Source organism: Delphinapterus leucas, chromosome 10 (genome assembly GCF_059928025.1).
Source record: "Delphinapterus leucas isolate spDelLeu-1000000601 "Yukka" chromosome 10, BTC_Dleu_Yukka2, whole genome shotgun sequence".
In the NCBI taxonomy this organism is placed as follows: Eukaryota; Metazoa; Chordata; class Mammalia; order Artiodactyla; family Monodontidae; genus Delphinapterus; species Delphinapterus leucas.
Window position 1 is genome coordinate 86,275,001 of NC_143138.1, and position 72,089 is coordinate 86,347,089.

Genomic DNA, 72,089 nt, shown 5'->3' on the forward strand with positions numbered 1-72,089 from the left:
GGAGAGAACGACCTAACTTAATTTTGAAAACTTTAGACCCAGTCCTATAGTTCTGCTGCCCCGTGGCATGGCTATATTTCGCTTCTAGCTTTGAAATATGTTTCCGTAGGTTAGAATGGGTAACGTTTACTAGAAGTAGTCTCTATTCTCAACAACCCAAAGAGCCCTAACGGAACTCTAGCAGTGATCTGGGAGAGCAACACTGACTCACAGAAATATAACTGCACGGGGACTTCCCTGGTGGCGCAGTGGTTAAGAATCCGCCTGCCAATGCAGGGGACACAGGTTCGAGCCCTGGTCCGGGAAGATCGCACATGCCGCGGAGCAACTAAGCCCGTGCGCCACAACTACTGGGCCCACGCGCCACAACTACTGAAGTCTGCACACCTATAGCCCGCGCACCACAACAAAGAGTAGCTCTCGCTGGAAGCAACTAGAGAAAGCCCATGCGCGACAACGAAAACCCAACACGGTGAAAAATAAATAAATAAATTTATTTAAAAAAAAAAAAATACAACTGCACGGTCTCAGCCAAACACAAAAAGAGAAACGCTGCTGCTGACGTCACCCTTCTGCGCATGCGCCCTGGCCTGAGTGCTTGGCGGGAGCCGTGACCCTGCCTGTCCCTCCGTGGGTCGTGAAGTCCGCTGAGTGTGAGCACCTCACTGAGCTGAGTGCGCGTGTTGTGTTCATTATACGTTTTGGAATAAGAAGAAGGAGGGAAAAGGAGAGAGTATTTAGCAAGCAAGGGAACGAGCATCTTCTTTACCGTGAAGGCTCATCATTTATATGAACTGAGGTGCTTGGTGAATTAAAGCCACATGTGAGTTAAGTGTGTTGATTTCACGACCTAACTTTAGAGTGAAAACACTCAGATTCCGCCTTTGGTTTGAAGAACTGAAGCCAGTAATTAACTCTTAAGTCTTAAACTAACAAACAGCTTCCTTTACAAGCTAAGTGTCAATTGAACCTCGATTCATGAAGTCACCAACTAGTCTTCTTGGCTTCATGTTCAGTCCAGAGCCATCAGATTAATAAATATGTTACATCAGCGGTCTCCAGCCTTTTTGGCACCAGAGACGGGTTTCGTGGAAGACAATTTTTCCATGGGTGCGGTGGGGGGACGGTCAGGCGGTAATGTGAACGATGCAGAGGGCAGATGAAGCTTCGCTCCCGCGTCGGCCGCTTCCCTCCTGCTGTGCGGCCAGGTTCCTAACAGGCCGTGGACCAGCACCGGTCCATGGCCCAGGGGTCAGGGAACGCTGTGTTACATCATCTCCCTACACCGCCTCTTTGCCAAAGATAAACGGCAGAAGAGCAGATTAAAACTAAAACCCAAGACAGGATACCTGTCTGAAATCAGAGGGGTCTTAGGGTTTCCAAATGAATGAGTCCACTGGAATTAACAACTTTTTCTCTAAGCTCTGTAGGGAGAGGGGACAGCCAGATGGCCCAGTGCATCCCTTTGTCCATTTTAAACTCGCTAAATGAAAACCACGTGAAAGGTTGCTTAGTGAGCCAGACGATGTCCAGGATTTAACAGCTGGAAGAGGTGTGAGCTCAGCCCTAGTGTAGACAATCTTCTCCCTAGTGTAAATACTCGGGTTGAGCGCCTGCAGAAGCTTTGCTCAGACAGATGCACACGGCGGCCCCGACCAAGGCTGAGAAAGGACTCAGCCTGTGAGAAAGGACTCTGGAAACTCCGCCCTCAGCAGAGAAAAGCTAAGCAACATACACGTTTATCTCAAAGTTAAAGATTTAAATCAAGTCTAACTCTGAATTATTCTCCTCTGTGAAACTAACAGTTAAGCAATACATGTTCATTTTCGTGCTAAAGGGGTTCCAGAATACGCCACGTCAAAATATGCCATCTTGGCATAAAGGTTATTTTGAGCTGAAGGCAACTGAGAGGTAACAGATGCAGGAAGGGGATTTCTCCGCATTCCCCTTATCTGCCTAAAAGCAGGGCAGAGGTTTCCCTTTGTGAAGGTGCCTCCCCAGTGCCAAAAAGGGAAGAACAAATGGTCACCAGAGACTAGGAGTTGACACTGAGCAGAGTTGGCATCAACAGGCCTTACCAAAATAACTCTCATAGGGAAAACTAATGGAAGACATTTTGCAGTCACTGGCCCACAATTTATCATCCTTTGAAACCTGAACCTCTTTCCTTTGATACAATGGTATATGATCCCCCAGACCCTAATCACTTTTTTCAGTTTCACCTCTTTTCTGTGAACTCCTGCGTACATAAACACTAATAAAAATTATGTGCCTTTTCTCGTGTTAATCTGCCTTTTATTAGTTTAATTAACAGGCCCCCAGGTATTAAACATAAGAGGGCAGAAGAAAACTTTTTCCTTCCTGACAATGTTGCAGTGCTAACCTCAAAACTTAAGGGATACTTACTTAAAGGGATAAATGTAAAAGGAATCCCTACCCACCAAGGATTGTAAAAGCAAGAATGTACTAAAGAAAATATCAGTATGCTCATAGGAATGACAAACATTTTTAAAGACCAATAACAACAAATAATGGCATAGATGTGGCACAATGGCACTTTTCAACCTCCTGATGAGCACATACATTTGGTGAAGACTTTTTTGGAAGGCAATTTGGTGGGCTCCATCAAAAATGAAAACATACAAACTTTTGATCTAGCAGTTTTATTTCTAGGAATTTAAGGCATCCTTGCATACATGCACAAAGTCAGTAGGTGAGAATTTTTGTTTCAGCATTGTTTTTAATTGTAACACACTGAAAATCACTCACTATCCAGCAATGGAGAAGTGGCTACAAGGAGTCAGCAGAAAGAAGGAGGTAAACCTCCATCCATATACCAACATGGGAAGATTTCCAGGACAATGAAAGTGTTTAAATAGTAAGTCACTGAAGTAGACAAAGATTTCTTAAATAGGTCACACTGAAGCACAGTCCATTAAAAAAAAAGACTGATAAATTGAACTTCATTAAAATTAACAACTTATGTTCATCAAAAATACAATATTAAAAGAACCCACAAGTCCATCAAATGATGAGTGAATCAACAAATGTTTTATATCCATACAATGGAATATTATTCAGCAATAAAAAAATGAATGAGGGACTTCCCTGGTGGCACAGTGGTTAAGAATCTGCCTGCCAACGCAGGGGACATGGGTTCTAGCCCTGGTCCGGGAAGGTCCCACATGCCGAGGAGCAACTAAACCCGTGCGCCGCAACTACTGAGCCTGAGCTCTAGAGCCTGCATGCTGCAACTACTGAAGCCTGTGCGCCTAGAGCCCGTGCTCCGCAACAAGAGAAGCCACTGCAATGAGAAGCCCGTGCACCGCAAGGAAGACTAGCCCTTGCTCGCCACAACTAGAGAAAGCCCGCGCGCAGCAACGAAGACCCAACGCAGCCCCAAAAAAAGTTAATTAAAAAAGAAAAGAATGAAATTCTGATACATGCTACAACATGGATGAACCTTGAAAACATATGCTAAGTAAAAGAAGCCTGTCACAAAAGGTCACATATTGTATGATTCCATTTATATGAAATGCCCAGTACAGGCAAATCTATTAAGACAAAATTAGATCAGTGGTTGCTAGGGCCTAGTGGGAGGGACGAAGAGGGAGTAATAGATATGGGATTTCCTCTCAGGGTAGTGAAAATATTCTGGAATTAAATAGTGGTGATGGTTGCAAAACTTTGTGAATACGGTGAAAACCACTGAATTGTATACTTTAAATACATGAATTTTACGGTACATGAATTGTATCTTAATTTTGAAAATTGCCTTAAAATAAACAACACCAAGAGAGTCAAAAGGCAAACCCCAGACTGTGAGAAAATAGTTCAAATATATAGACCTGACAAAGGATTCATATCAAGAATATATAAAGGGCTCATACAAACCAAAAAGAAAAGACAACGCGATTTAGAACAATTAGCAAAAGACTTTAACAGGCACTTCCCAAAAGTGTTTACAGAAATGGCCAAACCTTATTAAAAAATGCTAAACATCTTTAGTCATCAGGGAAATGCAAACTGTAAGCACAGTGAGATAACACCACCCACAGTCCAGAATGCCAAACAGTTAATAGCAAGTGTTGGCAAAGCTCTAAGCAAATGGTACTCCTACACTCTGCCGGTAGGAATGCAAACTGGTGCGGTCACTCTGAAAATCTGTTTACATTATCTTCCAAGGCCAAACATACATCTACCTATGACCCAGCAATTTCTTTCCTAGATATACGCCTATCAGAAATGAGTGCTTATGTCCACTCAGTGACATGCTCAAGAATGTTCACAGCAGATTTATAAGACCCCAATGTAAACAGAATAATTGTCTTTCAACTGGGAATGAATTAACAATGAAATACAGTAGAGTACTACTTAGCAATAAAATTGAAAATAACTAAGGAGACAAACAACAACATGGATAAACCTCCCAAACAATTAAGTGAAAGAAGTCACTCACTACAGAGTACATACTAAATCGTTCCATTTATTAGAAGTTTAAGAAAAGCCAAATTGCTCAATGGTGACAGATGTCAGAATAGTGGCCACTTTTATAGAAAAGCAGGGATTAGAAAGGGGCATTAGGACGCCTTCTAAGGTACTGCAGATACTCCATATCTCAATCTGGGTGATGGTCATAGGGTATATACATATGTTAAAAAAAAATCATCAAGTTGTATGAAAAGCAAGTGATAAAAAATTTATGTAGATCCTTATCAAAATCCCTCCTGTCTTTTTTTTTTTTTTTTTTGCAGAAAATGACAAGCTGATCCTAATATTCATATGGGAAATGAAAGGCACTCAGAATAGACAAAACACCTTTGAAAAAGAAAAGTAAAGTTGGAGGATGCACACTCACCAATCTCAAAACTTATTACAAAGTTACAGTAATCAAGACAGTTCGGTACTGGCATAAGAAAGACATACAGACCAATGGAATAGAATAGAGGGTCCAAAAATAAACCCTTACATTTACGGTCAATTCATTTTTAACAAAGGTGCCAAGATAATCACAGGGGAAAAGAAAAGTCTCAATAACAAATAGTATTGGGACAACTAGATAACTGCGTGAGAAAGAATGGAGTTGGACTTTTTCATTACAATATACACAAAAATTGACCATGACGGGATTACAGACCTAAATGTAAGAGCCAAAGCTACAAAACTCTTAGAAGAAAGTTTTGGAGGAAACCTTCATGACCTAGCCTTAGGCAAAGCCTCCTTAGATATGACAGCAAAAGCATAAGTGATAAAAGAAAAAAGATGAAGTGGACTCCACCAAAATTAAGAACTTTTGTGCTTCAAAGGACACCACCAAGTAAATAAAAAGGTAATTCACAAAATTGAAGAAAATATTTGCTATCTAATAAGAGACTGGAATCCCGAATATGTAAGGAATCCTTACAACTCAATAATAGAAAGACAACCCAGTGTAAAAATGGACAAAGGATCCAAAGAAAATATGTAAATGGCTATTAAGCACATGAAAGGAAGCTCAATATCACTGACCATTAGGAAAATGCAAATCTAAACCACAATGAGATACCACTTCACACCCCTTAAGATGACTATAATCAAAAAGATAGACAGTAACAAATGTTGACTAGGATGTGGAATATCCTCATAAGATTTTGTTTTAAAAAAAGGATGGTACATGATTATATTTCAAGAAGCCTGTTAAAATATATAAAAGTATGATTTTACATACATATAAACAACCCATCTATAAATATGTAGATAGATATGCATGAATTTGGGTATATATTCCTAGAAGAAAGCTTGGGAAGATACATCCAGAGCTCTTAAGTTGTTTCTTCTGGGAGTGAAGGGGTCTTCGGCCATTCTGGTTTGTTTGCTTCTGCACTGTTTCATTATTATTCAGTAAGGATGTTATCCCGTATTACTTGTATAATAAAAACAAGGTTTTGGTGTAAAAAATTGCCAACAGGCAGTGTACAAGGAATTGTCTGCAGGTGGCATGGATATCCAGAGGAGGGAGTCATCATCACGGTGTGACAAAATGAAGGCAGAAAGTTCGTGGAAAGGTTCTCTGATTTGGAGCTGGGAGTTTGGATGTGACGTGCCTGGGCAAGGAGATGATGTGGAAATTCTGAGAATGGCATTATGCCAAGTCCAGTATTGCCTAGGTTTCAGTTTTTAAAAGTATATTCATTAAGGAACACGTATATATGTTGAATCTATTCCTTTGAGAAAACTATAGTCAGATGTCAGTATCAGAGAAGATTTATTTTACAAAGAAAAAAAGAAGGACGGAAAAAAAGAAAGCAAGGAGGAAAGGTGGGAAAGGAAGGAAGGGAGGAGGAGGGAGGGAGGGAGAGAAAAAAAGCAAAGCCAAAAGGTGAAACCCCAGTGCCATTTTAAGCAACCAGACCTGGTAAGAAATAAAGTGCTGAAAGTTCTCGAATACCCTGGATTCTATGCAATTCAGTTCTTTCCCCTGAAAGAAAGTCCCAGAGCAGCCTTAATAGTACAGCTGAACCTTGAACAAGGAGAGAGTTAGGGGCGCTGGCCTTTCACGGTCGAAAATCCGAGTATAATTTACAGTCAACTTTCCATAACCACGGTGCTTCATCTGTGGATTCAACCGACCACGGACCATGTACTACTGTAGTATTTACTATTGAAAAAAATTCACAAGTAAGCGGACCATGTTGTTCAAGGGTCAACTGTATTGTCTTTTCCTTGATAATTCTGCTCTCTGCCTCACTGTTCAGTCAGACTTCCTCATCAGATAAAAGCATCTTTCAGAACATTCTGCAGCCTGGAGCTGTGGCGTCCTCTACGAAGAGCTGCTGGATAAAGATGGTAGCACATGTTTGACTTCACGACCTGGGTCATCCTTAGCTTGATCTTTGGGGTGGTTCAGGGTAAAGTTTCTAGTTAGCTTGGCCTTCCAACAGCTCATGAAAAGTCCGGCTTTGCCTCCAAAGTGTGTGTAGGCAGGAAAAGAGCTGACCAAGTCGGCTGTGCATATACACTTGGCCAAACTGTAGAAGGTATAACTCAAGTCATAAGAATTCCTGTCTGTGGTTCCTGGCAATTTTTGATCGCTTATTTGTCCTGGGGCAGGAGTGAAATGCAATCACAAATTCACAGAGCACTTGTGTAGACGAATAGGATTGTGATTATCCCCTCAAGTACCCTGTTTTAAAGCGGGAAAACAACGATAAAAAGAGAGCAAGGCCAGAAGGACCTTCAGGATGGCAGAGGAGTAAGACGTGGAGATCACCTTCCTGCCCACAAATACATCAAAAACACATCTACATGGTGGAACAACTCCTACAGAACACCTACTGAACACTGTCAGAAGACCTCAGACTTCCCAAAAGGGTCTTGGTGCTCTGGCCGGGTGTCAGGCCCGAGCCTCGGAGATGGGAGAGCTGAGTTCAGCACACTGGACCACCAGAGACCTCCAGGTCCCACGTAATATCGATCAGCGAGAGCTCTCCCAGAGATCTCCGTCTGAACGCTAAGACCCAGCTCCACTCGACAACCAGCAAATTCTACTGCTGGGCACCTCATGCCAAACAACTAGCAAGACGGGAACACAATCCCACCCGTTAGCAGAGAGGCTGCCTAAAATCATACTAAGTTCAAAGACACCCCAAAACAGACAACCAGACACGGTCGTGCCCACCAGAAAGACAAGATCCAGCCCCACCCGCCAGAACACAGGCACCAGTCCCCTCCACATGGAAGCCTACACAACCCACTGAACCAACCTTACCCACCGGGGGCAGACACCGAAAACAACAGGAACTGCGAACCTGCAGCCTGCGAAAAGGAGACCCAAACACAGTAAGTTAAGCAAAATGAGAAGACAGAGAAACACGCAACAGATGAAGGAGCAAGGTAAAAACCCACCAGACCTAACAAATGAAGAGGAAATAGGCAGTCTGCCTGAAAAAGATCTCAGAGTAATGATAGTAAAGATGATCCAAAATCTTGGAAATAGAATGGAGAAAACACAAGAAACGTCTAACAAGGACCTAGAAGAACTAAAGAGCAAACAAACAATGATGAACAACACAATAAACAAAATTAACAATTCTCTAGAAGGAATCAGTAGCAGAATAACTGAGGCAGAAGAACGAAAAAGTGACCTGGAAGAAAAAATAGTGGAAATAACTACCTCAGAGCAGAATAAAGAAAAAAGAATGAAAAAAATTGAGGACAGTTTCAGAGACCTCTGGGACAACATTAAACACACAAACATTCGAATTATAGGGGTCCTAGAAGAAGAAGAGAAAAAGAAAGGGCCTGAGAATATATTTGAAGAGATTATTATTTGAAAACTTCCCTAATATGGGAAAGGAAATAGTCAATCAAGTCCAAGAAACGCAGAGAGTCCCATATGGGATAAATCCAAGGAGAAACATGCCAAGACACATATTAATCAAACTATCAAAAATTAAATACAAAGAAAAAATATTAAAGGCAGCAAGGGAAAAGCAACAAATAACATACAAGGGAATCCCCATAAGGTTAACAGCTGAACTTTCAGCAGAAACTCTGCAAGCCAGAAGGGAGTGGCGGGACATATTTAAAGTGATGAAAGGGAAAAATCTACAATCAAGATTACTCTACCCAGCAAGGACCTCATTCAGATTGGATGGAGAAATTAAAACCTCTACAGACAAGCAAAAGCTAAGAAAATTTAGCACCACCAAACCAGCTTTACAACAAATGCTAAAGGAACTTCTCTAGGTAGGAAACACAAGAGAAGGAAAAGACTTACAATAACAAACCCAAAACAATTAAGAAAATGGTAATAGGAACATATATATCGATAATTACCTTAAATGTAAATGGATTAAATGCTCCAACTAAAAGACACAGACTGGCTGAATGGATACAAAAACAAGACCCCTATATATGCTGTCTACAAGAGACCCACTTCAGACCTAGGGACACATACAGACTGAAAGGGAGGGGATGGAAAAAGATATTCCATGCAAATGGAAATCAAAAGGAAGCTGCAGTAGCAATTCTCATATCAGACAAAATAGACTTTAAAATAAAGACTATTACAAGAGACAAAGAAGGACACTACATAATGATCAAGGGATCAATCCAAGAAGAAGATATAACAATTTTAAATATTTATGCACTCAACATAGGAGCACCTCAATACATAAGGAAAATGCTAACAGCCATAAAAGGGGAAATCGACAGTAACACAATCATAGTAGGGGACTTTAACACTGCATTTTCACCAATGGACAGATCATCCAAAATGAAAATAAATAATGAAACACAAGCTTTAAATGACACATTAGACCAGACGGACTTAACTGATATTTATAGGATATTCCATCCAAAAACCACAGAATGCACTTTCTTCTCAAGTGCTCATGGGACATTCTCCAGGAGAGATCATATCTTGGGTCACAAATAAAGCTTTGGTAAATTTAAGAAAATTGAAATTGTGTCAAGTATCTTTTCCAACCACAACACTATGAGACTAGATATCAATTATCGGAAAAAAAAAACTGTAAAAAATGCAAACACAAGGAGGCTAAACAGTACCCTACTAAATAACCAACAGATCACTGAAGAAATCAAAGAGGAAATCAAAAAAATACCTAGAAACAAATGACAATGAAAACACAATGGCCCAAAACCTATGGGATGCAGCAAAAGCAGTTCTAAGAGGGAAGTTTATAGCAATACAATCCTACCTCAAAAAACAAGAAACATCTCAAATAAACAACCTAACCTTACACCTAAAGCAATTAGAGAAAGAACAAAAAAACCCCCAAAGTTAGCAGAAGGAAAGAAATCATAAAGATCAGATCAGAAATAAATGACAAAGAAATGAAGTAAAAGATAGCAAAGATGAATAAAAGTAAAAGCTGGTTCTTTGAGAAGATAAACAAAACTGATAAACCTTTAGCCAGACTCATCAAGAAAAAAAGGGAGAAGACTCAAGTCAACAGAATTAGAAAAGAAAAAGGAGAAGTAGCAACTGACACTGCAGAAATACAAAGGATCATGAGAGATTACTACAAGCAACGATATGCCAATAAAATGGACAACCTGGAAGAAATGGACAAATTCTTTGAAAAGCACAACCTTCCGAGACTGAACCAGGAAGAAATAGAAAATATAAACAGACCAATCACAAGCACTGAAATTGAAACTGGGATTAAAAATCTTCCAACAAACAAAAGCCCAGGACCAGACGGCTTCACAGGCGAATTCTATCAAACATTTAGGGAAGAGCTAACACCTATCCTTCTCAAACTCTTCCAAAATATAGCAGAGGGAGGAACACTCCCAAACTCATTCCACGAGGCCACCATTACCCTGATACCAAAACCAGACAAAGATGTCACAAAAAAAGAAAACTACAGGCCAATCTCACTGATGAACCTAGATGCAAAAATCCTCAACAAATTACTAGCAAACAGAAACCAGCAGCACATTAAAAGGATCATACACCATGATCAAGTGGGCTTTATCCCAGGAATGCAAGGATTCTTCAATATATGCAAGTGAATCTATGTGATACACCATATTAACAAACTGAAGGATAAAAACCGTATGATAATGTCAATAGATGGAGAAAAAGCTTTTGACAAAATTCAACACCCATTTATGATAAAAAACTATCCAGAAAGTAGGCACAGAGGGAACTTACCTCAACATAATAAAGGCCATATGTGACAAACCCACAGCCAACGTCATTCTCAATGGTGAAAAACTGAAACCATTTCCTCTAAGATCAGGAACAAGACAAGATTGCCCACTCTCACCACTATTATTCAACATAGTTTTGGAAGTTTTAGCCACAGCAATCAGAGGAGAAAAAGAAATAAAAGAAATCCAATTCAGAAAAGAAGAAGTAAAACTGTCACTGTTTGCAGATGACATGATACTATACGTAGACAATCCTAAAGATGCTATCAGAAAACTACTAGAGCTAATCAATGAATTTGGTAAAGTAGCAGGATATAAAATTAATGCACAGAAATCTCTTGCATTCCTATACAGTAATGATGAAAAATCTGAAAGAGAAATTAAGGAAACACTCCCATTTACCATTGCAACAAAAAAAATAAAATGCCTAGGTATAAACCTACCCAACGAGACAGAAGACCTGCATGCAGAAAAATGTAAGACACTGATGAAAGAAATTAAAGGTGATACAAGCAGATGGAGAGATATACCATGTTCTTGGATTTGAAGATTCAACATTGTGAAAATGACTCTATCACCCAAAGCAATCTACAGATTCAGTGCAATCCCTATGAAACTACCACTGGCATTTTTCGCAGAACTAGAACAAAAAACTGCACAATTTGTATGGAAACACAAAAGACCTCGAATAGCCAAAGCAATCCTGAGAAAGAAAAATGGAGATCGAGGAATCAGGCTCCCTGACTTGAGACTGTACTACAAATCTACAGTAATCAAGGCAGTATGGTACTGGCACAAAGAGAGAAATATAGATCAATGGAACAGGATAGAAAGCCCAGAGATAAACCCACGCACATATGGTCACCTTATCTTCGATAAAGGAGGCCAGGCCAGGATATACAAAGGAGAAAAGACAGTCTCTTCAATAAGTGATGCTGGGAAAATGGGACAGCTACATGTGAAAGAACAAAATTAGAATACTTCCTAACACCATACACAAAAATAAACTCAAAATCGATTAAAGACCCAAAGGTAAGGCCAGACACTCTAAAACTCTTAGAAGAAAACATAGGCAGAACACTCTATGACATGCATCACAGCAAGATCCTTTTTGACCCACCTCCTAGAGAAATGGAAATAAAAACAAAAATAAACAAATGGGGCCTAATGAAACTTAAAAGCTTTTGGACACCAAAGGAAACCATAAACAAGACGAAAGGACAACCCTGAGAATGGGAGAAAATATTTGCAAATGAAGCAACCAACAAAGGATTAATCTCCAAAATATACAAGCAGCTCATGCAGCTCAATATCAAAAAAACAAACAACCCAATCCAAAAATGGGCAGAAGACCTAAATAGACATTTCTCCAAAGAAGATATACAGATTGCCAACAAACACATGAAAGGATGCTCAACATCACTAATCATTAGAGAAATGCAAATCAAAACTACAATGAGGGCTTCCCTGGTGGGGCAGTGGTTGAGAGTCTGCCTGCCAATGCAGGGGACACGGGTTCGTGCCCTGGTCCGGGAAGATCCCACATGCCACGGAGCGGCTGAGCCCGTGAGCCATGGCCGCTGAGCCTGCGTGTCCGGAGCCTGTGCTCCGCAACGGGAGAGGCCACAACAGTGAGAGGCCGTGTACCACAAAAGAAAAAAAAAAACCAAAAAAAAAAAAAAACTACAATGAGGTATCACCTCACACCGGTCAGGATGGCCATCATCAAAAAAATCTACAAACAATAAATGCTGGAGAGGGTGTGGAGAAAAGAGAACCCTCTTGCACTGTTGGTGGGAATGTAAATTGATACAGCCACTACGGAGAACAGTATGGTGTTTCGTAAAAACAGAACTACCATACGACCCAGCAATCCCACTAATAGGCATATACCCTGAGAAAACCGTAATTCAAAATGAGTCATGTACCACAATGTTCATTGCAGCACTGTTTACAATAGCCAGGACATGGAAGCAACCTAAGTGTCCATCGACAGATGAATGGATAAAGAAGATGTGGTACATATATACAATGGAATATTACTCAGCCATAAAAAGAAACTAAATTGAGTTATTTTTAGTGAGGTGGATGGACCTAGAGTTGGTCATACAGAGTGAAGTAAGTCAGAAAGAGAAAAATAAATACCGTATGCTAACAAACATATATGGAATCTAAAAAAAAAAAAAAAATGGTTCTGAAGAACCTAGGGGCAGGACAGGAATAAAGACGCAGATGTAGAGAATGGACTTGAGGACACGGGGATTGGGAAGGGTAAACTGGGACGAAGTGAGAGAGTGGCATGGACATATATATACTACCAAATGTAAAACAGATAGCTAGTGGAAAGCAGCCACACAGCACAGGGAGATCAGCTCAGTGCTTTGTGACCACCTACGGGGTGGGATAGGGAGGGAGATGCAAGAGGGAGGGGATATGGAGATATATGTATACGTAGAGCTGATTCACTTTGTTATAAAGCAGAAACTAACATACCATTGTAAAGCAATTATACTCCAATAAAGATGTTTAAAAAAAACCAAAAAACGGAGAGAGTCAGGCCAGTGGTACCAAAACATTTTTTAAAAACTTGGTTTGCCTCCCAGTATGGACTTGCTGGAGTCACAATATTGTCTAAACTAATTGCCGGGACCCCAAAGTCTGCCAAGCTAGGAATTCAGCCAGTATGACTGTCCATCCCTTTCAGTTTAAAATTAAATTAAATCTTTGGCTGTTTGCCTGAATTAATCGTTCAATTTGCAAAAAACCAACCAAACCTATGTTGTAAGTGGTTCCAGCTGTGGGGTGTGTATTTTTTTTCAGCAGCAGAGGAAAATTACCTAAGCATTTCATAAACAAAACTGAGGGATGCTTTGGTTTTCTTTGAGAGATGAAGGCACTTCTCACTGGTTGTTGTCCTTGAACCTGGATTATATTTCTTCTTCCTTGGAGCCCAGCAGTTGACATTGATGCAGACAATATAAACAGGTCACCTTCGACTGCAAGGACATCTCTGCCAACCGTGAATATACTTTAAGGGCCTTTGATCAAAGGTGAAGAAAACAAGCTAAGTACTCAATGTCACACCCACCGCTCGGGTTTTCCCCTGGACGGCGGCCACAGGCAGCCACGGTCTGTCACTCTAGACATACCTTTATGGCCTCAGGCATCTGATGAGCTCAAATTAAGCCAACCTGATTGCTAAAATTCATGTTTTCACTTCTTGGCTGTTGTCACGTTCCCCTTCCATGTAAATTAATACAAAAGAAATTCCAGCTTACATTCTTTTCAAGTTGTTAATATGAGATACGTCTCAACTTTTATGACTGAAGTTCTTCCCATCATATCTGTATGAATAATGCTACAACTTAAAATGCATATTGGGAGTTATTTGAGTGAGAAATGCTATCCTTCATAAATATAGCCTGAACAAGATTCTTAAACCATCAGTTAATCTTTATATTCAAGGCAAATGAAAGGAAAAGACTTGCCAATAAATTATTTTCTCCATCGCCAGAAGCAGAGTGTGTACAATAAAGCACATATTCCCCAAATAGCAAGAATAAATCTATTTCAATTTTTTCCCTTGTATACTGTGCTTATCAACCTAGCGCCTTATTTGACAAGCACTTTATTCTAGTATTATAAACAGTCCAAAGATTAATACAATTCTTCTTGTTCATGATTAATATATTTGGGAAATCAACTAACTGAATCATTTAGGCAAATCATTACAGTATATTCATGGAAAGAACAAATTTTCACCCTCTGAACTGAATTATAAACAGTCTTCACTGTCTTTACCCTAAATAACTACAGGGACTTTTACCTCAAACTTATTCCTAACAAGAGAAAATTGCACAATGAAATGTGTTTCTCTTTTTAATCCCTGAAGCCAGAAGATACAAAATATACATTTGGGATGCTAACAGGACATGGAAAATCTATCAATGAACCCCTGGGAAATAGTACAGGCCTCTGGGCCCAAGACTGCTGGAGTCTTGGGGGTGTGCATGCATGTGTGGGTGTTACGGGTTGACCAATTAATAAATAATGTCTATACTGGGCATACAGCTGAGCTCCCATTTATCACACGTGGGATCAGGGTCTAGGTTTGACCTCAGATCTTTACTAGTTGTGAAGGAAGGATTTGTTAAGCAAATTATCAGTATAAAAAAGGAAACCAGAATACCTGCATCAAAGAACAAGCTGGAGCCTGGGCCCATTAAGCCAGCAACATGCCAAATACAGACCTTGAACTTCTAGGTCGGAGCTGTGGGCCAAAGGCATAGGAATAGCAAACATTTGTACAGCACTTTACAGTTGCAAAGAGCTTCCTCCTAAGGAATCTTACTGGATTTAGTTCCCCATGTCAACCTTGGGAAAAAAGATTTCTTTTTTTTTTTTTTTTTTTTTGCGGTACGCGGGCCTCTCACTGTCGTGGCCTCTCCCGTTCTCCCGTTGCGGAGCACAGGCTCCGGAAGCGCAGGCTCAGCGGCCATAGGCCCACGGGCCCAGCTGCTCCGCAGCATGTGGGATATTCCCGGACCGGGGCACGAACCCGTGTCCCCTGCATCGGCAGGCGGACTCTCAACCACTGTGCCACCAGGGAAACCCAAGGGAAAAAAGATTTTAAAATAAGAATTATATTTACTTTACAGATGAGGAAACAAGCAATACACAATGGACCTAAGATGGGAACCCACATCTTTGAACCCCAAGTCTACTCTACCAGATTTTGTTCCTAAACAGTCAACAGCAGGTCAGCCATCCTCTCTGAGTGTGTCTCCATTTGTAAAAAAACGGGAATAAAAGCATCTTATAACAGGGTTGTCATGGAGATCTGATGAGATAAGTTATAGGTATCAGTTAAGATGCTTTGGGCTGTAAAGTCAAAGACAAATCCAATTTACCATGGCTTTAAAATAAAGCAATTTATTGGATCCTGGACCTGCAAAGTCCACAGTGGGGGGGATTTCAGGATTGAACTGACCTAGATGTAGGTGGGGAGACAGGGCAGGGCTTCGTTTCTCAGGGATTCTCTTGGCTCTGCCTTCCTCTGGGTGTTGGCCTCGTGCCCAGGCTGGCTGCCTTCACTGTAGAGAGATGACACCGTGCAGGTCCTGGGCTTCCTGGTTTCTCTTCCACGTGTGGAGAACAAGATGGCTTCCTTTTTCCTACCCATCCTGCTGGGTCTTGAGCTTCAGTCTGATTGGATGACCAGCCCCACCCCTACAAGTAACTGGCGTGGAACGTGGCAAGGAATGTGGCTGCTACACCCTGTGAGAGCAGAGGAGCAGATGCTCTGGAGGCAGCCAGAACGGCAACCAAAGTATGTGGAAAACACAGTACAGGCGTGAAGCACAGCACCGAGCCCTTTGAAAGCACTCAGGAATCCCGGCATTCGATATTCTCTTGTGTCATCCTTTTCCATGCGTAAAGGGGGTTCTTTGGTCAGCACCACTCAGGAGCTTCCTTCAGTTGCTAAACATTGGTTATCACAGCAGGTAACATTTTCTGAGCACTTACTGTATGCCTGGCACTGCACTAAACACTTCGTCTGTATTACACCGATCAGTCCCTGCTTTGGCCATGGAGGTAGGAAACATCGTGGTTCCTAGTTTGCAGATGTGAAAGCCAAGGTACAGAGAAGCCAGCTAATGGCCCAACATCACACAGACAGTCAACTGCTGCTCGCCCATGATCTTCTGACTTTGAGAACTCATTCCTAAACAAAGCACAATCTGGTCTTTTAAAAGAGCAGTAAAATGATATTTCTCTAAAAGGATTTTATAATTTATACTTTTCATTTTTCCCCCTTGGCCAGTTTAGACTATTACACCGTGTCACCCCATGTCATATCATTAGTGTTGTACTTCCAGATGATCTATTCCGGGGGGGACACAGTCTTGAGAATTACATCAAATAATAATAATTAGGAGGAGGGAGGGGAGCGGGAGGTGGCGGAGGAGAAAGTGGTTACCTGCTGATGAGAGGAGTTTGGAAGACACCACATACCTCTAAAGCAGTTAGCCCTTGTCATCTGACCTCTGGTTACCCAAACTCAGAGGCTGTGTAGATATGAAGAGGGAAGGCTCCCATGTCGAGGCTGGACTTGACCTTTGGCTATTTCCCATCCCTTCTCTTCCCTCATCGGCTATACTCCCCTCCTTTATTGCCTTCATGTCTCTGCTCAAAACAACCGCGCATCAAGGAGGAAAGTCCTATCTCCTCTCTGTATAAGATAGTACTGCCTTCCATCTCCTATACTCCATTAGTCTTCTGTGGGGGGGTTTGGGGGGGTTTTTTGGACACGATTTAACACTATCTACCATATTACCTATCCTTGTTGATTGACTGATTATCTCTGTGTTCCCTCACTAGGATGCAAACACTTTGGCAGAAGGACTTAGGTCTTTTGTTCACTGCTATGTCTCCAGCACCTAGAACAGTGCCTGGCATAGGCTCTGTGCTTAATAATGTAGATCAAATGAATAAATAAGTATATACTATAGTATCCTGCTTCTTAGCGACTCACAATGCCCAGATACCACAGGCTCTGAGAATCTTACTTAAGTTGTTTAAAATCAGTATTGCCCAAATATGACAGCTTAAACACTTTTCGTTAAAAAAAAAAAACCCCAAAAGACAAAAAACAAAACAAAACAAAAACCCACTAACATTCCGAAGAACTAAAGTTTGCTGGAAATCACTTTGGGAAACACTGAACTATTATCTTCCCATCTTATAGGCCAAGAAACTGAGCCTCTGAGGAGTGCAAGGGCACATCCAGGCCACACAGTGAGCCAGTGACCCTCAGGACCAAGCCTGGCCCTCCATCCTCTGTCCTGGATACACGGGCTCCATCACCTCCCTGTACTGTATTGATTGAGGATCTTTGGGGCTAATTTTACCAGACACAACAATCAATAAAGCCATCAATGAGTATTAATGGGCCATCCATTCTGTGCCTAGCCATCGGCACCTGCATTATGACACTGAAAGCTCGATGACACTTTTACAGGAGATACAATTTTTCAAGAGCTGCTGATTGATCCCTTGACGATTCACATTCACCAGTAGATACATTTTCCCAGACAGTTTTGGCTTCATTGATCTTTGCTGTGTGCCAGTCCTGTTCTTGTCATTTTATTATTATTATTTTTTATACTTCACTTCCTGCTTTCACTTCCTTAGGTTTTTTGTTTGTTTGTTTGTTTGTTTTGAGTTGTATCACGGTTACTGACCCAATGGGACACAGCCCTCTTTGTGGGCCAAAGAAGATGCTCTACAGCCTCTATGGGAAAAAAATTAAGTTGCTGTGTGGAGAGGGTTGGTGAGGATGTCAGGCGATGTGGGACCCTCACAGCCCAGTCACTGGGTCTTCTTTGGAAGGGAGTCACCTCCCTGACACTATTTTCTCACCACCTCCTCGCCCCAACTGGCCTGTGTCCCCTCTCCTCCTCTGAAGCTGCTCTTGTCAAGGACACAGTGTCCTCCTTGACACCCAACCCCTCCTCAGGCCTCATCTTACTGGGCAGTCTGGAAGCTTCAGACACAACTGGCCACTCTCTCCTCTTGGACACACATGCTATTCTTCACACCCACAAAACCATGCTGCCTGGGATTTCCTTCTCCTGTACTGACTGTCCCTCCTCAAGTTCCCGTGGCTAGCCCCTACCTCCTCTATATTCTCATTTCTAAACTGGGGAGTCCCTAAGGCTTGCTCCAGACCCTTTCCTTTCCTCAATCTATAGCCTTTCTCCAGATAATATTACCTGGACCAATGGCTCTAAATAGCATCCCTCCCAACCCCATGGCTCTACCACTACTGCCACCAAAAAAAAAAACGAAGAAAGAAAAGAAAAGTCTCCAGGATTATACAACCAAATGGTGACTTGCCTTTTATTAGTTATGCTACCTTGAACACGTATTTAACCTGTCTGTGCTGCAGTTTCCTTAAATTTGAAAAGGAGCGAGAAGCACTGATTTCATAGGCCTCTAGTGAGGATGAAATGACTTTAATACAGTGAACCCACCAGATCCATGGGTTCTGCATTCACAGATTCAACCAAGGGTGGATGGAAAATACTTGAAAAGAAAGTTCCCGGCAGTTCCAAAAAGCAAAACTTGAATTTGCCACGCACAGGAAATTATTTAGATATCATTTACATGGTATTTGGTATTATAAGTAATTTAGAGATGATTTAAAGGGAGGATGTGCACAGGTTATATGCAAATGCTACGCCTTATTATATAAAGGACTTGAGCATCTGTGGATTTCGGTACCCGTGGGGCTCCTGGAACCAATCGCCCACAGACACCGAGGGACGACTGTATATGGAAAGCGCCTACACTGTAAGCGTAAAGCAAGGGTCGCCAATTGTAGTCACTTCATCTCTCCCCCAGAGTATCTAACAGATATGCACAAAATAGAATTAAAGATTTCCCCACCCCACATCCCCCTCCAGGGTCTTTTCTCCATTATCTTAAAAACAACCAACTGAAAATCTAAAATGATTCAAAAGGTTCAAAAGCCACCACTTGTGAATAAGTGCTCAGGTGGGATGGGGAGAGCATTTGCCCTTCACCCCCATCCCCGACCCCAGTGCATCTAGCAGGGTTCCTGCCCCTCCCAGGGCTCCAGTGGGGGACCAGGCAGAGATGCCCACAGCTCATTGAACCTACACCCCCAGTCCCCCTGACTCAGAAAAGCCAAACTCCCCACACCCCTCAGATGTTCCCCACTGAGCTGGTCCAGCCCTTTGCCAACTACAGCCTAGCTCTCCACCTCTGAAGGATTTTTTGTTTGTTTGTTTTGCTTTTTAACCAATCCCCTGGAACAAGGGAAACTTGAGGTTCCATGTCACAAAAACACGCTTGTCCTCTTCAGAGAAGGAGAGGGATAAAATAGCGTATTCTTTGGGGCTAGGCCAATAGGAAAATAGGTAGGTTGATTTCTCGGTAAATTTTCAGATTTTCTTGCCAAGAAAGAAGATTCAATGATTAAGGCCTCAAGAAGAAAGCCGGTTTGAGGAGGATGGATCAGGCAGGGCTCTTGGAGGCCTTGGATGTCCTTGTGGTCATAGAACTTGCCAACTCCCACGGTGGAGAAGAAAAGCCTAGAGGGTGTGGCCAGGACAGCGGGCTCTGAGAACAGTCTCCATCCGCCAGGACTTGAAGACCCTACAGCCCTCTCTGGGAGAGCAGAAGCAGAGTCTAAAAGCCTGTTAGAGCCACCAGTCACATATGACATGTTTCCTTCTTAAGCACTCCTGGCTGGCGAGGTTCAAGTGTGTCTGAATGAACTGGATGGGGTTACAGCCAAGTGGACCCATGCTCCCCTGCCTTTCACCCCCCAGGACAGCCCCAGGCAGACCTCCGGCAGTGGCCGCAGTTTGTTCTCCACCCTCACACTGCAGCCTCCCACTCTGATCTCCACGCCTTCCATGGTCCCCTCAACCTCTCAGAGTCTCCCTTCCCAGCACCCCTGCAGAGCCTGTTCTCCCAGATGGTGACACAGCTCTGGAAGTTCCTGACTACAATCACGCCCCTTCCGACACGTACTGAGATGTCTATTGGAGATCACAGTGAGGGAGTCACCGTGCTAAGTGTCGTAGGTTGGCATTTCTGCACACACTTTTCATACTCTTTAAGGTGCTCAGATCTGGAGCTCTGCTTTCCAAGCCCAGATTCCAGCTCTGCACACTGGAATCACCCGGAGAGTTTTAAGAAGTCCTGCTGCGATTTAACTAGTCCGAGGCGAGGCCAAGGCACTGGGACTGTAAAGAGATTCCAGGTGATTGTAACGAGCAGGAAAGTGTGAACCCCTGCTGTAGAGCTGGGATTGATGAGCAGCTTCAATGTAAGGCGAGCACACCAAGAGACAGGAATTCCAGGGGCACTTCAGAGGGCCCTCTCCCAGCCCGGGTGAACGGCGAGGTCAAGGTCAAGGAAGGCAACCTCTGGACGGTTTTTATGGATGAGTAGGAATAGGTCAAGTAACCCTGACGAGAAAAGGGCTGGGGAGGGGTGGGGTGAGGACTTCAGGAAGCGGGAAGAAGGAAAAAAGGTGGGAGGGAGTTGAGAGGTTTGGAAGTGACACTGGAATACTAAATTTCAGAGGTTCTTTCTGGTGAGCTAAAGAGGTGATTGGAGACGAAAGCATGTAGGACCTTGTAGGATTTTAAAATGAAGGCAACTGAACTGTAAGGTGGGTGGAGCGAGATGTGAATTTAGGGAGCCATCTCAGGGGGCTGTGTGAAGGATGGATTGACAGGTGTGTAGGGAGCCGGGCTATGGAGGATCTACTAACGTATTTATTAATAAATCCTCTGTTACCTTGATCTCCTCTGCCAATACCCAACAACAAGAAGAACAGATATCATTTACCCAGGTCATTGCCTGGGATACAGACAGAGCTAATTGCTTGACATGCACCATCTTTCAAAAAAAAAAAAAAAATCCTCACGCCATCCCTGTGAAGTTGTTATTATTATCCCCATTTTACAGATGAACAACCCAAGTTAAATAACTCGCCTGAGCATCTCACAGCTAGTTAAGTGGCGGAGCCAAGACGCAAACTCAGCAGAGACGGCATCCCTAACCGTGAAGTGTCTGCCCCTCCCTGCTTCTGACTACATCCTCGGGATTGCTAGCATCACTAATCGCTCATTAGTTTGCATTTTAATGGGGGCCTTCTGTTACCTTAAAGTAAAGCAATCACTTTTCCTAATTGATCCAGATGCCTGATGCCTTGGTGGCACAATCTAAGGGTATAAAACCAACTTCCTCCTTGTAAATCATTTTGACCTGCTCAGCAAATGCAGAGCCTTCTAGTCACAGACACATGCCTCACTTCTGAACTGAAGGCAGATCACCAGGTGAGGACGGAAGGCCTCAAGCTGGTTTCCTGCAACTGCTCGTCACAGGAGAGGGAGTTATTAAAACTGCAGATTCCCTAGGCTCCACCAGGCTCCAGGATCTCTAGCTGTGACGTCTGGAATCCACACTGTATAAGCTCCCCCTAACCATCAGCCTGGAGCAGGCAGCTGGCTCAGTCCCTGCTTCTACAGGAGGGGGACTCCTGAAATAACTGTTGCTACGTGTCCTTCTGCACAGCGTATGAAAGGGAAAGGGTCCTGTGTGCACAGGTCTGAAGTACGAGATCTCTCGCAGAACTGCAGGTCTTGGCATAAAGCCTTCCTGTCTCCCAAGTCAGCTACTGTTCATCACCTCAAGTAACCAGTGGCGGCTCAGGGAGAAGCGACGGGAGAAAGCAAAGCTGCTGACCGAGAACTGAGAGGACGAATAACCAACAAGGTTCCACTCTATAGCACAGAGAGCTATATTCAATATCCTACGACAAACCATAATGGAAAAGAATATGAAAAAATAGAATGTGTGTATATATACATAACTGAGTCACTTCGCGGTACAGCAGAAATTAACACAGCATTGTAAATCAACTACACTTCAATAAAAAAATACTGGAACTGAAAAAAAAAAAGAACTAAGGATGGGGGAAGGTAACAGCCAGGTGGGCTTTTAATTGATAGGTGATCCTTTCTCCTTCCACCAAAATGCTCTCTACAGCTCGAGTCCTGCCTGATTTCCTTGCTTAAGTGCCCACATGCAAAAATCTGTATCTATGTACATCCCGGGTTGCTCTTTACTGGTAAGTGCATGGTGGGGCAGCTGGGTGACCAGTGAAGCCTTTGAAGGTTATGTTGTAGCAGCCTGGTCACTGAAGGATTTGCTTTGAAAACCAGAATAATATAAATCATCTACCTCAGTGGAAAGTTCTTTCACATAGAAGCCAACATGGAAATCAGTGCCTGGAACCAACCCACCAAATACCCAGTCAGATGCCCCAGGTGACTGTCTTTAAGAAAACCAGGTGCTTTGATCCCCAGCCAACTTCTGCAGCTCTAAGTTTGTGTGGAATTTTGCTGGACAAGCTCTTCATTCAGGATTGGAATTTAGTACAGTGAGGATGAAACAGTTTCTTAAAACTCACTGAGACTGAAGTCCCAAGAATAAGGGCAGAGGTGCAGCTTTGTCCCAGCGACAGGCAGTAACCTGCGCACACACACAGGCACTTAGGTGCAATGCGGTGTTCAGAGGTCCCATCTTGCCAACCCGCTGCCTTTCCAACTGGCCAGATTCCACAGCTTGCCTCTTTCTGGGAGAGGGCCCAAGGAGTGGTTCATGGATGTTTTTGATCTTAAACCTGAAAAAGTCAATCAAATGTTCAAAGACTAAAACACGTAATTACAAGTTTGGCCTACGGTAAGACTCAGGAAAGGGACATGACTCCCTATGGTAAGTATTTGGAGAGATTTCTTTTGAGACTTCAGAGAGGGCATGCTCCCGGACTCGGGTTGAATAATCACGTGTCTTTTTGGTCCTACGGTCGGCCATCCCATCCCCAGAGGAAAGAAGATATGCACTTGAGTAGACTCTTTGGTTCAGCATCCAACTGATTTTTCTGCCGATCTATTGGTATAGATACATCCAGGTGCACAAACCACGTCCTAAATGTTCTAAAGCAGTTTCCATGGCAATGTCACCTCACCGAGGACCAGGTTCTAATTTACCAGCCCACAGTCCAGGCAAGATTTCCTGCCACCAGGTGGAGACTGACTCAAAATCTATAAACTGGAATATTCTTTGCATAGGCAAGAGGAAGATTATTTGAGTTGGAAAGACCCCTCCAAAGTGAGCTACGCTAGTGATTTCCAAACCTAACTGATGAGAGACACTAATGGGGCGTTTAGAATATACCGATGCCTGCTAGTAGACGATATTAGGGAGTTATTGTTTTGCTGCGTATGACAGTGGTGTTTGAGATGCATAGTGATTGGCTTGAGAATATTCAGGCATAAATAAAAAGAGGGGTTGGTATCTATCAGGCAGCGTCTCCACAGGAAATACAGTAAGTCCCCTACATATGAATGAGCTCCGTTCCAACAGCGTGTTCGTAAATCCAATTTGTTCGTAAATCCAACAATGTTAGCCTAGGCACCCAAGTAACACAGTTGGCTATGTGGTACTGTACCGTAATAGGTTTATAATACTTTTCACACAAATAATACATAAAAAACAAACACAAAAAATAAAGAAAACATTTTTAATCTTACATCACAGTACCTTGAAAATTATCGTAGTACGGTACAACAGCTGGCATACAGGTGTTGGCATCGAGTGAACAGTCAAGAAAAGTTTCTGATTGGAGGAGAGAGAGGAGGTGGGAGATGGTAGAGCTGAAGGGTCGTCAGCAATAGGAGACAGAGGGCGAGCTGCAATTTCACTCACGCCTGACGCTGATGGAACGCACGTTCGCATCTTTGAAAGTGTGCAACTTGAAGGTTCGTATATAGGGGACTTACTGTAGTGGCACATGCAAGGAAGGTCACTGGGGAGCATTTACTGTTGATAAGGATGTGGGCAAGGTCTAGGGAAATCACTGAGGGATGGAGCAAGCAATGATAGGAAAACTTCCTGGCTTGAAGGGGCAAAGGACAGGAATGCTTAAGGACCTGTAGACAGAGGTGCGGGGTCAGAGAATGCTGGCTGCCATGAGCTGTAACTGGAGGAGAGGAACACAGTCATTGTCAACCTGCCAGGAGGCAGCCAGGAAAATGCACAGGCCAATCTTGCTCTCCTCTGACTTTCCTGTCCCTGCTAGAACATACTGGGAGCCAAAGGGCAAGGGAACCCTGTGAACACAGCTGTTGAATTCACCCTTTCTGAAGCCTGGAGGGGCGAATGGAGCAGATCTTGCATCCCAGAGAGGAAACAAAAACACAAGAAAATGCTGTAGCTGGTGGGGAGTGGCGGGGGGAGGGTCACTGTCCTCCTTACTCTTGACTATTTGGATATTTTCATTACTAAGTTTAAACAACACAGATTCCCAAGCGTGGCTCCAGATCTACCAAACCAGAGTCCTTAGGGAATGCAGCCCAGGGATCTGTGTTTTTAAAAAAGATCCCTGTGTTTTTCACCTCTCATGGAATCCACAGTCCTCGTGAAATCTACAATCAGCCTAGAAATCTGCGACTGGCTGTTATCTTTCACCTGCAACCACTGAGCTGGAGTGAGCTTGTGAGATGACACCTACTGGGCTGGCCCCTGGGAGAAGACAGACCTTTCTAATTTTTTTTTAAGGTTGTCACCCTTCAGCTAAGAATGTTATTGCTTGTTGAACTTAAGACCACAGATTTCAGAATCACAAGGACTTAGGCTGGGCCCTGTGTGTAAATGTTGCCTGAATGACCTTGAACGAGTCACCTACCTCCTCTGAGCTTGTGGTCCTTGGCTGCAGACTGGGAAATGCCAATATATCCATCCATCATCGTTTACAAGAATGAAAGGAAAAAGCATTTCCAAAAACACTTGATACACTCTCAAGTATTTATACATATAAATTATTATTATTAATAACGATAATGCCATCGGCCTTGTGGAAGTAGATGCTAGTTGTTTGCCATGCCGTTAACTTCATATAATTAATGGATCTGTCCTGGGTAGCCACAAGCCTTCCTCGTTAACCCCTATTGATTTATCATCCATAAAGGTAGGAAAACTCTCTTTGAGCCTATTGATTTTATAGCTTCTATGACCCAATGAAATATGGGTTCCATAAGTTCAGTGTGTCCTGCATCTAGTAGATTTCAGCTGCTGAAACAATCTCTAAGTGCAGCCCCCTAGTTAGAGCAAATTTTCCTGCAGTGAGGCTTCCCTGGTGGCGCAGTGGTTGAGAGTCCGCCTGCCGACGCAGGGGACGCGGGTTCGTGCCCCGGTCCAGGAAGATCCCACCTGCCGCGGAGCGGCTAGGCCCGTGAGCCATGGCCGCTGAGCCTGCGCGTCCAGACCCTGTGCTCCGCAACGGGAGAGGCCCCAACAGTGAGAGGCCCGCGTAATGCAAAAAAAAAAAAAAATTTTCCTGCAGTGTTCTTGCTTGTACACAGGGGCTATATACAATCCCTTAACTAAAACTCTTGTGCCAGTTGTATGGTAGGATTTTGAATTTTTTGATGTTAGAGATACTATATTACATATATACCATCTAATATTTAACACCTGTCATCAAAGCCATTAATATTTCTACATAGAAACACGTAAATATTCACACTAAGTGGGCTAAACAGACCATTAATCACCTCATACCAGATGAGGTCAACTCAGGAAGTTTACGTCAGGTTCAAGTCTGGCCCTCAAATGAGTTGCCAAAAAGAAAAAAAAAAAAAAGTTCAGTTTCCAGAGTTTTCTGGACTTTGGAAAGTCAGATACAGGACTGCAGACTTGAATTTTACTATTTCACAGGGTGCAGGAGGAGTAGACTAGGTACCTGCCTACGGTGATAAAACTAGGCATGATCCCAACAGACAGAAGTTCAAGCGCATAAAAAGGAGTTTCCTCTTTAAGAAACTATGCAATTATGCCTGCTGCGTTCCAGCATGCCGATGCCGGAACTGATGTTCGAGACCTCGGCTCGTGTAGTGTCATCCCCTGACGGAACACATTTCCACGACCCCCCAACAGTCAGCTCCTTATGCCGATACGCAAGGCCGTTGATGATCTGACCCCTGCCCAGCCTTAAGTGTCATCTCCTGACTTGCCTCCGGGAATAAGCCTTATTGGAAGATCCTCCACACTGGACACTTCCAGCCTTTGTCCCAACTCTGCCTGCAATGCCCTTGGCCTCCCGTTTATCCTACTGAAACTGTACTTAACCCTCAAGAGTCGTTTCTGCTGTTAACCCTTCCCTGACACCCACAGTTGCCTGCACACAGCTGGGTACATGGATCTTAAGTTCTAACCCAGGATGAGGCTGCCCTCCGATAAAACGAGACTCCACCAGCACAATGATGCCACACTTCTGGATCACCAGCGCCTGGCACCATGTACAACATACATGCTCAAAACACATGTATCTGATCGGGCAACCCCATTCCCGGCTGAAAACATTTTAGAAGCTCCAGGATGCTAGGATAAAGGCCTAAATCTTTAACAAGGCCCTACATCATTAGGCCTCTGCCTACCTCTCCTTTTCTAGCTCCCAGAACTTGATCCTCCCATTTGTGGTCCAAATACAATAGCCCTTGTTTGGTTTATGGGGAGTCCCACATTCCCTCCCCCTTTAACCTGGTTAATGCCCCCTAATCCTGCATCTCTCAACGTCAGCATCACTTTCTCATAGAATGATGTTTCTTTGCTTCATAGCCCATGTGGTACAGACAGCTGGCTGCCCACCCAATATCCTTTCTGCCTTTTTCCTTGGTTCCAGAATTGTGATTTTATTTTGGGGTGACAATGACTCCAACTAAAAGTCGGTATTTTCCAGCCTTTCTGGATGTGTGGCCATGTGACTGGGTTCTGATGGAGGATATGTACACAGAACTTGGTTGTTTGATACTTCAAGGAAAGCTCTTTAAAGGGTTATGTCCTTTTGTTCTTCATCCTTCCTGGAATGTGAACCTGATGGCTGGAGCTTCTGCAGCCAGCTTGGACCATGAGATGCTATGGTGAGGGTTGTAGACCAGAAGGACAGAAAGAGGTTGTGTCCCTGATGACTATAGAGAGACTATACCCGGCACCTCTGGATTTTATTTATGGGAGAAAAAAACAAACCTGTTCATGTGTTTAAACCACTGTGAATTTTTTTAAAGGGAAAAATCCTTAGTATCTAACCTTACAGATATTTCCCTATGTAGACCTATAATCAAACTTTTATTTCAGGAATTATTTGATTGATGTCTTTCCCCCGCGTTAGATTATAACAGCCTACAGGGCAGGTGAAATGCGGATTTCTGCTTCCTGCTATATGGCCAGTGTATATAGTAGGTACAGAAAAATGAACTGAACAATCACCCTCTCATTTTATATCAGTTCTAGAAGCTTGCCACCCAGGTCCTTCTCTTTAGATCACCAAGCTTAGCAGTGTGCACTGTACATATAAATGATGAATCTTAGATATTTCAGCTAAAGAAAAAGATTCCTACAAATAAAGATTCTTTGGTGGACTCCTCTTGCTTCCCTGGTGTTCAAGAAACTTGCAATGTGTACAGTCCCATTTCTCCATCATCAAGCTCCTCTCTCACCATTATCCTCTCATTCTTTATGCTCCAGCCAGGCTGAACCACCTACAATTTCATAAAGATGCCACGCTCCTTCCTGCCTCCTGGTCTGTGTATATGCTGTTCCTCTACTTGGGACTCATTTTGCTGAGCTAATGTCTACCCATCCATGGGGTCTCTGCTTTGATGTCATCTTCACCAGGAAGCCTATTAGGTTCCTTTAAACTCAGGTCAAGCCCTTCTTCATGGTGCTCCCAAGGTCTTCCCTCACCTCCCATCACAGCATTTACAACCCTGTATTATTTCCTGTATTCCTTATATTATGGGTTGAATTGTTTCCCCCAAAATATATGTTCAAGTTCTAACCCCTAATACTTGTAAATGGACCTTATTTGGAAATAGGGTCTTTGTAGATACAATCAAGTTAAGAAGAGGTCAGACGAGACTAGGCTTCTTAATCCAATATGACTGATGTCTCTTTAAGAAGAGGAGGAGACACAGAGACAGACACACACAAAGAAGAATGCCAAGTGAAGACACAGATGCACAGAGGCGAGATGGCCATGGGACCATGGGGACAGAGACTGGAGTCTCACAGCTGCAAGCCAAGGAGCACGAAGGATTGCTGGAAACGACCCAAAGCTAACTGAGAGGCTCTTGCGGACACGCTGATTGTGGATCTTTGTCTCCAGAACTGTGAGGGTACACATTTCTGTTCTTTTAAGCCACCCAGTTTTTGGTACTTTGTTATGGCGGCCCTAGGAGAGACTTAATACAAAAGGACAATGACCAGACTATTATACTCAAGTAGAACTCTAACCCACAACCTGAAGCAACCAGTCTAGGAAGCCAACCTAGCATCACAGGAACTAATCCAGAAGGTTTGACTGTCAGCTGTAGCAACTAGTCCAGGAAGCTAAAAATAACTCGTGTAACAAATGACCCCAAATGACCAGGACCTGATTAATAAGTGGCAGCGTCCCTAATTTGTGCCCCTGCTTCCAACTTAGAAAAACAAACCAGAGAAAGTCAAATACGTACCCTAACCGATCACGTAGGATGCCCCGTTTCTAATGAACCCATCAATAGCTTGCCTATGCCACTAGCCTCCAATCAGGACATGTGTGAAGGCTTCTCTTTTTTCCACTAGAAAGCTGTCCTTCTCCTCTACCCATCTTTGAGTCTCTGCAAGTGATGGGGGCTGACTCCTTTTCTAGATCACACTCTGCTTGTTCCCATTTCAGCAGTCTTCACTAATTCCTACACCTGGGAAATGAACACACCCAGCATCTTCCAGTGAAGGCTTATCCTGGCAGTGCTCTGGTTCCTTCTCTTCCATACCCTTTTCTGACTTCATTTCTGGTAGTTTTTTTTTTTTTTTTTTTTTTTTTTGGTACGCGGGCCTCTCACTGCTGTGGCCTCTCCCGTTGCGGAGCACAGGCTCCGGACGCGCAGGCTCAGCGGCCATGGCTCACGGGCCCAGCCGCTCCGCGGCACGTGGGATCTTCGGGACCGGGGCACGAACCCGCGTCCCCTGCATCGGCAGGCGGACCCCCAACCACTGCGCCACCAGGGAAGCCCTCTGGTAGTTTTAGAGAGGTGCGTTTATTTTTAATATGTTTTCTGACTAAAACATCTCACTTTCGCCGTAGCACACCAACACCTAGCTTAATGGCTGGCATGTAGCCAGCGCTCAGTGAATAACGTGTTTAATGGAAATGATGGTTCTCTTTGACCTGCCTGGTTCAATGTCACCTGGCTGGAGCCTTGTACTTCACGAGGAACGTGGTTGTACAGAACAGGCATGGCCTCATGGTTATTTAATACCCTAATAAAAGGGCTTTCGCACTACATAAGGTGACGGAGTGGATGGTTTAATCACAGCTGGTCAATATTTATGAGGCCAGAGACCCAGCTGTGCCGTATGACTTATTTACAAGCTGGTGCTGGAACCCATAAGTCTCCTTGTGAGGTCCACCTGTTCTGAGGTACCGTAAGAGCAGGCCGCCAAAGCAAGCGAGGAAGAACCTGTTCTCATCCCAGCAACTCAAACAACTGACGCCCTCCTGCTGTCTTCCTGGAGAGGGACGCGTTTCCCTTTGAATAAAAAGGTCGGCCATCAAAACAGAGGAAGAAAAAAAAAACGGAAAGATCAGCCAGGTACCACATTCCCTAGGGCACTGGTGCATCTTGGCTATGCAACAGAATCACCTGGGGGTGCCTGTCAAAATAAAAGGACCTGGAGCCTCACTCACCCCCTACCGAGTAAAATCCTTGGAAATGGGATTGGCCCTTTGGGCTTTTAACCCCCCCTAGGGGGTGTTAAAAGGGTGCCTGGAACCAGTCTGCAGGTTAGCAGATTGAGACTGCGAACCTTCGCTCCTAAGGGCCTTGGAATCCTGAGCAAAAATGCCACATGCGTGTGTGGACATCCTGACCACTCGTGGGGATTCGGATCTTGAAATGAGGTGTCGCGGGTCTATCCAAGAGGCAGCATCGGGTAGTGAAAGGGTGCAGGCTTCCGTGTCTAAGAGATGCCCTGCCTGGCCCTGCAGCTTCCCAGCTGTGCGGCTTCAGGTTTGTCACTTGCAGTCTCTGAGCCTGTATCCTTACAGGGAAGATGAAGATAATAAAGATGAAGGTTATCTGGAGGATTAATGAACTCAACAGAACAACAACCAAAACACATAGCAAGCTCCTACCTGTTCTGGGCAATCTGACGGACAGCAGAGATAAAGTGGTGAATAAGAAGACTCAACCGTTGCCCTTGCAGAGGTTAGGTTTAGTCAAAGGGACAGACGTTAAATAATTCCACAAATGACTTGGCCATTCCATTTGCCATGAACTCCGCGAAGGAAAAGCATAAAATAACACCACAGGGTGACACTGATGAGTGCGGGTGAGCTAGTGGAGGGTCTGTGAAGACTTGACTGAGGATATGACATTGAGATCTGAAGATGAAGAGGGAAACCTGGCCAAAAAGGGAGTCAAGGGCTAAAAGGGGCTTCCCAGGCAGAGGGGGCATAATGTTCAAAAGGCCTAAGGCAGGACTGAACTTGGCACAGTCAGGAAACTAAACGAGTTTCTAAAAAACTCCTCGCAAGTTGTGAAGTACTTCACAAACTTGAAACAGAAAAGGAGCCAGATGTAAATGGGAAAGGCTGAAGAATTTGCTTATTGTTGCAGACAGTTCTTGAAATTCTGGCCAATTCATCTACATCCTTCTCTGAGAACTGGCTTCCTTCAGTCTCAGGGGAAGGAAGATCCTGTGGTCACAGTGGACCTATGCAAGCCCACCGCTGACTAGACCAGGAGTGAACATTGCCTGGCTTCGTGCCATTCAAATATTTCTCTCTCTTTGAACCAAGAAACAGAGATGAGAAAGTTGGAAGTTTAGTTACTTTAACAGCAAATGTTAAGACTCTGTAGACTTTTGTTCTGAGAGGTGCCTGCTTCCCACCTCCTCATAAGTCTGGTGCTCTCATATTGCCTTACAAGCAGCCAATGTTCGCAGGATATCATCATTTGTAACTAAACAATTTCGAGACCCCTCCACCTCCACCCACAGAGCCTGACAAGGAAATGCTTGTGAACTAGGAAATGCTTGGCATTCGCTGTATTAAATCCCCCCAAAGGCTGGGCTTTTCTCCTCCCTATCATTTCCGTTTCTGACTCCCTTGCAGAATGACTTCCTGTGAATGGTTTCGTTCTCGTGGCTCTGGAGGTAATTCACATCAGATGATCAGATCAGGCTGTTAGGTTTGACAGGATGCTGTGGAACTGTGCACTTGGATTCCTGAAGCTCTGCTGACAGTGTCCTGACCTGCTGGAATGTGCCCCAGGGAACACGGCTTGACACAACTGCCTTCCACACCTTAGCTGATATGAAATGCAACATGCACAGCCAGGTTATAAATCAGCAGCAGGACACTACTTCCCTCCCGGTACCCCACCCAGGATGGTGATGCGTTTGCTGACCCCTGGGAAGCAGTGGGGATCTCCTGGAAGGCGGGTGGATGGGATTCAATATACACTGAGCAGCTCCTCTGCACCAGACACTGTATTTGGGTTTTGGGGGTTTTTTTTTCCGTTGACTCTACTGTCACCTTGTGAAGTAAATTTTTTTCCCATTTTATAGTAAGGAAACTGAAGCTCTGAGAGGTTTAGAAATGTGCCCCTTTATAAGTGGGGTAGCTCAAATTACAAGCCACATATGTTCTGTCACCTCTCCGTAGCCCAGGGACTCACCATTTAAATCAAAGCTACAGGGAGGTAAGGTTTGGCCTCGGAATCACTGCAATGACAGGCCAAGGGTCCACATGATAATGGACTTTTGGGGCCATGATGGGAATGAGAAGGGGAATGTTTCTACCCAGACCCTAGAGGAACTTAAGGGCAGACTTCTGCTGTGGATTTTCAGAGGATAGTTAAAAAGAAAAAAAAATCCGTATCTTTCTGGCCTTAGAAATCTCAATTCCCCACTTTTCAAGGGTGCATTGGTTTCCTTGCATTCCGCTGGAAAGTAGGGGACAGTCGTACAGTTATCAAGAACCCCAGACTGTTCCCACCTTGCTCCTTCCTAGCTCTGTGACCTTGAGCAAGTTACTCAGCCTCTCTGAGCCTTAATTTCCACCCTTCTGAAAGTGTGGCAATGATGACACCTACTTCAGGGGCTTTTTAGGAGGGTTATTACCCTCATTTTGGAAGTGAGGGATATGAGCTCAGAGACATTTGTTCTTTCCACAAACATCTGTTGAGCATGACATGATGGAAGGGCCAAGGAGATGCATGTAAAGCAGAGTTGTAATGATTATCAACGGACATGATGCCTTTTAAAATGGTTGAGAAACACTGTCCTGATGAAACCATGTACAAGCTCCCGTGTCCCTGTCCTTTGAAGTATAAGGCTTTTGCTTTAGTCTCCGAGGCCTCCCGGGCTGACTCAAGAGTTAACTATCAGGAAATGTGAAGATGTAGAAACAAAGAATAACTGTTGGGCTGGGAAACTGGTAACAATTTAGACTACAAATCCGCCACATTGCAGAATCACCAAGCTCCCAGTTCCCAGAAAGATACAGAGAAATGCCTGACCCACATTCCTAAGTTGTTTTTACAGGAAGCTGACCCTCACCAGATGAAAACTGCTGACCACAAGAATACAGACCCTAGACTGGTTGAAACTAGAAGTATGACGATGCTTGAAACTTCACCTTGATGCCAACCAGTCCGAGAATTTTGCACAAGCTGATCACGCATCCTGCAGCGCCCTCCCTCACACTGCCTTTAAAACCCCTTCCCTGAAAGGGACTGGGGAGTTCGGGTCTTCTGAGCGTGAGCTGTCCATTCTCCTTGCTTGGTGCCCTGCAATAAACAGTGTACTTTCCTTCACTACAAACTGGTGTCAGTAGATTGACTTTACCGCGCATGGGCGAGCAGACTCAGGTTTGGTTCGGGAATGCTAATGATTCAAGATAAAACAGAGAAGTGGAGAAAAGTCTGGAGCGCTAAGTTTCAGGGACCTCAGTGTCTGCCTCCAAGAACCAGGATATACAGATCCTCTCTAGTTCCCGGTCTTTTAGGAGTCTTCTGAGAGCCCGGTTGAAGTCACTTCATCGCTGGACAACAGGTAGGGATGTACAAGAAACACTAATGGGATTATTTAGAGAGTCAGGGTTCTGGCAGGGAAAAAAAACCTCAATAGGGGTGAATAGGGAGACTTTTGTGAAAGTACAATTTACAAAGGGAGGTTTAAGACAAGCCAGAAAAGAACAGTGAAGCACATCCCAGCTAACAGCGGAGGGAGGCTACTTCCCTTCACGCATACCCAGGCCTGAACAGGGAGTGCAAGGAGGAATTACATGAACTAACAAGAGCTGTAGCTCCAAGAGAGAAGGCTGATAGGAGATGCGGCCTGGGATAAAGGAACAGAGGCACTGCCCTTGGCTAGGGACAGAGGGAGCTGAGAAGAGGAAGCACCCCAACCTCTGTAGGCTCCCCCACTCCACCATTCTCCTACTGGAGCTTCCCATGGGCTGAACCAAATAGAAGCTAGATGGCAATGGAGCCCATTGTAGCAGTCCACCGAGGTCCAGAACAGAGTGGACAAAGTTGCAGAGTACCCAGCGCACCTACCTACAAAGAAGGGGGCATTCTTCCCACTGGAGGGAAGAAAAACCCCAAGAAGCCCTTAGCCAGTTGAGAGAGGGAAATGGCTCCACTGACAGGGGTGATCTAGCGTTCCCTAATGATCATACATCAAGGTGAGGTTTTGATTTGGAGTCTCTCTGCAAATTTGCCTGTTCAATACCGAAAGGTCGGTTCCAAAAGGCAAGACATTAATCAACTCTCCAAATCAATAAAGGGTCAGTGATGGGACTGCCAACTGAAATTCTAAAAGGGATCAGGCATGGAACACTAATCTCCTTGAAGCACATGGAAGGTTACTGAGTGGACACGATGATGTGCTACCCAGGTCTCCCTTCAGGAATGAACAATTTACTCCCACAACTGCTGGTAGCCCAATGCAGGAGTTGCCCAGTCACCTTCCAGATGTGGGTATATCCAGTGACTGATCAATGTAAAGTCCTCCCCCTGCTCACCCCAACTAAGGTCAACTTCGAATGGCCAGCCCAGCTCTGGCATGCCCTTTGGGGTTGGCTTAAACCATCACTGGGATGCATTGCAGCCCAACTTCTCCCTCTGCCCAATCCTGTTTCCTTCTCTTTTCCTCGGGTATTGACATCAAGACCACTCCCTAATAGACATCTGGCACATCCTGCATCTCAGCGCCTACTTTCTGGTACTCAACCTGCTACAGTTGTTGGAAGATCCCTTATTAGCAATCCTTATAGACAAAACTACAGTCGAGAGTTTACAAGCAGTAATAATAACAGACATCTGTGATACTTCAGACCCTACCTAACGCTCATATGTTCATTAATCTTCTCAGCAATCTGGAAAGGTTGGCAGATACTTGGAGAACAGCCTTGTCTGTTTTATTATCTCACAAACATAAGAAGCCCGGCATGAATGGGGATTAGGAAAATCCTCTTGCAGGCAATAATTGTAAGATTTAGGACAATGATTGCTAAGCTATTTCGTGGAACGTGGGCGCTTGATCAGATATTAATAGGTCTTCAGTTTTTAAAACTGGGAGTAATGTGCAGTTATACATTTTTGGAAAATACTGGCTTAAAATTCTTAACTACAGGACATACCTGAGCCTTTAATATGCTAATGTGCATTGTTAACCTTCAAGAAGAGGTTTCATGTGCAGTGTTTCTCAAACTTATTTGACTGTAAAACACCTATAACTGTGTCTCCAGGCACTAGGGGCCTGTGGAAGATGGTACTGGAGAAGCTAACTTAGATGACAGGTCAATTAGACAGACACATCTTCCACTGCCACTACCCTTTCTACACACTTCTTTCCATTTTTAAGAAAAAGGCAAAGGCACTCCTGGGGAGGCTCTGGGAGTGGCATTAGGAGGAGGTGATGGACAGGAAGACTGTGTTCCTCTGCCCCTCACTGGCAGGGAGAGCCATGGCAGAGAGGTGGTATCTCTGAGAGACTGTTCCTGAATGAGGGAGGGGAGGCCTGAGCTCAGCTGGGGGAAGCGGGTGGGCAGGAGGACAGGGGACTTGAGGGCTGAGGGCTCTGGGGAGAGGAAGATGCAATGTTTGGGGCTTTTTCCAGAGCCAGGTGTGTTTTTTTTTTTTTTCTTCAGAGCCTCTGGCTTTCTGGTCAACCCCGCTGAGGCTGCCAAAGGCACTGATGCTTTCAAAAGAGCAAATGAGAAGGAGAAAAATGAGCCCAGGCAGTTCTGTTCCAGCTGACTGATGTGGCAACTGCTCAACACTACTCTCCAGGGCTTTGGGCTGTTCCAGCTCACAACCCTCTAAGATGGGAAGGATCCCTGGCTGACACTCAGAGGCAGCAGCTCTACTCTCCAGGCTAACTCCATCCCTTTGGCCCTGGAAACATGAAGCCAGAGTTCAAGGACAAGCCTGACTATCTGATACTAGGGAGTAAAACACAAACCAACACTGAATAATATACCCCTGCCTCATATCTACTTGGTGAATTCTCAATAACTTACATGAATGGAGAGATCACAAATGTGGCTAATCCCAAACAGCAGGTAACTGCAAAGTCTTATTAGGTGTGGGGTCTATTTGCATTGGAAAATTAGAATCTCTGATGCTGAGGAGTTCGACTTGTGTGAGGCTCAACGGTGTCACGGTTCAGAGAGCTAGCTTGGGAGCCAGCACTGCCACTTCCTAGCTGTCTTCTGGGTCCTTCCAGAAGCAGACCCTGAGACAAGGATCTGAATGCAAGTACTTAATTTGGGAGGTGACCAAGAGTACTGCTGGGGGGCAGGGAGTGAAACAGGGAAAGAAAGGTGGCAGATAAAAGCTGTATTACCAATCAATTTCCACTATGGACAACTGAGGCTCTATCCCATTAAGGAATCTGGGAGACTTTGTAAAACATGACTAAGGGTGATCCCACCTACGAGGTAAAGGAAGCTGGGGGTTTAATCCTCTACGTCCTATGTGTAGTAGCTGATGAGGGCTGCCCATGGAAGCATTAACTTCTGGCAATTCTGACCTGCCCCATGTCGGGGTGGAGAGAAAACTTTCAGATGGAGAGTTGCAGGTACTTGCAGAAGGACATAGCAAGGACTAAGGGCATATGGACGGGACACCAACCAAACTGGTATTTAGCGATGTGGATTACGCAAGTGAGAAAACTTCCTATGCCTCAGTTCCTTCACTTGTGAAATGACTGACATCCACCATTAGGCTATTGTGTGATGACATGAAATAATGCTGTAGCGTACAAATGGAGCTTTTTAGTGGTCTGTTACCATATAACAAACCACCCCAAAACTTAATGACTTAAAACTACAACGATCATTTATTCTATCTTACAGTTTGTGGGGACAATTCAGATGGATCACAGCTGGGACAGCTTATCTGTGTTTCACAATGTCTGGGGCCTCAGAAGACTTAATCTGGGAGCTAGGATCTTTTGAAAGCTTGACCAGGGCTGAAGCATCCATTTCCAAGAAGGCTCACACACATGGCTGGCAAGTTGGTGCTGGCTGTAGGTGGAAGCCCTCAGTTCCTCTGCACGTGGGTCTTTCCAGAGGACTGTGTGAGTGTCCTCACAACATGGTGGCTGGTTTCCCCCAGAGCAAGCTATCCAAGAGGCCAAGACAGAAGCTGCCCTCCACAGTCACATATTGTCCCTCCTGTGCTATGCTCTTGGTCCCATGGGGCAGCTCTGGTTCATCATGTGAAGGGACTACCCCAGGGTATGGGTACCAGGAAGCAAGGACACGGGGGGCTATCTTGGAGACTGGCCACCAAACAAAGCAACAGGCACACAGTAAGAGCTCAGTAATGTGAGCTACTATTTCCATTCTAAGAACAAAAGAAAACTCCTGGGTAAAGACCTGACTCTGGAGAGAGAGGGAACCAAGAATCAATTTTCCCACCTGGTGCTTGCCCTGCTCTTCTCCGCCCAGCCACTTCTCCCTGGGGGTAAAAGCTTTTCCTCTGCCTAATGAAAGGGCTCATCATTAACCTTCCCTGGAGCCAGGCAGGTGGCACTTGGCTGTCAGCAAGCATCTTAGCAGACAGAGTAAACAGAGGGTGTAGAGATATCCATAACACTGTAATTAAGCAAAGAAAGGTGCTAACTACAAATCTGGAGCTCCAAATGTCCTCCAAGGGGTCGTCAGGGCTATGTAGAATCTGTTAATTGGCAATACCTTTGAAAGGAAGGTGTGCCAGAGAGAAGCCGGTGTCATCATAGATCACCTGCAGGCAACCTTGGGCTGACTGTACATCCAAGCTCATTTGTTTTAAGCTGAAAGCTCTGAGCCAAAGAGTCCAGCCTGGTACTGAATTAATGATGAGCACGAACGAGGTTTAGCATCGCTTCCCCCACAGAGAGGCAGGCATTTAATGAATCTTTCACGGCTCGCTCTTGGTGCCATTTTTTGTGCCAGAGACTCAGACCACAGAAACTTCGAAAGCAAGTGCCGCTCATCACTGGCATAACTGCTGTGAGGGACGAGGTGGGGTGGAGGGTGGGACACCTTCTGAGGGTCCGCCCGATTCACAACCATCTCCCCTTAGCAACCACACCCCCTTAGTTCAGCGCTGCTCTGGATCACGTGGAAATGCGTGGCCCCTCCCACTCTCTCAGTGATTGGTCTGCCTCTGGGGCTTGACTCTTGTTGGGCCCATCAAAGTCCCTTCGTTGAGAATTTTGAGGTGGGACCCAGTGAAAGAGAGTCATTCTCTTGGGGTGCCTGGATCTTTAAGGTACACTCCTGGCAGTTGTTAGCAGGGCACCTTTCACAGTGAAGCAGGAGAGAATCTTCTGGAGAGAGAAGGAAAGAATGAAGCAGAGATGCAGAGGCAGGGATGAGAGGTAGAGAGACAGACAGTTCAGACTTTTAAAGGTCAGTCAGTGCTGGTTCCTTCCTGAGACCCATGTGTGTTTTCACCTCTGAGTTCTGAGATACCCCTATACCCTTATAAATTCACATTTTCTGCCTAAACTAGTATGAGCTGGCTTTTCTGTTACTTTCATAATAAACTAACCAGTTTGAGAAGTTGTGACATCTTGATTTAAAAAAAAATAGTTAACTGTAGTAATAATCACACACACACACACACACACACAATGATTGGGTCGTGGAGCACTGCACCAGGAAAGAATGTACAGGCCTTGCTCTGAAGGGCTGACCTGGAGCTGGCCCATCTGGTGCCTGGGGGTAGGCAGGTCACACTCCATGAAAGAAATGAGCCAGAAGAGAGGGCCCCTCTGAAGGGACACCGGCTATTCAGCTCTGCGTGATTCGTGGCATCAGGCTTTGTGGGGTCACTGTGGCGGGATTTTTCTGATTTTACAAGAAAAGATGGAAGTTCAGATTTTTATGTAAAAAGGATCTGTTTTAAACTATTGCAAATTTTAAACATGTTAAAAACATTCTGAGCGCCAAACAGAACATAGCTGTGGGTGCTGCCCACACTGCAGCCCTCCAGCTTGAGGCCAGTGTTCCGGGCCCCCAGGGCAGATGGAGTTGGAAAGTGTGTCCGGTGGCGTGCCTGGGGTCAAGCAGGAGGAGGCGTGGCCTCACCCAGGGAGACTGATGCAGGGTGGCGGCTCTGATCAAGCTGGGGCGGTCCTATGCAGCAACCCAGAAGGGGCTGCTACTCTGAAGGGGATGCCAGGGAGGCTGGACACCAGACATGATAGTCTTGATTGTATCGTCAAGGGTCCCACGTGGCCGAGGCTGTCATAGGTGGAGAAGACTATTGGGAGGGGCGTTTCTGTGAAAACGCCCACCCAGAAAGGCAGTGTGATCAGTGATGGAGAAGCTGAACTTGACAGTGGGGTCATGAAGCAGAAAAAGTGATGGTAACAGTAGGGAGCCTGGTGAATCAAGGACCATTCCCTGTCCATTCCCTAAAGGCAGGGGGAACCTGAGATTCTTATACAGAGTATGGGGATGAGTCCCAGTGATGTCTGATAAGGGACATCCAGCCCACCAGGCAGGTGGGGGACTGAGCCAGTTTTAAGTTGATCAGAGAAACATAAAGAAACGTGACATTTCTTAACCTGAGAATTGTGGTACAGGTTCATATTGGCTACCCTTGCGACCAGAAGGTCCTGATATACATACTGCACTCCTGCAATCCCACTCCTGGGCATATATCTGGAGAAAACTCTAATTTGAAAAGATACACGCACCCCAATGTTCATAGCAGCACTATTTATAATAGCCAAGACATGGAAGCCACCTAAATGTCTATTGATAGGTGAATGGATAAAGATGTGGTACATATATACAATGGAATATTACTCAGCCATAACAAAGAATGAAATAATGCCATTTGCAGCAACATGGATGGACAAAGAAATTATCATACTGAGGTCAGTCAGACAGAGAAAGACGAATATCACATGATATCACTTCTATGTGGAATCTAAAGAAAATGATACAAATGAACTTATTTACAAGACAGAAATAGATTCACAGACATAGAAAACAAACTATGGTTACCAAAGGGGGAAGGCGGGGAGGGATACACTGGGAATGTGGGATTAACAGATACACACTACTATATATAACATAGGCAAACAACAAGGACCTACTGCGTAGCACAGGGAACTATACTCAGTATATTATTAACCTGTAATGGAAAAGAATCTGAAAAAGAGCATATATTCACATGTATGTGTATATATATGTACGTATATATTTGTGTGTGTGTATATGTGTGTATATCACGTATATGTGTATATATGTACATATATATTTGTGTGTGTGTATGTATATATGTGTGTGTGTGTATGAAACTGAATCACTTCTGAAAATTAATGATTCTCACCAAAAAAACACACACAAAAAAACCCCCCAAAAACTGAATCACTTTGCTGTACACTTGAAACTAACATAATATTGTAAATTAAGGATACTTCAATTAAAAGAAAAAGACACTGCACAAAAAGCTTCCCATTGGGGCTGTCCCAGTCAGGGTTCCACTCTAGGTATTTACAACAGAGGCAATTTACTATGAGGACTTGAACCACAGGAGATGGAAGAGGATGAGAAGGCAATCAGGGCTTAGTGAGGCAACCCCAGAGATGAGCCGGAGCAGGAAGCCCTCAGAGGCTGGAGGGACAACAGGCGGAGAGGGATCGATGGGGCCCAGGTACTGGGATCACCTAACGGAAGTTGGAATCACGGCAGGTCTGCTGGTGAGAGCTGAAGCCATGGAGGGAGCGGAGAGAGATGCAAAAAGATGTCACCAGAGCAGAGAGTAGCGATAAATACCCTGGCTTTCCCTTCCTTCTGCTCTCCATTACCCCACGAGCACCTCCAAATAACTTTCAGGTGGAAATCAGCCCAAACGGGAGCCTGAGAAACACAGTCTTCTGAGTGGCAGCCTCCCTGAGATACAGAATTGAACAGGAAAAGGGTAAGAAGTGGACTGAGACAAATAGTGTGAAGATGGGCAGAAGTACCACAGAACAGAGAACACAGAACATTCCCAAAGCACAGATGTGCAATGCCCGACTTCTACTTCCAGAGCTCGGTCCTTATCCCTAGCTGTTCCCCAATCTTAACTACCGTTTACAGGTTCTTAGCCAGGAGACGGCCAGACGGCAGTGCTAACGAAGGGAAGGTGAGAAAAGGAGAGCCCCTTATGGCCACTCCAGAATCGTCACTTGGAGATAGGAACTATCTTTGGAGACTTACACTACTGACCTCATTTAGAGTAAGGGTTTTTTTCTCCATTTCACAGACAGGCAAATTGAGGACAGTCATGAGTGACATTGAAGCATGCAATCTGGGACACCAAACCACAGAATTTACTCACTGGGAAGATGAGCTCCTTGGATTTCTTGGCAATTTGCTTTCTTCAAGACCTAAACTGATTTCCAAATGCTTTTTATTTTGGCAGTTAGGGGCCTAACCAGTTTATCTAATCTTATCACCCATATTTATATCATGACAAATTTATATGACAAAGGACAAGGCCATTAGTATCAGAGGTATAATGTATGGCCAGAGGCTGGTTAGAGTTTGTAAAACCAGTCATACAAACAAACATACATCATGCATTCCCTCCTTACTTTCCCCTCCCCACCTCCCCACACTCTCCCACAGAGCCTGCCTGAAACATTAGATGGATAGTGGTTGATGGTTTTAATTACAGGATGTCTTTTATGGCTATTGGCCTCTCTGAGTTCTTAGAGCTGAAGAACACTGATGGTTGTTCGTGTCATCGGTTGTGGTCGGAGTCCCTGGGGAACTGCGATGTATTGGTTTTGTGGCCTTTGCTTCAAATTCCTCCTGTAAACAGAGGTCTGGGTTAATTGCATATGGTGGAGCTGGAAGTGGGATTGGGATTAATTTCAGCCCACTTTATTTCTAACCACTCCCCCGACACGCATCAGCTCTCTTATTTGGGCTGATCCTACTGTTACTTCTAAACTATCATGCCGATCCTTCTTTCTCACTCTTGTCCAGGCCATTCCTTCAACTTGGCCTCCCCTTCCCATTTTTCTTCAGAAATCTTACTCTTCGAAGCTCAGTCAGCATCCACATCCTCCATGGAACTTTCTCAAGTGAACCTCATGACACCACAGCACAAATGCAGCTCGCACTTACAGTACACAGTCATCCTCATTATTGACAAGAGATCTTTATTATATTCAGATTTATATAAAATGCTTAGTGCCAGGCATAGAGGCGTCAAAGTGATATAAACCATAGTCCCTACCTGTCATGTGTTTACAATCTATTCAAGGAAACAGAACATGCACTCATTTATTCTGTAAGTGCTGAGTAGTTACTAAGTGTAGGTATAATAGCAAGCAGGCCCTAAGAAGAGATATTCATAAATACACACACATAGACATTAAACATTAAGGAACAGCACAAATGCTCAGTGACAAGTTAGAGCATCATCCAACAACACAGTACAGTTGCTAAAAAATGAGGGAGAGGGCTTCCCCGGTGACGCAGTGGCTGAGAGTCCGCCTGCCGATGCAGGGGACGCGGGTTCGTGCCCCGGTCCGGGAGGATCCCGCGTGCCGCGGAGCGGCTGGGCCCGTGAGCCATGGCCGCTGAGCCTGCGCGTCCGGAGCCTGTGCTCCGCAACGGGAGAGCCCACAACTGTGAGAGGCCCGCGTACCGCAAAAAAAAAAAAAAAAAAAAAAAAAAAAAAAAAGAGGGAGAGCAGCCCTACCACTTAGAACTGTGTGACCTTGGGTGAGACCCTTAACTAGGGCTGCAATGGACATTTGGGCAGGTTTTGTCCTATCGTTTACACCTGACCTGGAGGGTATGTGGGGACTGAAATCGGTCCACGTCCTGGTCACCAAGCTGAGCTCTCTGGCTCTGGGGCTCCAACAGTCCAGAGGAACGCAGGCCCTTTTGTAATTCACCTGCGGAGTGAGTGCCATTTTGAAACCTATCCCCCAAGATGAGGCTCCTTTTTCTAATTCACACAAGGGACCATAGAGCCCATGGAGGCCCCCACTTAACCTCTCTGAACCTCAGTTTCCTTATTTACAAAATGGGGCTACTAGTGCCTACTTCCAAACTTGCTGGGAGGATTAAAGGAGATAACCTGTGTGATTTATCATGAGTCTTTAATTGCAAAGGAAAGAAAGTCAAATTAAACTGCAAAAATATTAAATTAAAAATGTTTTAAATGTTTGGTATACGTTGTTGGGAAGGACACAGAAGAAGCCTCAGAAAGAGAAGGAAAATTACAGGGTGAGGGTGTTTGACTAGAAATGGGGTTTATCAGTCAGGGTTCAGGAAACTGAACCAGGTATTTCAGGCAGAAAAGAATTGAAGGCAGGCATTAGGAGCGTATACTATGAATGGGAGGGCTGGAGGAGCAGATGTCAGGGGGCACAACTGGGCTATAGATTTCAAAGGGATTACCGAGACTGCGCTCTAGGGTTCAGGAAGCCTCGCAAATGCCTCCCTGCTGCCACCACAACTGCCACTCATGCCCCATGAAGCTGAAGACCAGACTCAGGACATTCACTACGTAAGTAAACAATATAAATGAAAGCACTTGAATGGTGGAAGTCTCTACAGAGGGAAGACCCTGTTATCATGAGGCCTCCTTTCCTGGGCAGATCTGTAGGAAATGTCTACCCTTGGGAGGTCATGGGAATTCTCCGACCCCTCGGCTGCCAGAAGCAGTCTTTTACAGGAGGCTCAAGGGTAAGGCAGTGACATGGAGATCACACCTGCATTCTTACCTGAAGCCCTCTCCAGGGAGTGGAAGAATGTCACCTCATCCCCAGCCAGCTTGACCAGGGCTCTCCACACCTTCTTTGGAGTCACCCCAAAGCCTGCAGGGGCACTAGAGGCAGAGCCAGGGACTAATGAAGGGGACAAAGGGATGACATGGGAGCCCTGGCTGCTGGTGGGGCAGGAGCCAGCAGTGAAGGACAATGTGAAGAGCTCGGGCAGGACAATCAGATTGAATCTAGGTCAAGCCCCTGCTCCACTGTGTTATAGCAGCTTGACCTTAAGCAACTTACTTAAAACCTCAGTGAACTCCGCTGTAAAACGGGGGTGACAGTAACAAAAGCAGCCTCACTGAGGCTGCTGTGAGTCTGCAGTGACATCAGGTCAGGGGCAAGCCAGCAAGAAGCACATCCATGGGCCAGGGTACCTGCAACACAGTAAATGCTCTCTGTATCTTGGTGGTGATTACGAGATCCCTTGTAGAGAACTCAGCCCTGCTCTAGAGTAGTGGTGAGTGCCCAGTATACCTAGATCACAGTGGCATGGTCCCCCAGCCAGCCATCTACAGCGATGGTCTGGCCACAGCCTAACCTGGAAGGGCTATTTGCGTGGACAATAAAGGCTAACCCGCCTGTTTCTGTTTTGTTTTGTTTCTGGCTGCGCCGCGCGGCACGTGGGATCTTAGTTCCCCAACCAGGGGATCGAACCCGCGCCCCCTGCAGTGGAAGCGTGGAGTCCTAACCAGTGGACCACCAGAGAATTCCCTAACCCACCTGTTATACTGTGAGAGGCAGAGAGAGACAGAGACAGACAGACAGAAAAAGAGACAGAAATAGACAAACCCAGGCCATCTCTTTCCTACTGGCACTTACAACCTAACCTCTGATGAGCATCTCTCAGACGGTCTGGCTGCTAAATCACCACCACGGCAGTAACTGAAACAGAAAATCACGCTCGGCAGAACAACCTAGCAACGCCACCATTAGCGTCTGCGGTTTTTCACTGCGAACTGGGGAGATACCATGCCTCTTTATGTGTTCATGGGCGCAGTCAGATATATATCTTTACCAGTATTTCAACGGGGACTGGGCCCTTCCCGCTCTTTCCTTTCACAGGTGATATGTGGGGCTGTTCATTCAGGGAGCCCAAGAGGAACAGTACACTCTTCCACATTATCTGAGGCTGCCCAGCTCCGTGGCTAAGGCAAGAATTTCATTTGCTTCCCTCCTCCCCCCCTCCTTCCTCTGCCATCCTTGAGTATGCATTTGTACAGGGGAGACAGAAATGGAACACATAATCACACAAATCCGTAACTAAAATCAAATTGAGCAAACCATGCCTCCAGGGGAATCGGCTATCTTTAGAAGGGAAAAGGGAGATGGATTTGAGGAAACGTTGAGAACAAGGCGAAGAGGGGTGGGTATAAGAAAGGAAGAGAAAAATGTTCTAGAGAAGAGGAACAGTAGGTGCAAAGGGCCTGAGGCATGAGGGAGCTTAGCATGTCTGATGAGCCAAAAGGAAGCTGGTGTGAGTGGAGGGCAGAGGGCAAGGGGAGGGGAGGGCAGCAGAGGAGCGAGGCTGGTGGAGTGGCAGAGCGTGACTCACACATCTTAAAAGCAATGGGGAGATTTTCCTGCACACTATGTTAGAACCCTCATAATGCCAGGGTCTGACTGTGTGGCTTCCTTGCCCCATAATTTCTGCTGCTCTCCGTTACCCGTTACAGTGGTTTTCAAGGTGAGGGAATTATGGAAATGCAGGGGATGTGTTTGGTTGTTACAGCGATAGAGAAGTGTTACTGGCGCTTGGTGGAGTAGGGGTGGGGTGACGAGGTGTCAGACATCCTATCATACGTAGAATTATTCCACATAATGGGTTGTTACACTACCTATCACACAATTTTTGAGGGGACTTCATGTGGGTGAAAAACCAGTTTTGAGTTATCTGAGCTGTCATGGTTTTAATACATATCTGCAAATGTATTGCCACTCCTCCCTTCAAAGCATGGAGCCTAATTCCCCTTCCTTTGAATGTGGGCCAGACTTAGTGACTTTCTTCTACAGAAAAGAATGTGGGAGAAGGGATGCTATGTGACTTCTGAGGTGGGTTATTCAAAGCACAGCTTCTGTCTTTCCCTCTGTCCCTTGGATCACTCACTGGGGGGAAGCCAGCTGCCATGTTGTGATAACACTCAAGCAGCCCTCTGTGTGGAAATGTACACAGGGAGGAACTGAGGCCTCCTGCCAACAGCCAGCGCCAGCCTGCCGGTCTTGTGGGTGAGACACCTAGGAAGTGGACCTTGCAGTCCCAGTCAAGCCTCCAGATGATTTCAGACCTCAGCCTTCAAGTCTGCCAGCTGAGGCCCCAGACAATATGGAGGAGAGACAAGCTGGCCCCTCTATGCCCTGTCTGAATTCCTGGCCCTGAGAAACTATGAGAGATAATAAATGATTATTACGGTTTTCAGCCATTAAGTTTTGGTAATAATGTCACGTAGCAGGAGATAATACATGAGTCAATAACTTAACTCCACCTACACACCAGCAAAAAAATTTTTTGCACGGTTTTAACATATATTAAGGTTTCTAGGAATGCAACGAATGTGTAAATCAGGAGACACTTGTACTTTGCTTTGCTTGAACCTTTATCCAAAGTTGTTCTCCACTTGAAAATTAACGTCACCAACAGCAAGGCCCCTCAAGGTATCTGAGTCGCCAAAGGAGACACCTTAATAGTCTATGTTTGCAGGTGCTACATCCACAGTGACTCCTTACGAATCTGAACATTCAGTTGAATATTGTCTTTCATCCAAACTTTTCTGTAAGGTGCAACCATCTGACTTCTTCATTTACGTACTGAAATGTATGATATTGTAAATAGCATTTCTTTAATCTCTCCTTTATATTAGAGTTAGGCTGTTATACTTATTTTTTGAAAATTATGTGAGTAAGCAGGTTATGTTTAAAAAGTGAATCTCATCTCGGGGCGATAAAGGGACATCACAAAATAACTGTTAAGAAAAAGAAGGTGAGACTTTTCGGACAACTGCTAGAGAACAGTTTAATGACTTAAGAAATTAAGATCTGTTGTTCTCTGACCCTTGATACCCTTGGCAACCTTCCGGCATTACTTCCTGCTATTTCATTACCTGAGCCCCTTTCTCTAGTCAAAACGAGCCTTCTCACTGTTCTCCAAACAGACTGCACTCTTCTGTTTTCCCCTGTGCTGTTTCCTTATCCCGAATTCCCTCTTTCCCCACGTGTATTTTAAAATCTTACTTCTCCCTGACATATACGTTCATTCAGCAGACAATGACAATGCACCTTTACTGGCCAGACCTGTGAGTGCATTGGGGCTCGGCGATGAATGACACGGGTGCCCGAGGTTTGCCCTGAGCCTTCAGCAGAACTTGTGCAATTACAGGAACGTGATGAGGGGAAAGACCGGATGCCCACACAGAGTTAGCATCGAGGGGAATTCATGTAGGTAAAAAAAAAAAAAATCCTCTCTGAGTCCTCCATGCTGTAGTGGTTTTAAAACACACAGAACAGAGTGGTCCCCACCCAGTCCTGCACGGAGTGACAGGCAGGCTGGGATTCCACGCTGTGCCCAAGCCCTTCCTCTTTCCACCTGACCAGCTCCCTGGTTTGGAATCTTTGCTCTGTGTACAGTTGCCTGCTTTCTACAAACTGGATTGTACAGGCTCTCCTACTGGGCATGCCGCCACCCCTTCATCCTTAAAGCTTCTTTCCTGGGGAGGCCTGGAAAACTCTAGAACTGGATCTGCTTTCTTTCTGGCAGCCGCCATGTGCTAAAGCTGGTGGCTGGAGACAGAACACAGAGTCCGTGGGATGTGCACCCTCAAGAAGACCGGGGAATAAGTACTGCAGGGAGCAGAGCAGCCCCTGCCTGGATCCCAGCCCTCCCCTGCAGCCCAGCTGGTCCCGACAGCTTGACAGGGTCCTGGCTGCTCTACGCAACCACCCTGGCTGATTTACGCACCCCTGCTCTCATTGCTTATTTACTCCATCTGCATTCCTCCCTTACTGACCAGACTGTGAAAGTACAATGTCCGAGAATACACACAAGTCGCAGGATAAATCTTTCAGGGATGCAACCCCCCCAAACAGGCTCCAAGTCAAAGCAGCCTGGAGAAGACACTGCTGAATTTTCAAAACAAAATCGCAAGAAAGTGGATTTTCTCACAGAAGAAACCAGCAAAGCGAAAGTCCTTGCCTTTCCCACCCTGCCCTCCCACGGTTCTTTCCAGAGTGGCCTGGGATTTGGAGGGGAGCCAGAGTGAATGGCGGCTTCTTGCCACTGGAGGGCACTCTGGAACCCTGAGACCAGGAGGGATCTGATTTGTTGGGCCTTTTTACCGGAAACGCAATCCCAGTTAGCATTAGCAGACCATCTGGAAATCCATCCTCAAAAAGGCAGCGATGACAAATGGGTTTTAGAAGTGAGGGCTCGGGGCGAGCTAGGGCAGAGGGCAGAGGGCGGAAGCGAACCAAAAGGCTTTAAGTTGTACTGCAGGTGGAAAAGAGCCAGCCTGACTTTGCCTGCCAGTGCTCAGAAGAAAAAGGGTTTGGTTCACTCAGTGGTTCTCAACTTGGGGTTATTTTTGTTTCTGCTCGCAGGAACATTCAGCGGTGTCTGGAGACATATTTGACTGTCACAACCAGGGTGGTGGGGCTGGTGGTGCCACCTGCATCTGTGAGGAGAGGCCAGGAATTCTGCTCACTACAGTCGCCCACAGCGCACAGAGCACCCCCACACCCCCACACCCCACTCCAGGCAAAGAATTCTCTGGTGCACAACGCCCATGTTGAGGACCCCCGAGTTAACGCAGCAGTGATTTTCAGCGCTGCCCGCTCAGTGGGTAGGAGGCCCACACTCCAGTTTTGCCCACAGCTTCTACTCCATGCACAACTGAACTGTCCCCCAGCAACGGGTCTGGCTTTGCACATGCTGTCATGGTTCACAGAAGGAAAATCAGCCCCGGATTTTCACTGCAGCCCCTCTCTTCCCCTGTGCTATGATGGCTTTCCCCAGCAGTGGACTCTGAGACGAGGACTGGAGCATAAGTAGTTGATCTGGAAAGGAACCCCAGGAAACACTCCTAGGGGAGTGGGAGAGAGACAGGGAACGGTGTGCGCTCAAGTAAGTTACCATGGTGGTCAGTGAGACTATGATCCTGCTGGGGAGTCTGGACCCAGGTGTAGAACACACACTTCAGAGTTACCCCGACGGAAGAGGTGACAGAGCCGGAAATCTGTCCTCCCACGCTCATCAGTCACCTGCTGAGGGATGCTGGATGGGGAGATGCTGGGCACTCGCTCTCTGGAACTGCAGGCTGCCTTGTTAGCAGAGGGGCTCCAGCTGCAGAGCTGAGCACGTGCTGGCCAGCGGGCTACAGGGCCAGACAGCATCCACTACCCCCTCGCCCCACAGCCCCGAGGATGTCAGAAGTCCTATGCATGGTTGTTCATACTCTATTTGAGGACCACAGCTCCCTTTCTGATTGTGAAGGGATACACCACGGTCCCTTAATGGAGGACAAGTACGTATCGGCAGTGCCTCAGCCAGAGCTCCAGCTTCTTGGTCCCTCAGATGCCACTGCAGCATTAGCCAGCAGCAGGCCCAGTCAAAGGGTCCGGGGAGCAGAGGAAGACTCACCCAGAAGCTAAGGAAATGTCAGCCTCCGGGGCTCCTTGGGTTCACGGGGCCCTGTGAGGTCCTGGGAGTTGATGGGGCGCTATAGGGCTCTAAATCAGTGTCAGCCCACCCTTAATGTGCACCTTGTGAAAGGTAGATTCGGATTCAGTGGGTCTAAGGGGGAGGCTGGCGATGCTGCATTTCTATCAGGCTCCCAGGTGATGCCCTTGATGCTGGTCCACTGAACTCAGAGTGGAGTGGAGGCCAGGTTGTAACCAGTAAGCATCTGTATGTAAACACTTCCATGTAAGCATTCCTGGGAAATTGCCTAATAAGATCTCAGAAGAAGGGGTCTGCAGCTCCAAGACTCCTTTTTACATTCTATATAAACGTTCACACCTAGCTTCCTAATTTTTTTTTTTCTTAAAGGACCCTCCTTCCACCACCCACTGATAAGCCTCAGATCTCATGAAACTTGGATCTTCCCTGTCTGAGAGCATTTGAGAGAGCTAAGATCTAGCTTGGACAGTCTGGGTCCCATGCACTTTGATTTGGATATCAGGAGTTGTGGAACTTTCTGCTTCCATTTCCTGCTCCGTGATCTCAGACAGCTTTCAAAGTTAGAGGCACAGTAAAGCAAAGGAGGAGATAACCAAGGAAAGGCATCCTGTAGATTAGCTGACAGGTGGTGTGAAACCTGGAACTCAGGCAGTGTTTTTCACGAGCTACTTCAAAACTCTGTATGTTGTGTGAAATCAAATTCACATTTTATGGCAACACAAGGAAAAATTAAACATAAAAATTTCCTCTGCCCTTTGGCCTCCTCTCTCCCTTCTACTGTGCACTGTGGATCTGCATTATACATCAACAAAACCTTCCCACCGGCAGAAATGCCAGCTCACCCATAAAAAGCAACATTCTCCAAGCATCAACAAGACAAATCCTTAAAAGATAACATTCCTTCTTGATCTTGTAGAAGGCCACAATTACCCATGACCCACTACTTGCTAGACTGGATAAACTGTCAATAATATGTCATTTAATGTACAGCCCTCTGTCACAAAAACTTACATAATTGTGCTGTGACCTCTAATGGGGGGAACGGTTCTCGGAGCTCTCTGAGAGTCTATTCCCGGGTTATAATCCTCAGTTTGGCTCGAATACAATTTTCCATTTATTTCTTAGATGGGCTGATTAATTATTTTGTCGACATAGGAAACTGATTATAAAGCAAATACATTTTGTCCAGGGGAGGTGCAATTGATCCCCACCTACCTTTGGAACACAACAGTATCGCATCCCAAGCCCATTCTGGCGTTTCTGACTACCTATATATGTGTCTGCTTTTTTTCATTCTTCTTTGAGGTTGTTGAAATAACTGATTTGTTTTCCATTGCTTAACAAGTTAAATAAAATCTTGGACCTGTGTTCCCTTTATGTGTATGAGCATAATTTTACCTTTCAAGAGGTGGCATGCTTTTACCTTTCAAAAAATATTTCCCTTTAACATGGTCCCCCTGCATGTACTCCCACCCCATCCATCCCAGTCCTGCAACCGACTGACCAGTCTCTCCCTTTGGGAGTCCTGACAACAGTGGAAGAGGCAACGGCTCCCAATTCCTTCTCCCCTTGGGAGCTAACGTTAGATCTCTAAGAGTACCGGGGCTTTGCTATGTCCCAGGACTCCCTGCTATGCCTAGGACTCCTATGTAGGAGAAGCAGTAGAGTCCAGAATCAAAGGCACAGGCTTTGGTGCCCAAACACCTGCTTTGCATCCAGTGCTACCACTTCCTGGCTGTGTGGCTCTGGACAATTTACCCAATGTCTCTGAGACCTGGTTTCATCTGCCCTCTGGGCACTATTCATAGAAGCTGTACTGAAAAAGTCGTAAGGATTAAATCTGTGCAGATCTGTGAAATGCTCAGCACAAGGCCTGGAATTAAATGAATGCCTGTTTGGCCACGCCTGTTGAGATGACGTTCAATATTTTTTTGTCACGATGAGACATGTTTTCCACTTTCTGCCCTCATTCACTCTCTACAAGTCTCCCCGCTGCTCTGTGGCCCAGGAAGCTGACCCCCTTGTCCTCTGACTTCTGGTTGGCTGCTACCAATCCAGCCCCCCTTCCCGTCTCTGGAGCTGTCTTGGGTGGGCAGGATCCATCAAAGGGCACAGCTCCTGCCAGGCTGCCATTGCCGCCTCCAGGTCCTATAACTGCCCTTCCCCCGTCCCTTCAGGACTTCAGCGTGGTCCTAGCCCCGTGTTCCTAGTCCTGCATGGCTGCGTATCCACGGCAGGGTATGTCCCTACAACCGCCCACTCCTTTGTAAATATTATAGTTCCTTTACTAAACACTCCTCCAATTACCCACACCAAGAATGCCATCTGTATCCTGTCGCGACCCTGACAGTGATTGCTATTTTTAATACTCACTCTTATGTGTTCATTTCTATTCCTAAGTGAGCGATGCTCCTCTGAGCCTCGCGGAAACAGAGTCGGAACCTTTGCACCTGTTTCACCTTAGCAGCGAGTCCTTCGCGGGCATGAAACCAACATCCCACCCCGGAAGGTAACATTCCTGTTCACGGCTGACCAAAACATACACAACGTCCACGGAATGATGTAAATTATGATGCTTTTTTTTTCTTCCCCCAGGCACCCTGCCTCAGGTGTCCAGGAGTCCCTCCTCTGGTGTCCCGCCGGCTTCTCTCCCTCCCCTGCCCATTGCCCTTGTTTTCCTCAACTCCCACCTCCCCCATGTCCTGGCTCCATCTCGGAGCAAGGACGGTGGGCCCCTCTGGTGGGTCATCTGAGAGAGCTCTAAGTCCAGCACTTGCTACAGAAAGGAGCATCTTCAACTCGTACATGCCTCTCTCTTGTGAGCTGCCTAACACCCATGTGTTATGAGGCAGATATGACCGGTTCACTGAACAGTCTGCGTTCTGTAAGGCTACAAATGACCGTTATATCTTCTCCAACTGCTGCCTTCAAGTGTGCTCTGTCTAATCTCTCTTAATGAAACAAATTCCCTAACTCTACTCGTTTCCAGGTTTCAGAAGTCCAGTCCTGGGCTTCCCTGGTGGCACAGTGGTTGAGAGTCCGCCTGCCGATGCAGGGGACACGGGTTCGTGCCCCGGTCCGGGAAGATCCCACACGCCACGGAGCGGCTGGGCCCGTGAGCCATGGCCGCTGAGCCTGCGCGTCCGGAGCCTGTGCTCCGCAATGGGAGAGGACACAACAGTGAGAGGCCCACGTACCGCAAAAAAAAAAAAGTCCAGTCCAGGTTCGTTTCAAGTTTCGATCGCCCATCCCAGTGAACTCTCATCTCCCAGCCCCCAGAAAATGCCTGGCTTTGACCCCTGGGGTCTTGGAGGGAAGGGGAGTGGTCCCCCCTTCAGCTCCTTCCCCGGCATCTCTCAGCCTCCCTCCTCTCCCGTGTTAAGGGTTGAGAGGCAGGCTGGGGAAGAAGAGATAAATGTTTCTGAACTGGTGCTGTTCTTCCTATTTGAGGCTCTCCCGGCTTCTCTGGCAATGCCTTCTGCTGGGCTGGCAGCCAGCACAGGCTTTCTCCTGGGGCAGATAACTAAGTTGTACCGGAAGCCCTGGGAGAGGGGCCTCCCACCCTCATTTCCCTGTCCTGAACCATACCTTCTGGCTAGACATCTGCCAGACGCCTCCGGGGTAGATAAAGATGGTTGCAGAGTCTTTGCCTCAACTTCCAGCAGATGAAGAATCTCTTTCCTCTCCCCTTGAACCTGGGCTGGCAGAATGCGGCAGAGGGGACACTCTGGGAGTTCTCGGCCTAGGCCATAAGAAACCTTGCAGCTGCCACCAGGATCTCTTGGAACGTTCCCTGGGAAACGCGAGCCACCAAGACAGAAGTCTGACTATTCTGAGATCGCTGTGCTGGCAGAGTGACTTGCAGGCACTCTGATCAACAGTCCCTGCTGAGCCCAGCCTTCCAGCCACATCCCAACAAGTCAACAGCCCAGCCCATCCACCAGCTGCATACAACCAAGGACCTCGGGCGACGCCACACAGGACAGAGGAATTCTCAGCACAGCTCTGCCCGAATTCCTGACCCACAAACTCAAACTCATGACATATAAAAAATGGCTGTTTTTTTAGCCATTGCACTTTGGGGTGGCTTGTTACACAGGAATAAGTAACCAGAGCGACCCCATAGCTCCTGTCCTTGGTGCTGGAGTAATCCCTTGGGTGGGTTAGTTGCAAGATGGTCCAAATCAAGCCACATCTCTTGGTGTCTACATGACTCACAGCTGCTCTGTGGTTTTGTTTCTCTTCCCATCTCTCTCTGATTCTTCTCCTCCTGCCCAATTCTGGGGTGACTCTTTTGGAACTCCTTTCATCGGCTTTGAGATGAAGCACTACCCCTTCTGTCCTCCATGGGGAGGGATGGGAGATGAAGCCACGCTACCCCTGGGTTCCCACCAGTAAGAGATAACTCCAAATACATCTGGCTGATGAGGGGGTAGAGGCAGTGGGGCTGCTGCCCGGTGGCAAACCAGTTCATCTGCTTCTTAATGAGCCCCGGAGACAAGTCAGTTTAGTAATCTCTTTGATACTTCTTTACTTTCAACTTTGGGTCCCAGTTGTTAATTGTGAGGTTAAATAAATATAGCTTTTTCTTTCCCACTTTAGGCTGGAAACTGAGCAATGACAAAGGTGTAAGGCAGGTGGAGATCAAAATATCAGTTGTATTTCTGATAAAACTAGAGCAGACAATGTATTCAGATCTGGCCAGAGGACTTGCTAATACTGCATCCCAGAATTTGATGTATTTACCTCGCCAGTCTTGGGCAACCCTGGAAACTCATTGGCCCTTCTCCGCAGAGGCAGGGATTTACTGCTAAGATAGCCGCACAGCTGAGAGAGGACCTGAATACATACTTAGCGCAGGCAGGCGGGTCCCCAAGAGGGACAGAGAGGGAAGCGGCTGGGCTACCACACCTGGTCTGTCCCAAGCTTGTCACTCAATTAATTCCTCCTCTTCTACTGAATAAATGAAGGGGCAGAAGGAAGTGAAGATTCTCTTCGTTAAAAACAACAACAAATAAAACAATGACCAGCCAGGGACTTCCCTGGTGGTGCACTGGTTCAGAATCCGTCTGCCGATGCAGGGGACATGGGTTCGAGCCCTGGTCCGAGAAGATCCACATGCCACGGAGCGACTAAGCCCGTGCACCACAACTACTGAGCCTGCGCTCTAGAGCCCATGCACCGCAATGAAGAGTAGCCCCTGCTCGCCACAACTAGAGAAAGCCCGCGTGCAGCAACGAAGACCCAATGCAGCCAAAAATAAATATAAATAAATTTATTTATTTTTAAAAAAATGACCAGCCAAACAAAAACACACACGTAGGGGAATAAGTATTTTCCCCAACAGCTACCTCTTAGGAAACAAGTTAGTCCCACTTGGCCTCCTGCTGTACACATTTCTGTTCCATCACCCTGTGCTGTTGGATATCTTTGCTTCCCGCTTGAGACCCGTCTCCATCCTGGCTTGCCTGCTGTGTGCCTGGGGAGGCTGCCCCCAGAAGTGCACCCCATGAATGGGGCTCCTGGGCCCTTTGGATTTTGCTCGGCTTTGCCCAACGGCAGGCACTGGCAGGAGAGTGAAAGATGGGAGGAGAATGAGGCTGGGGGTTTATCCCCTGGCCTCCCCACACTAGTTCACTGAGGCTTGGCTGTGTCCCTTTACCAAAGGGCACGGCTCCCATCAGGCAGCCATCTCTATGAGCCGCCTTCTCTGGGGACCTGAAACCGCTGGCCCTCTTTCCCTCCACAGCTACAGGACGCAACAGCTCTGACTTTCGTCTGCCTGGGAATTTTCTTCCACCTATTCCTGGCTGACTCAAACCCTGCCCTCAGCTTTGTAGGGTCCCTGCGTTGAACAATCCACAAACTATCCCTTGTGAGTAAGTCATCTGTTTCCCGTCAGAACGATGACTCTTATATCTCTTACCGAAGACTGTCCTTGTCAGGGGAACGAAGGCACCTCTCTACCACACCAGCTGTTATGGACTAAATGTTTGCGTCCCCCCAGAATTCTTATGTTGAAATTCTGACCCCTGAGGTGATGGTACTGGGAGGGAAAGCCTTCAGGGGATGATTAGGTCATGAGGGCAGAGCCCTTATGAGTGGCATTAGTGCCTTTACAAAAGAGACCCCTCTGAACTTCTGCCACGTGAGGACACAGTGAGAAGATGGCCGTCTATCAACCAGGAAGTGGGCTCTCATCAGACAGTGAACCTGCCGGCACCCTGATCTTGGACTTCCCAGCCTCCGGAACCGTGAGAGATGAATGGTTGTCATTTAAGCCACCCAGTCTACGGTGGTTTTTTATAGCAGCCTGAATGGACTACAACACGAGCCTCATGTCAAAGGACCTCACGGGGTCCTTACACTTTAACCCGCACCCTATTCCACACTGCCAAGATAGTGGTAGACAAACTGAGAATTAAGAATCATTCCCGGAACTTCCCTGGCAGTCCAGTGGTTAAGACTCCACGCTTCCACTGCAGGGGGCACGGGTTCAATGCCTGGCTGGGGAACAAAGATCCTGTATGCCGCATGGCGCAGCCAAAACAGAAAAACAAACAAACCAAAAACCTCATTCCTAGGAGGACATACTTCCAAAACAGGTACAGACATGAGAAGCCTCCAAATTTTGAAAAGTGAATGAGAGAAGGGTAACATAGTGGTTAGAACCTTGAGCTCTGGAGTCAGACAGTTTGACCGTTATTTCCAACATCCTGTGTGGCCTTGGACAAGCCACTTTCCATCTCTCAACCTCCTCTTCCTCACCTGTACAGATAACAATAGTTATAAAGATGAAGTGAGGTAATGCTTGGGTACATAGCAAATGCTCATTAAACACTAGCAAGGAACAGCACATACAACTGAGCAGACACCAGAGTGCCCATTCAAGAGGGTGAGTGAAGGTTAAAATGTCGCCCCAGCCCTAGTCACCAAGCCAAGGGGGACAGTGCACACTGTCCCAGGCACCTGGAAACTCCCACTAAATGGTGGCTCAAAATGCCCTTTTTTTTTTTTTTTTTTTTGCGGTACGCGGACCTCTCACTGTTGTGGCCTCTCCCGTTGCGGAGCACAGGCTCCGGACGCGCAGGCTCAGCGGCCATGGCTCACGGGCCCAGCCACTCCGCGGCATGTGGGATCTTCCCGGACCGGGGCACGAACCCGTGTCCCCTGCATCGGCAGGCGGACTCCCAACCACTGCGCCACCAGGGAAGCCTGCTCTTTTGTAATATGACCTTAGTGAGTTGACAGCAGAACATTTACAGATAAAAGGATTATCCCTTCTATCACACATGGCTCTCAGAGTTCTTACCTGGGCCCAACCAGGACCAAAGATAAGACAGAAGAAAGGCAATGACAGACATACAGCTGCTCCGAGGTGTCTTTCACATGCATATGTTGGAATGGGAAGAGATATTTGATCACTATAGTTCCAGTTTAGTGGCTTGTGAGAATTGGGCACCCTCAGAAGCCCTGCAACAAGCATAGGAGAGGTTCTGAGACCAAGACTGATGGGTGAGCAACTTTAATTACCCCAGAACTGTGTTAATGGCCCTTGGGATATCTTATAGCTATTCTGACACTTGGGAACATGGCATTTTCCCATTAAAATGCCAATTATCCTTGAGTACTTCTGCAAATCCATCAGCTGGAGGCTGCCGGGTTGTCAAGTGATGCCGTTTGATGGTTTGAAGCAAACCTATAAGATCAAGGGCATTTTATCTGGTAGTTCATGACTGTTCAGAGTGCTGTCCCACCCCTGCCTGCCCCTCCCCCTAACAAAACAGGCACCCACGCACCCACACGTGTGCGCACGCACATGCGCACGCACACACACACACGCACGCACACGCACGCACGCACACAGTGCACTAAGCAGAAAGTTCAGAATCTCTGTTTCCAAGTAGCTAAGGAAGAGGAAGTGTTCAGGAGCTGGGAGTCAGCAAGAAAATCAAGATCTGGATAAGAGCGCCCAAATGGCACTTTTCTTCATCTGGATAATTGAAAGCACGAGCTCAACAGAAAACATATCTCTTTGGGGAAATCAGCTGATTGACCTCATCTGACTACCAGGAGACAGCATCGGCCTGCAAAATACCCACTTCACTACGTGGCTTCTCTGCTGGAGATTAGTTACATCTGAAGGGTTTGCTAAAGCTGGAGAGTGGAGCCTCAATTGGATGCGCTCTCCCAGGACACCTCTGCCTTGTTTCTGCATGGCCTTGGGTTTGGCTTATCCAGATTCTTGCTTCTGGAAGACGTGCTCATTGAGGGGTCGTGCTCGAGTACATGGAGTTCTTCGGGAAGGTGGTCATAGATCTGTTTGGTCCTTAACTTCTTGGAACTATGTTTAAACTCAATCATAAATCTAAATGATTATGTAGTAGAAGACCAAGCTTTTTTATTTTGTTTTGTTTTTATCAGTTCTATTACAGAATAGCAGTATGGTAATATGTCGAAAAGCATCGAATATGGATCCAGATGCTGAACTTCAAACTTGACCTCTACCACTTATCAGCCATATGAACTTGGACAAGTTATTTAGCCTCTTAGGACCTCAGTTTCCTCATCTGTAAAATGGGGATAATAGTCATACTGACCTCTCATGGTTGTGAAGTTATATCCATTAATATCTAAAAAGGCCTTAGGGCAGTATCTGACCCACTGTTAATGCTCTAATAGGGAGAGTATTATTGGTTGGGTGTCTAAACAGTATCAAAAATGTAGCTGTTTTAAAAGAAAAATTTTAAACGTTCTTCCATTTCAAAGGCTATGCCATTTTTATAACTGAAGGAGAGTTTGCTGTAGCAGGTCATGTGATGGCTGATCCAGTCTGCAAAGAGCTGGTGGTCATGCCCCCGTAGCAGCTGTTGTTGGTGCCACCCCAGGTCCGCATTACCAGGCCAGAGTGCCCGTCACCCAGCTGTTACAGCGCAGCCAACACATTGAATCTTTGGACCTTTTTCATCTTGCCAAACCAAGGCTTTATACCCATTAAACAACAACTCCTCATTTTCCCTCACCCCAGTCCTTAGAAACCACCATTCTACTATCCGTCACTATGAATTTGACTACTCAAAGTACCTCCTATAAATGGAATCACACAGTACTTGTTTTTTGTACGTCTGCCTTATTTCACTTAGCATGATGCCTTCCAAATTCATCCAAGTTTTGATGAACTTCCTTTTTAAGGCTGAAAAATATTCCATTGTATGTGTATACCACGTTTTGCTTATTCATTCACCCATCCATGGACACTTGGGTAGCTTCCACCTTTTGGCTGTGGCGAATGATGCTGTGTCAACATAGGTGTGCAAAGAGATGACTGTTTTAAGCCACTAAGTGTTGGGGTGACGTGTTACATAATAATCGATAACTCGAGTGTGGCACAGGTGTGATATACCAACCGAGCCTGCTTGCCTCTGGGCAGGAGCGTCATCTGTGGGACAGTCCACGTTCCAGGGCTCCCCACGGGATCATGCGCAGGTCCGACTTCTGAAACCACATCTGCCTGTGCACTGCCTGCCTTATCCTGCTTCCCTCCCTCCCCGGTTTCTTCTGAGAGCGCTCCTTCCATGTATCACTGGCTCCAAACTCCCCACCTTAGGCTCCACTTCAAGGGCACTGAGCTAAGAGAGCTGATGCCATGTTTCCAGGATGGAGTGAGTCACCAGCGATGGCTGCAGGGGTGTCACTGTGATCTCGAGGCCTTGCACACAACGTCATGGTTCTTGATCATTTAAATACTTTGGTGGGTGTATTAGAGTTCTCCAGAGAATCAGAATTGGACCACATGATTTAAAAGGCTAATAAGCCCCATAATCTGCCTTCTGCAAGCTACAGACACAGGAAATTCAGTAGTGTAGTTCCTGTCTGTGTTCGAAGGCCTGACAGCCAAGAGCATTAATGGTATAAGTCCCAGTTTGAGGCCAGGAAAAGATGGCTGTCTCAGCTCAAACAGTCAGGCGGAAAGAGAATTCTCCCTCCCTCCACCTCTTTGTTCTATTCAAGCCCTCAACAGATTGGATGAGGGCCTCTCTGGGGAGGTCCATCTGCTTTACTCAATTTACCAGTTCAAATGCTAATCTCATGGGGAAACGCCCCCACCAACACTCCCAGAGCAATGTCTCATCAAATATGGGTGCCCATCACCCAGTCAAGTTAACATAAAATTAACCATCACAGTGGGTATTAACTCACTTAAGATGGTAAGTAGCAACTGTGCAGTTATATTGAAGCTAAAAAATAGTCTTCTCCTGACCCCAGTGTTCTTTTGGAATTAAAATCCTTCACCTCTGGAAAGGGTGTTAAGCCAGAGCAAGCCCAGCAAAAGTGCCTCGACTGTATCTGCAGCGTTTCGCACTTGACAAAGTGTCTCAGTGTGCATTCTCTCTGTGTGTCCTGCAGTCATGCTGGGAGGTGTGCAGGGAAGAGTCACCTTGTTGAACAGATGAGGAACAGAGAGGTTAAGTGGATGGATCAAATAGATGGCAGAGCTAGAATGAGTACAAAGTAAGTGTTTCAATGCCTTCTGCAGGCTCCCTGCTTCTACTCTGGCCCCCCGCAATGCACGCCCCACATGGTAGACCCAGCAACACTTCACAGTGCAAATAGGGCTGTATCGCTCTTCCGGAGACCTCACCATGGGTCCTTATGGCACTTAGAATAGAAAGCAAACTCCCTGTCATGATGGGGAGGCCCAGCCTCGTGCTAGGCTGCTCTTTCCCAGGGCTTGTCCATGAAGCTCTGGCCACTCTGACCCTCAGGAAGGGTCCCGCACACATCAAGCCCCTCAGGGCCTCTTGCCGTCACCCTCGCCTGCAACACTCGGCTTTGGCTCTTCGAGTTGCTGCCTTTTAAAATATGTCCACAAATTCTTCTATACTCCTCTCTTCAAAAGGTGGAGCCTAATGCTTCTCCTTCTGAATGTGCTCTGGACTCAGTGACCTACTTGTGATAAACCGAATATAGCAGATGTGATAGTGTGTGATAAGACTAGACCATAAAGGACATTGCAGCTTTCTCCTTATTCTCTCTCTGGATCACTCACTCTGGCGGCAGCCAGCAGCCATGACATGAGGATGCTCAAGCATCCCTAATGAGAGGCCCACGCAATGAGGGACTAAGGTCGCCTGTCAACAACCAATGTGGTCTTCCAACAGCCACAGGAGTGAGTGGGATGGTGTGATGGCTTTGCAGTGTGTCAACTTGACCCGGTTGAACTACAGAATCCCCCTTGTTGTATATTTCCAGGTACGGTTGGCCACAGGGGAAATTCTCTGAGACTTGGAGGGTAGAAGGCGGGCAGCAGCAATTCTGCACCACGTATGCTTTGTCGTTGGTCTGCTGACTCACCCTGTTAATGTGATGCAGGGGCTACGCCAGGTGTGTGTGTTTAGATGTGGCTCAAAAGGTCATGGCTTCTGCAGGAAGTCCTCATCATCAAGGATGAAGACAAGTTTTAGTCTGTCCTTGTGGGTTTCTAGCTTGTGCTCGCGGGGTTTCAGCCTGCTTTTGGTCTTTGCACCTTGACTGCTACTCTCTGGATTTTAGGCTCTGGTATCAGACGTGAGGAGAGCCTGCTAACCAGCCCCCAACACTCCCTGATAGATCTCTCCCCTGCTGGCTCTGCTTGTCTGGTGGAGCTCTGTCAGGTAAACTGCACCATCTTGGGAACTGTTCTGCCAACCCCAGTCAAGCCTTCGGATGACTGCAACCCCACCCAACATCTCAACTAAAACCTCTTGAGAAACTGAGCCCGAACCGCCCAACTAAACCACTCCCAAATTCCTGACCCAAAGAAACTGTGGGATGATAAGTAAATGTTTATTATTTTAAGCACCCATTTGGGGGTAAGTTTTAATGCAGTAATAGATGAATTAAACACCCCATCATAGATGCCCTCCTGGATCACACCCCTATGATGCTGCTTTAGTTTTCATTTCAGCACTCTGTTTATTTCTTTCAAAACACTGATCACAGTCTGCAATTATTTTGTGGATTTCTATGCTTGCTTGCTTTTTATCTGGCTTTCTCACTAGAATGCCAACCTCATCAGGGCATGCAGCTTCTCTTTCTTGTCCACCTATATCCCCAGTACCTAGTTAGTCTAACTCCACTTCTTGCTAGCCATGAGGCTTTGGGAAAATGGCTCTCAGGGCCTCAGTCTCTTTAGGGACAATGATAATTGTACCTCCCTTGTTGGATTGCTGTGAGTCTAAAATGAATGAATGCTTACAAAGCGTTTCAAATATTACCTTACACATGGTAAGTATTCAGGAAGTGTGCGCTGCTAGTATTTTAATATTATGGTAGAAACTCAATAACTATCTACTGAGGGACTAAATGAAGGAATTTATTGATCTCTTTGACCCATAATCTTAAGCATCCAAGACACACTGAGAAAGTCCCAAAGGCCTCCAGACGGCTAAAATGGATGTCCCGAAGGCTAGTAGCAAAGCCCATCTGATTAACTCACAGGCAAGCTCTTAGGCCATTACTCAGAACCTAATCACTTAATAGTCTTAGCAGATACTTACTAGTCACCTGACACATGCAAAGCATTGTGCTAGGTGATGGGGGAAGGGGACAGAGAGACACTAAGGTGAATTAAGCTCATTACCTTCTCTCAAAAGACCATGCTGGGGGGCTTCCCTGGTGGCGCAGTGGTTGAGAGTCCGCCTGCCGATTCAGGGGACGCGGGTTCGTGCCCCGGTCCGGGAAGATCCCACGTGCCGCGGAGCGGCTGGGCCCGTGAGCCATGGCCGCTGAGCCTGCGCGTCCGGAGCCTGTGCTCCGCAACGGGAGAGGCCACAACAGTGAGGCCACAACAGTGAGAGGCCCGCGTACCGCAAAAAAAAAAAAAAAAAAAGACCATGCTATCTAGTGGGGTAAATAGATACAAGAGCCAACAATCACACAACTACAAGACAGTGAGCAAGGTGAGTGGGGGTGGAAGAGAGCAAGGCTGACTATCAAGGTGGCCAGTCTCAATTAGTCACAATTAGAACAGGCATAACAAGCTTAATTATCTGGTTTCTTAGTCCATAATGGATTAGAAACAGCACATTAGAAGAGAAAAAAGGAGGGGTTATTGCTACAGGCAGGTAACAGGAATAAAGAGTCATAATTTTAAAAACACTGAAAGCAGAAATTAGATAAGTGAAGCACACTGGTTTAAGTCGATGTAGTGTAGGGGTAACTGCTGCATAAGAGATGAGAGGCACTATAGCACCGTAGTTAAGAGATGGATTCTAGAGCCAGACTGCCTGGGTTGGAACTGCAGCTCTGTTACTTCCTGTCACTTGGACAAGCTGCTCAGCCTTTCTGTGACTCACTTTCCTTGTCTATAAAATGAGGATAATAAGGTTGAGCTACTTGGTAAGGTTGTTGTAAGAATTAAATGAGTTAATATTTGTAAAGTCCTTAAGAAGAGTTCTTGGCACAACAATTCTGAGAGCCTCTATCAGTCAGGACTGGCTGGGTTTGCTGCGGTAACAAACAGTCCCCCAAATCTCAGTGACTTAAAATAATGAAGACTTATTTTTCACTCATGTTCATGTCCATCAGCGATAGGCAGGAGATTCTACTCTGCATCATGACTATCTTCATTCTAGGACCCAGGCGCATGGAGTAGCCACCAGCTGTTACAATGTCTATTGCCATAGCAAAGGGAAATGAGCACCTTCCTGGACGGCTCATTGACAACTAATTGTTCATGCCGGAAGTGACATGCTTTCTGGCTCACAGCTCATCGGCCAGCACCAGTCACAAGACCCCACCCTTCCGCGTGCCCAGAATGGGGATGACCTGAATGTTTGTCTAACAGCATGAATCATTACCAGAGGGTCTGTCTGTACTAAGACATCTCATAGTCACGGCTAGGTCACAGAATTTTAAAACTGTACGAACCCCAGAGCTTGTTTTGAGGAAATGAAATCAAGGTGCACAGGGAGTCCGTGTTTCTCAGTATCCCTGGATTTGGTGGCTTGAGGGAGGGAGCGGTATGAAGTGAGACTAGTTGTTCATTATGGGACTCTTGTGTGCATTGGAGGACCCCTGATGTCTGCTCTCTAAATGCCAGCAGTGCCCTTCCTCCAAGTCACTGTGACAATCAATAACGCCCTAATCTATTTCCTCATACTCCTGCGAGGTGGAGGGGAGCTATGCCCCTCCTTGCTTAAGAACCACTGGCAAATGTTTAACTTTACAGTGTTGGTTAGAGGCAGAGCTGGTACCCAAACCCAGCTCCCCTCTCCTCAGTGAGTAATCACAATCTTGTCCATTATAGTTTGTTATTGAGAATCAGAGATCAGTGGCTACCTGTTCCTTGAGAGTATGAGTTGGGCCAGTGACTGAGCGATGATTTGCCCCCTAGGAAACCTTGATCATTTTTGCCCTTAGATTCCAAGAGACATCTGGTACCTGTTCCATAAATCCTCCATTTTGCTTAAGCTAGTCTGAGTAGGCTTTTGTCACTCGCTACCAAATTATTTCTGCCTAGGACACATACCTCTTGGAAACATTTCTTTCAAATATGATTAAAAATTTCAAATGTGTTGCTTGTAAGGATAAGCTTCATTTAGTTGAACAATTTACTTTTGGGGAGCCCTTCCTTTTCCTACTCAGTGGATCAATGAACTACTATGTGTGGTTATTTATGCAAAACCAGTCAGGGGTGTGTGATGCCTATGCTGATAAGGAATAGCCTGGAAATAGCCTCAGGAGGATTTCAAGAGGGAGCGGGGCTGAGGGTCAGCTGTGGGATTAGTGTCTCCCTGTCCCACACCCAAATGAGCACATAAAACAGAGACAGTGCATCTCCCTGTGACAGGATGAGTCATTTAACGACCTTCCCTTCTGCTAATGGATAGCCTCTCTTTCAAGCTCCAGAGAAAAACTGACATGATTCATAAAACAGAAAAATGAGATGATATTAAACCTAATACAAGCGTTCAAACCAAATTTATAAGATATTTTGAAAGTCAAAGATCTGGCTGAAGCATTCTAATAATCCCGTATATGGATGAGGACTCCTGCAAAGGTTTATTTGATCCCCACGGATGATAAGCAATTATCCAAACAGCTCTCCTCTGTCCCTGTGGTGTGTCAGCTCACTCACTTTGGATCTCACAGAAAGGAGATGGAGGTCACTGCATGTTCAGTCACTAATCTCGCCGACACTCCGTAGCTATGGGCACTGCACACTTCGGGGAGGTAGAGGTGATCAAAATTAAAACTTGAAAGAAGCTTATGATTCTTTGTGCCAAAAAAAGCATTACATTCAATGACCACTGTTTCAGGTAAAAATAAAACACTTAAAAGTTATTTGATAATAATGATAATGACACATAAAATGGAGTATGTGTTTATTTGGAGTTGGGGGCTGAGATGAAACTCTGTGACTTATTTCAAACTGTTTGTTCTCATAAAACCCCAGGGAATGCTCACGTGCATCACACAGATGAACAAACTAGAGCCCCAGGGATGGCCTTCCTCGTCCTAGGTCCCACAGCTGACAGGGATGGAACCAGCGTACCCTTCTGTATATTGTAACGGCGTTTTGCGTCGAAGTGAAACATGTAAGAAAGCAGCCTGTGGAACTAGTGTACCTGGGTTCAGAGTCAGGCTCTGTAAGTTACTAGCTGAGTGATCTTGACTTTGTTGATTAGAACTCCTGGTGTCCGCATTTCCTATCCTGAAGAATGGCTTAAAAAATGGTACCAAATAATGAACAGTATAAAGAGCTTATAAGAGGGTCTAGTGCCGAGTAAATGCTCAAAAAAATTTAGAGTCCATTCTTTCCTACAGAAATGGTATATCGGGCACCTTGTATGGATTTTGAACTCACAGGGGCAGACCATCACTTTGTGGTATGACCACTGTTAAAGAAAAAAATTATTCTGACACTTGTTAAAGGTGCTAAAAAAGACTTCATTCAGGGAGACTACTACACCGGGGCTTTGCAGTAGGGGAGAGAGGTTGGGTTCCACTCTGAATACAACAAGAAAACGTGAGGATTTATAGCCAAGGAGTAGGGTGAAGGGTGTCATCGGATGGAAAATTACTTAGAGGGCAGGGACATTCTTTGCTAAACTGAGCTAACAGGATTCTTGCTGAGAGCAGGCGAGAGTGACCACGTATCAACCTGGGGGGTGGTAGGGGATGAGGGATTCTACCTAACTTGACTTAGCAGGATTCCTGGTAAACTTCGGCTTTTGGGGACATGCCCAAGGCCAGGGCCTACTTGAAAAATACGCTCAGAAGAGCCTGGCTAGAGTTTGGTCAAAGATCATCTTTGTCACCACCCACTGGCGCATGACCTGACAGTGCTTGCGCTTGACCACACAGCTCTCCTTTCCCCACTCACCCCAGAGCATCCCTGTTGCTGCTGAGATGTGACATGCTCCTGCACCCCAACATACGCAACACCCCTGGAAGTGTGTATGGGGGTGTTGGAGCACCCTCTGGAGCAACCCTTTGCTGAGTGAGAGACAGGATCTCAAAGATAAATTCTTCTCCCATCCCCTTGACCAGCACCCTGACTTGAGATGTTCCCTTGGTCTCTCTGAAGACAGTGACCAGACAGCAACTGGTTGCTCTTTGTGCCAACTTGGTTCGCACCTTCCCTATCCGCTGTCATTTGTTCCCATTCTCATTCCCCCTTCCCCTCCCTCCAGCGTCCCTGGGATTGCACTTCCCAATAAAATATTAGCATATAATTATTTGCCTCAGGCTCTGTTTTCTGGAGAGTCTGGGCTAAGACAGCTAGCATCACATTTCCCACAGGAGACTGGGGTTGGAAGAATAATATGTTTGAAGACCTTGTTCAATAGAAACTTAGGTGAAGCAGGATTAAGTTAGGATTGATAAGCAGACCATGCTTGAGGCTGGCTCTGTTTAAGAAGCCTTTCGAATATAGCCCCTCTCTTGGGCTCTTAATATTCAGAAGGTTGGGAATGTAGAGTCCCTGTCCTCAGGAGTCTGACTTCTAGGTAGCCAAACACACCATGAACGGCCACAGGATGATGCAGGCTCTGTCTCCACGGTAACCACCCGTCTATGCCAATGGGCTGTCTTGATGGCCACAAAGGATGATCTCCTCTGTGGTCATCCTCTCTTTCATTCTCCTTGCTCTCTTAATCCCTCTGAATAGCTGAATACCTCCCCACTTTGTCCTAGCTTGCTGCGAACCAGGACCCAGAAAGGGAAGGGGTTATGTACACACACGCTGTGATACTGTGATACAATAAGATATACGTATTCTGGTCTTCATTCCTGGCTCCTGGCCAGAGCTCCTCAAACCTTTGTAATTTCCTAAGCAATAAAGATGCTATGACCATCTTTTGTTCTAATATTTGATCTCTGACTCCACTTCGTGACCCAGCACTCCTAAATCCCTTGGAGTTTCCTGAGTGCATCTTTTGTTTTCACAAGGCCATTCTTGATGGGCTCTTGGATAGCTTCCGGATGGGGGCTGGTCACCAGAAACTCCAAGCCAGGCTTAGAGCCTTGGAACTTTCAGCTCCATCCCCTATCCTCTGGGGAGGGGAGCAGGCTGGAAATGGAAGTTAATAATCGGTCATGCCTACGTGATGAAGCCTCCATAAAAATCCCTAAAGTACAGTGTTTGGAGAGCTCCTGGGTTGGTGAATATTCCACATGCTCAGAGTGTGGTGTAACCCCAGTTCCACGGGGACAGAAGCTTGGACTCTTCTAGCCCTTGCCCTGTCTGCCTCTCTATTCGTCTGCATCCTTTATCATAGCCTCTATTTATAACAAATTGGTAAACATAAGTGTTTCTTTGAGTTCTCTGAGCCATTATAGCAACTTACTGAACGTCAGAAAGGGGTTGTGGAACCTCTGATTTGAAGCCAAGTCGGATGGAAACGGGGTACCCTGGGGACCTACCCCTTGCAATTGGCATTAGAGGCAGAAGACAGCCTTGTGGGACGCAGCCCTTCAGCTATGGGATTTGATGCCAACTCCAAGGGGATAGTGTCCGAATTGAATGGAACCATAAGACGCCAGGTGATGCTGCAGAATTAGGTGGTGTGAGGAAAAACCCACACATCTGATGTCAGAATTATTCAGTACGCAGAATGGAGTTTTTCTTTGCACCCCCAATCTGATGCGCATGTATGTAATTATACTCCAGGACTCATTTAAACCATGAAGTATCAAAATGCGTGCACCACTTCATGTCTTTTGCCAGATTCTCTGGGATTTCAAAGTCCATTCAGATGGTATCTACAGTGTCGGTGCTGTGCTTCCCCTATGCCTGGCACGTACTAAACATTTCACAGAAGTGTTTCATTTTGAATCAAAACCTTGTGAAATAATTATTACCCTCAATTTACAAAGGAGGAAAATGAGGTTCTGAGAGATAAGGAACTTGCCAGAATCTCACAGTTAGCTGAATCAGGCTCTGGATCCAGGACTCTGCAACTTTGTAAAGTCCACAGTCACAGGCACTGAGCCCACCCACATCCTGTTGGTTCTTACCGTCCATTCATGCCTGTGGTGTCGTCTGTGAGCACTTGTGATTCTGCCTAAGGGACTTCTCTCCCAGCACACAGCTTGGGCTGTACCAAGGAGCTGATACGCCTAAGAGCAGCTGTCAGCTAATGACTTAGAGTTGGAGGAAAAATACCCAGCTCCTCGCCCCTTGGGTGGCTTAACTCTGAGGCGTGTTCTACACAGTTTTCTCAAAGCCCCAGTAGGATTGAGACCCAGTTGGCCACAGCGATAGGATGCTCAGCAACACACGGGATGGCTTCCTTTCTTCCCTGTCTCATTTGCCCATTCCCCTAGTGGGACCACCTCCCAAAGAAACAACTTGTCCTTAAATCCTTCTCTAAGAGTCTGTTTCGGGGAGTAGTATGTGTGTACGTGTGTGTAAGACAGCCCCCATAGGAGAAGTGGTTCCTTATTCCAGAAGAATTTATAATATTCTTAAAGAGAAAACACACACACACACACACACACACACACACACACACACGAAGAGAGAGAAAAAAATGCCAAGACTATTTGCTGAAGGTAGAACTGTGCTGAACTGTGTATGAAAGTGTCAGGGAGGAAAAACATTTACTCTACCCTCTTAGCTTTTGTCCTTGGGGGCTTGCAAATTAAACTGACAACAGATAGATTAGCAAGGAAAAAGACAGACTTAATCGCGGACAGACAGAAACTCACAGAAAAATGTGACTCCATGCGGTGTGGTTAGAATTCGAGGCTTATATACCATCTTAATAGGGAAAGAGGAGGCAGTGCAGGGCACTGACTGGAGAACAAAAGACTGCAGAAAGGCAAATGGGCCACTAGGAGAATAGATGGGAGATAGGATCATTTCGTGACAATGTCTTTTCGAGGTGGTGTGGAAACTTCTATCCCCGGTGATAAGAGTCAATCTCCTCTGGTAGCTCCTGGGGAGGGGATTTATGACAACTTTTGTGTATTTGGGGGAGACTCTGCTTTTAGGCAATAAGAAAATTCAGGAACTCAAATGCCTTCTGCTCAAAATAATTTTTATATCACAGTGGTGTATTCTGGACTTCACAAGGTACGATGAGCCCTGATGGTACAAAGCTCAGGCAGCCACATCTTTACCATGCCTGAACTTTTACTGGATGATCTCAGATTCTCTCTCTTCTGCCAGCACCTAGGAGGGTACAAAGAGAACCAGATCTGGGCCTCTGAACCGTTCCTTTCCTCCTCTCGGGTTCTTTCACGAAAATCATAATCTTCCAGCACAAAGCTGGCTTTGCGCGCAAGTAGAGTTCACTGCAGCACGGGAGGGCTGGCGGGCGCCGACGCCTCACCAGTGAGATTACCTCAGAAGTTGCAGCTTCAAGTCCTTCAGCCATCTTAGCTCAGGGTGAAAAGCCTTCAATCACCAGCTGCTAATACAGCTGAGAGCTCAGGTCTGAAGGCAGGAAACAGTATATTTTGGGAATGATCTGTCATTTCATCATGTTTATTCTTCTGAGGTCTTTCTCACATGAGCTCCCAAAATACCCTTCGGGACTCTCGTCAAAATGATATTGACACCACAGGTTCACGTGCCTGGCTCAGGTTATACAAGGTACCTCCCCTCCCCAACCCCCAGCCCACACTGGGATGATCAACACACAAATAAATGGTCTCCTGGCTTCAACCTCTTTTTCAATTCGGGGGGAAAAACAAAAAGAGTTTATATAGTGGGTTAAATGGTGGCCCTCCAGAAAAATGTCCACCCTGAACCTGTGTATGTGACTCTCTTTGGAGAAAGGGTCCCTGCAGCTATAATTCAGTGCGGAGCTCAAAATGAGATCATCCTGGATTTTCTGGGTGAGCCCTAAATTGAAGGACAATAGTTTTTATAAGACGGAAGAGAAGAAGACAGAAGAGGAGGTCATGTGAAAATGGGAGGAGACTGGAGTGACGTGGCCACAGCCCAAGCGATGGCAGGATCTACCGGAAGCTGGGAGAGACAAGAAACGGAATCCCTCGCAGGGAGTGCTGCCCTGCTGGCACGTTGATCTCAAACTTCTGGCTGCCAGGCAGTGAGTTAATAAATTTCTGTTGTTTTAAGTCACCCCTTTTGTGGTCATTGGGTATGGCAGCCACAAGAAACAAATACAAGTTGCTAAACAACTTCTGGTCCTACAGATGAGGGCTCTAACCAGTTCATCTTCATAATGATACTTTAAACTAAGGATTAACATAGCCCCATTTCATAGACAAGGAAACGGAAACAGAGTTTAAGCGACTTTCCCAAGTACACTTAGCAAGGAAACGGCAGAACTTGGCTTCAAATCCGGGACATCTGATCCCAGGGCTCACTGCTTTAATGACTGTGTTCTCCTGTCTCTTCCAGTGGAATTACAGGCAGGATCTGCAACACACCTCCCCCCAGGTAGCATTAGCTGGGACGTGGTTCTTCCCTGCCCTCCCTCGACAAGCAGGATGAGCTACTTGGACTCCAGCTCAGCAGGGTGTGAAGCAGAGTCACAGGGTGGTTGGTTCATTCCTGGCAGTGGAGTGGTGGTGTCCCAGAGAGATGCTTCCTGTTAAATTCCATTGTGCATCTTCCTGTTGACTGAAATATTGGAACTGCCTTGGTTTCTGCCCATTTTCTAATATCCAGTCCTCCAGTCCCCCTCCAGTTCTTCCAGATTCCTTTTTCATTGAAGCGAGCCAGAGTTTGTTTCTGTTGTTTGAAATCAAGAATCTGACTGATTTTGGGGAAAAGTGGGTACCTGGTGAAAACCAGGTAAAGTAGATACCTCAGTGCAATGGCAGCTCGCCCCGTGCCTACTTGGAGGTTAGACTGAGTACTTTGACAAATGCCTCTGCCCCAAATAAATCCATTTTGCGATGTACGAGGAGACAATGTAGATGTTGCTGAGGGTCTCAAGGAAAGTGGGAAAGAACATTTAGAGCACAGACAGAACTCTATAAGACTCCTGGGAAAGCTCCTCTGTCTTCCCCCTAGGTTTCTCTTAAGGAGTTGGCTGTCCCATCTCCCCTGATCCCCCAACATTCTGTACAGTTCCGCTCTGGCCCTCAGTTCACATTCCCCACTCGACAGACAAGGGCCCTGAATCTAGCCTTTTAAAAAGCAGTTCAATGAACATGTGTTGTTTCCTAACATCTTTAGATATTCAAGCTGTGTAGGCCCCAGTTTATGGACCTCCCCATATGTACTCAGCTTCACGATTCTAAACGTCATTCTTCAGGCAACCTGAGCCAAAACATCTCCCAATAAAAAGATATTTCCTGGGTGGCTGGCCATTCGGCGTACTGGAGAAAATAAAACCTTCCTCTCAATATTCTATCCCTGAAAGGCCCACACCCACATGCCAGGCCCGCTGATCATCCACGCAGCAGCCCCAGTCTCCCCTGGACAAAGAGCAAATCTTTTGCACGGTCTCCATCATACCTGCTCCGGGGTCCAGGACTGACCTGACCCACTGAGGCTCTGGCCCCTCCCACTATTTCCGGGCCCCGGAGAAGCAGCGCACTTTGGGGGGTGGAATTTGACTTCCTCAGCAGCTACTTGCATGGGATAACGCAACCCAGAAACACAGTAAGTCAACGCACCACGGGGCTATCACTGACCAAATGACAGACGCGGGTGTGAAGGAGTCAGCAGTCAAACTCCTGTCCACTGTCCTCCTGATGGACTACTTTGAGGCCCAAGGATCCAATATCACCTCTCTGCAGTGCCCCGAGTGACCAACCTGTTAGGTCTCACTGTGAACCCGCTGCTGGTTCAGCAATTTGCAATTTCCCCCCTCACTCTTGTGACCTGGGATTGCATCCCCCAATAAGTACTGTCAGATAAGCATGGCCTCAGGCTCTATTTTTCTATGGACCGTAGACTAAAATACCTCCTAAGAAAAATAGGTCTCTCTTGGGTACCCGGGCAGATTTTGTTCTGAAAAAAACAATAAATTTACCACATTATCATACCAAAGAAGGAGTCCATATCTGTATGCCTGAAACCTTGAAGAACTCCGGCAAAATGTGACGATGCAAGAGAAGATTCAAAGACTGACTCGACCCAAGTGCAAAGAAACAATTAACTTGGAAAGGAAGGCAAAGAGTCTGCAAGAATGAAGTACGATCATGACCACCATTCTCGTTGTTGTCATCGCCACCATCATCATTATTATCACGATCACCATCAGCATGATCCCCATCCCCAGGGCCACTATCCCCATCATCCCCATCCCCATCCCCATCACCAGGACCACGACTATCCCCATCAACATCATGGCTAACACCTGCTCAGAGCTTACCCTGCACTAAGCACTCTTCTGAGCACCATATGTCTGGG

The 72,089-nt window shown here is 46.0% G+C and overlaps 1 long non-coding RNA gene across 1 annotated transcript; it reads right to left on the reverse strand.

Annotated features, from left to right (window-relative positions):
• Positions 1–23,777: 23,777 nt before the first annotated feature.
• Positions 23,778–54,690, reverse strand: LOC149748309 (uncharacterized). Its single transcript, XR_016394745.1, has 2 exons — positions 52,853–54,690; positions 23,778–43,973 (listed from the first exon to the last, which is right to left on the reverse strand). It is a non-coding gene; the product is annotated as an uncharacterized LOC149748309 (long non-coding RNA).
• Between the last annotated feature and the right edge of the window lie 17,399 nt (positions 54,691–72,089).